This window comes from Cervus elaphus, chromosome 9 (genome assembly GCF_910594005.1).
Source record: "Cervus elaphus chromosome 9, mCerEla1.1, whole genome shotgun sequence".
Lineage (NCBI taxonomy): Eukaryota > Metazoa > Chordata > Mammalia > Artiodactyla > Cervidae > Cervus > Cervus elaphus.
In genome coordinates, this window is record NC_057823.1 from 47,388,040 (window position 1) to 47,454,165 (window position 66,126).

Consider the following 66,126-nt stretch of genomic DNA (forward strand, 5'->3'; position numbering starts at 1 on the left):
TACTGGAGCTTCAGCTTCAGCATCAGTCCTTAGAATGAATATTCAGGACTAATATCCTTTAGGATGGACTGTTTGGATCTCCTTGCTGTCCAAGGGACTCTCAAGAGTCTTCTCCAGCACCACAGTTAAAAAGCATCAATTCTTTGGCACTCAGCTTTCTTTATAGTCCAACTCTCACATCCATACATGACTAATGGAAAAACCACAGCTTTGACTAGATGGACCTTTGTTGGCAAAGTAATGTCTATGCTTTTTAATATGCTGCCTAGGTTGGTCATAGCTTTTCTTCCAAAGAGCAAGGGTCTTTTAGTTTCATGGCTGCAGTCACCATCTGCAGTGATTTTGGAGCCCAGGAAAATAAGTTTCTCACTGTTCCCATTGTTTCCCCATCTATCTGCCATGAAGTGATGGGACCGGATGTCATGATCTTAGTTTTTTGAATGTTGAGTTTTAAGTCAAATTTTCATTCTATCAAGAGGCTCTTTAGTTCTTCTTTGCTTTCTACCATTAGGGTGGTGTCATCTGCATATCTGACATTATTGATCTTTCTCCCAGCAACCTTGATTCCAGCTTGTGCTTTATCCAGCCCTGCATTTCTCATGATGTACTCTGCATATAAGTTAAATAAGCAGGGTGACAATATACAGCCTTGACGTACTCCTTTCCTGATTTAGAACTAGTGTGTTGTTCCATGTCCAATTCTAACTGTTGCTTCTTGACCTGCATACAGGTTTCTCTATGGAATTTCCCAGCCCATAAAAGCTAACTTCATCACATTTTTAGGCCATTCTCATCTTCTGAGATGACCCATGCTCTGTGGAGTGTTTCTCTGTATAAATCCACTTTTGATGTATCACTTTTTCACTGGATTCTTTCTGGCATGAGACATCAAGAACCTGAGCACCATTCAGTCCTGAAACTAGATGTGTGACCTTGGTTGTGGGTTTTGCCTGGGCTTGAGTCCCAGCACATGGGTTCAGCTTTCAATCCGAGGTGAATGGTTTCAAAACTAAAGAATGCACACTAAGACTGGATGAACCCTAATGTAAACTGTAAATTTCAGGAGATCATGTCAATGTAGGTTCATCAACTTTAACAAATTTACCACTCTGATAGAGGATGTTCACAGCAGGGGAGATTATGCATATGTGGGGGTAGAGGACATATGGGAAACCTCTGTCCCATCTCAATTTTGCTATGAACCTAAATTTTCTCTCAAAAAGAAAAAACAACAAAAAACTGGAGGATGGGATATCCCATTCCACGCATACATCTTTAAAATAAACCATAGGTTTTCCTTTTTGTCTTTAATATATTTGTCAATCTAAGTCCCCTTTGAAAGTTTCTTTATCCTCAGGAATTAACAAAGCTGTGGGGGCAGGTAGCAAAAGTTTAATTTTTCTTAATCAGACTCAATCCTCAGAATCTAACTCATGTAAATGTCCTTTAGACATACAGTGAAGTTATTACACAAGCTTCAGATGTGCAGTGACCAGGATACTTGACTTGCACCAACTCAAGAGGGCCAGTGTAAAAACACCCTCGACCACGCTTCCCAAAGGGCCTGCCGCATATGTGGCTTACCTGAAGCAGGATCAGGCACATACCTTCTCTAGAGCCAAAAGCTGTGTAGGCTCTTACCTAAAAGCCACTGAATACAAATCTCAGCAAAGGAAAGCGAACTCTAATGCCTTCTGAAAGTCAACGAATTGGGTAACACTGCCAAAACAGCTTCACCTTCCCATCCCTTTTAAACTGTTAAGACAACTCAATAAAATAATCCATGTAAAATGTTTGGCACATGGGAAATGCTCAGCGTTTGACATTATTCACTATTAGCTATTTCTGCCATTTCAAGTCCTGAAGGTCCAATGCCTAATGCTCTCCTGACCATTCTGAATTCAATTAACCCCTTCACAGTAATGGTCACTTCAGCACTCTCCCTTACTCATTCACAAATGATGACACCACCAGAACTAACCTGGTTTAGAACATCAGCAACTTTTAGGATTGCAATATCAAATTTATGTACTTCAGAAGCCACAAATCACTTCTTATACACTCTTCAAACATACTAATGATGTTAGGTATGAAACCACTCAGGATGAAAGCAGAAATGTCAATGTGCTTCTAAAAAGTGGCTTAAACAAATACCCTCACTGAAGTCATCTAGCAACCCTGGATTCTAATTTCTGGAGCTGGGTATTTTCCCTAGGATCTGAGGAAAAGCTGGAAAAACACTACAAATGGCCTACACTGCAATCATTAAGATCCTGCTTTGGGGACCTTCCTGACCCCCAGTAGTTAAGACTCCACACTTCCAATGCAAGGGGCATGGGTTTGATCCCTGGTTGGGAACTAAGATCCCACATGCCTGACAGCACAGTTAAAAAAAAAAAAAAAAAGCTTCTGCTTTAAGGAAATCCAACACTTAAAACTAATGCAATATTGTAAATCAACCATACTTGAATCTAAAGAAATAAAATTCAAAGCCAAGGACAAAATACGCTGCTGTGGTACCAAAGAGGTCATAACCAGATTTCCTATCACCTTGAGCTTTAGAGGCCATAAAAGCTATTCTACCACTATTAAAAATATCTTGATATATTTTTGATTGTTCTATCTCTCTAGACCTTTTCTGGACAATCGGCTCTGGTGTGGCTATGGGGAGTAGTGAGCTAGGGTTATTGTCTTCGTGGTCTACTTTCAGTCACAGATTAAAAGAATGAATATTAAAGAAGTAGTTTAAAAAAAAAAAAAAGTAGTTTTATTTGGACCAAGGAACCCTGAATATTCATTGGAAGGACTGATGCTGAAGCTCTAATACTTTGACCACATGATACAAAGAGCCAACTCATTGGAAAAGACCATGATGCTGGGAAAGATTGAGGGCAGGAGGAAAAGGGGGTAACAGACAAGATGGTTGGATGGCACCACCAACTCTGGGAGATAGTGAACAACAGGGAAGCCTGGCATGCCACAGTCCATGGGGTTGCAAAGTCAGGCACAACTTTGTTACTGAACAAGAGGTTATTTATTCTTTTCCATGTGATTACAGGAAACAAAGATTGCTCAAGCCAAATACACCATATAGCTTTCCCTCCCATTCCTCTTGTCTGCTTCCAATGCAGGGTGCATGGTTCCATGTCTGGTCTGGGAATTTAGATCTCACATGTGTGGTAGTGTGGTGTGGCCAAAAAAAAGTTCATGAAAGCTAGTAATACATCATGTGAGAAGAACATGTGAGAAGAGATTAAGGCTTTAATGAAAAAACGTTTTATCTCATGGGAACAGAATCTACCTCGTAACAAACAAGCCTATTACTCAATCTTTTTTTTTTCTTTCTATTACTCAATTTTAAGGTCCATTCCTAGTGACACATTACAGTTGAAAATGAAGGACTACTTATCACACAGGACAGGTTAAGTCACTACTGAAAGAATAGTTACATGGTATATTTTAATTATTTACTAAAATCCATGATCACCATCAATCACCACAAAATCCAGCATTCTTCAAATTGTAGTTGGAAAACTGAGCAGTGGCTCTTAAACCTAGATATAAAATCTCTGTGGGCATTGTATGTTAAGAACCGTAAGAAAAAACATCCTTCCCCTATTAAGCCACAGGAAGATCTTTCTGAAAAACTATCCAATACTGACACGCTACACCCTTCCATTCAAAACACACCTACTGAAATCAAGAAAAAGTCTTCTGTGTTTGCTTAGAATATTCAACCTAAGAAATGATTACATCATTTTATCAATTCATTTCACCCTTACAAAGTAAGTTCCAAAGTAAATATCTCCAAGTCTTCAGTCGAGAATACTCAAGACACTCAACTCACTTTTTTGAACAAGCAGCTTTGTAAAACTGAAAATCGTATTTTAATGTTACCAAGAAATCACCAACAGCAATTATATTTCTTTAAAGGAAATTTACTATACTTAACAATGCATTTTCTTTTTAAAAAACTTTTTCTTTTAAACTGAAGCATGATTGATTTACAACGTTTTAACAATACATTTTCTTTAGGTAGGGTTTTTTGGGCCACACAGAAAGGATGGCGGGATCTTAATTGCTCCAGCAGGGATCAATCCCCTAAATCCCTGCAGTGGAAGCTTGGGAGTCTTAATCACTTTACCTCCAGGAAGTCCCCACAAGCCCTTTTCTGTTAACTGCAAGGTTTAGAGAATTTGTACCTGGATGACAATAAAAACTCAATTACAAGATGTGAGTTCCTTTGGAGTAAATTTTAACCACAGGACTTGAAAAACCACTGCTTGTATCTAGATCACTTGGACATTGGATCATCAGTATTGCACATTAATAAACTATATGTCCAGTCAGAAATAAAAGGCATAAAATGATTTTTTAAAAAGAGAAAAGGATGTATTTCTTATGAAAGCATTTAAGAACAAAATGAAATGGAGACATGGAAAAATGAAGGTCTTTTGGACAATCAACTCCATGAGCTACCAAAAATAGTCAATTAGAACAGAAAAGAGTGGACCACTTAAAAATATATACTGTGTATGTGTGTATTTTCTTCAAGTATCTTAGAAAGAGAAATGCAAAATATTTCCTCATCAGTTTCAAATTCACCACAGTACAAAGGAAAACTTTTATTACCATACCCACACAATTAAGTGTCCTGAAGTTTATTTATCCTGGTAGCTTAAAACAATCAAGTATTAGTATCTGTTTCAACTTCCTAATACTATTAAAAGGATAAAAGACAGGCTGGGGGGGAATTCATGTGCTTATCACTGCCACTTCATTTCAAATGCCATTTTTATCCTTGGGTGAATATGCATAACACTAAACCATGATCCAGTAATAGTTTTTCATTTGGTTCAGTATCATATAAAGAACTTAAATTAATAGAGGAAAATATTTTAATAGCTATATCTTATCTGAGACAATTTAACTCTAAGGTCATATGACAAGCAATGTACAAGTATTTGTTAAAAACTTACCAATCTGTTAATCGTCAAAATGTCCATGTTACACAGCAATATTTATTACCAGAAACTGCAGTGACTGATATAAGTAGACACATTAGTTTGTTAAACTCTACCTGAAAACATGCTTTCAACAAAGTCTGAACATCTTGTCTCTTGATCCATATGGTTTTACAATCAGGTCTTACTGAAGGAGCACACAGATTTCACTTCCTTTCTTGCAGACATCATGCAGGAAGAAGAATCCACAAAGAGCATTCTGGCAATCTGACAAATTGTACTATCTGGACTATAAGTCCTGAAATTCATTTAAAGAATGTCAAGGAGTTACGAGAGAGATTATGTTGTGGCCTTGATTTTTATTTTTTCCTAGAATTCTACAATTCTAAAATTTATCAATTGATGTATCTTTTAAATAAACAGCACCAGTCTTGCCCATTGATACAATTAAAATTTGACTTTTTCAGCTCTTAGTTCACAAGTTTATTATGAAAAACACTGCAGTGCTCTTGTGCAGTAACATCATCTTACAGCAGGGAGAAAAAAAACAGTTCCATTCAAAACAACTCACCAGGTTCTGACAGTAACAAAGAACAACATGAGGCTGAGATTTGAGAAGGGAAAATAAAACTGAGTGCAGACAAATCATACAATTAAATTAAACGGTATCCCTGAAAATAAACAAAACGATTTTAAAACTCACAAGTAGAGGGGAGGCCTTGGTACTTATTTTTAAAAATGTTCATTAAGCTCCAATGATTGTTTGCTGCTATTCTTATCTACAGTCATGCTGAGTAAAGCTATAGCTAAATGGAAGTTAAATTGTATTCACGAGGTGTTAATGTTTACATCTTATTATTTGCAGTCTCTCAGAGAAAGCAAAGTAACTACAAATAGCGCTATGCCAGAAACTGGTTTCTTGACCAACAATGTCGCTTCAGCATGCAATGAACTGGTTCATTCTAAAGTGGTCACGGCTGTTGATGACAGGAGGCTTTGTATTTTTATATGGCACATCTTTTTGGTCCGTGTGAAAACAAGTTTTTTTGAATGTTAACTATTCTCTGACACTTGTGGAGTTACTGTTGCTCTTCCCATATCCATTAGGTCAATATATGGTTCATGGCAATACTGTACAAGTTTAAAATTTCATTACAGGAAGTAGTCTGGGGTACGACGAGTAACATGTGGCTCGCCTCTGCGAGGTGCTGGGTCAAACTGCAAGCTGAAAAACAAAGACATATTTGCTCTAAGACATCAATGTACTGATAATTAAAATCAATATTAGTCTCAGTTTTAGTTCCAGATGTACAACACAGTGGAGAAGGCAATGGCAACCCACTCCAGTACCCTTGCCTGAAAAATCCCAGGGACGGCGGAGCCTGGTGGGCTGCCGTCTATGGGGTCGCACAGAGTCGGACACGACTGAAGCGACTTAGCAGCAGCAGTATAACATATTGTTTTGAAATTTCTATACAGTAATTACAGCAAGTCACCTATGTAAGTCTAACTACCACCTGTCACCAAAGTTATTACTGTATTATTCGACTGTATTCCCCATGCTGCACATTTCATTCTTGTGCACATTTTTACACTTTTTTCCATCCAATGACTTACGTAATAGGACCCTAATTGTAGCCTTATCAGGCATTTTACATGCATTTTCTAGCTGTATGCCTCCTCAAAGAGCCAAGGCAATATCAGCCAGAGGATATGCTTCTATACATTGTGGTTCCTTCTGAGACCATTTGAAAAGATTCTACTAAATAAGTTTTAAAGAGTCTAAGGTACTGTATCCATAATCATTTCATCCTCAGGATTTATTTACTCTACAATAAAAGTATACGTTTAAAAGTTAAGATCCTAATAATTCACATTAAGGTCTAGGTTTCTGTTGATATATTTCAAAGAAAACCTTAAAATCTGTTTGGAATCTGGATTTAGCATAAATTCTTGAACTATTAAACCTCCCATTAAAACTAATATTCAAGTAACGGTAACCAACTACTCAGGTGTGAATACTTACAAAGAGTATTTTAGAGTATCATCAAGTTCCATGATTGCAGCTTGGTTACCACAACGATAACAATAGTTTGGAGCACTGAAAATCGTTACTACATTTCGGTCATGGCACCAGTTATATCCCTACAAGGAAAAGAACAGAAAAACAAAAACAACAACTGTATTTTACTCCTTTATTTACACAACTAAAGGTGACTCCCTTCAAGAAGGAAAATAGATCTGCCCTTTTCCCCAAAAGGTTTTTACAAAAGCACTGCTTTGTTTCTGGATGATCTAACAATTTCCTATACTCTGCACAATGACCCCTCCTCACCCTCTGGCCATGCTGCACAGCTTGTGGGATCTCAGGTCCCCAATCAGGTAATGAGCCCAGGCCACAGCAGCAAAAGCACTGAATCCTAACCACTAGACCACCAGGAACTCCCTACGCAGAACTCAAGAAAGGTCCTAAAAACAACAACAACTAAAAACAAAACCACCAATCTCAAAAGGATAAACTACTTCTCTCATTTCTTACTGCAACAGCCCTAAACACAATACAAGAATGAGTATATGGCCATTCCTTGTACAGGCGGATACACACTCCTGGAGACTAGAACCTCATTGATTCTGTCCTCAATACAGGCATTACCTGAACTGCCCAGACACGAAGGAGAGATGACTCTAGGAACTCCAACCTCAACCCTCCAAAGTTCACCTGAATGTATGAGTAACTTTTAAAGTACTGTTCACAAATTTCTTTCCCTATCTGAAGCAAAGTCAGACTTTATGGATAATCACAGAATTGTGTCAGCATTAATCTAAATTGAATCTTATAAGTATGCTTAATCAATATTTTATGCTATGAATTTAGCCCCTTTCCCTTTAGTTTCTTCTTTTAAATCACCTGTAATCCTACCATCCAAAGGATCACTTAAACATTTTCGGTGTATTTCTTCCCAAACTCTCCTCCATATATATGCATGTTAAATATATGTAATAAAACCGAGATTAAAAAATGTTATATTTCCATCTCCTCCATCTTACTTTCCCAGCCTTAAATCCCTAGCACTGCTCAGTCATTACGAATTATCTCAGAACATTTTAACACTTGGATCAAAAGCCTGAGATTTTACTTAGTTTTATTTTTTGACTATGGGGGTTCCTCGATGCTGCATGGGGGCCTTCCTAGTCGCAGCGGGCTGGGGCCTCTCTGCCGCGGTGTTCAGGCTTCTCGTGGCAGCGGCCTCCCTTGTCCTGGAGCACGGGCTCCAGGCACTCCGGCTTCAGCAGTTGCAGCTGCCATGCTCTGTTAGCTCTGCCACACGTGGGATCTTCCTGGTCCGGGATCCAATTGGTGTTCCTTGCACTGCAAAGCAGATTCTTAACCACTAGATCACCAGGGAAGCCCCAAAAGCTTGGGCTTTTAATTCTAGTGTGTATCCATCGAAAAGGTTCAGGCTATAATGGTACACTCATCAGAAAAATACATGCATATTCTCACTAATACCATATAATTTAAAATTCCCTAAGATCTTAAGTTTATTTAAAAAGCAAGTCAATGTCAAAGAACAAAACGTACCTCCATCACCAGCTGATGAGCTCTAGACACCAACGTGAGGCCATTGGCATGATTAAATGTCTCAGAAATATCCTGCCCAAAGGTGTAACCAGCTCCCCGAGGAGATATACCCCAACCTCCACGGTCATCTGGATCTGACCACAGCAAGTCACACATTGGACCCTAAAAAGCAAGTTAAGTTTTAGACTACCTCTTGGAAAACTGGTTAATATATGATCTCAGCAATTTAATCAGAAGCACCCTACTAAGTCACTTTTTGAATGGTGTTTGCCAAAACCGGTAAAAGGTTTTGCAGATACTCAAATATCTGTGTCAAATAAGTAAGAAACTATTTCCAGATGTCTTTAAGACACACGGCCTATACCAATGAGTTCTAACAGCATCAAGCCCTAACTAATTAATAGTATAGTTTAGTAATTAAAATAGATGCTCTGAAAATAGTCACCACCTCAGTCCTAAACCTAGTCCCAGAGCTGTCGTGATCTTGGCAGGTTTCTTAATGTTAGCTTCTGAAGAATAGGGTCAACGGGAGTGCTCACGCCACATGGGATGATTTTTGAGAATTAACAAGAAAATACATAAAATGAACTAAGTTACAATTAAGAACAGTTCCTCTTTCTAAAGTTTTCTGAAAAGAAAATAATTTATTATCAAAAAAAGAATAATACCTCATGGGGAACTTCTTGTAGGCGATCAAGTGCTCTGATGTGATCCAGTGTATCTATGGATGGTGAGAGGCCACCATGTAGACAGAAGATCTGAAAAGAATGGTTTCCAACATTACCTTCATTTAAAATAAACATTATAGACTAAGCTGCAAACAGTAGCCCACATCACTCAGCCCCCTTGGTTGTTTCTGTGTTCTGCCAGAACTGGGCTTGTTTCTGCAGGATCTTTCTTTCATCCCACTCTAAACTATGGAATATACTCTTTCTTCCTGATATACCATCCCTATTGCACCCAAATTCCAATCAGATCTTGACTTTACCCTCATCATAAACTATTATTTTCCTTCTCATAGAATTTTCTTGAAATTTCTCTGTGCACTTGTCTACTGGGACCAGAAAACAGTTGATTACATCTCCCCAACATGTCCAGAAACAGCCTAAGAGGATGGATGGGCTGTTATCTTCCACCCTACTCCATGGTTCAGTGCCCCTCACAAAATGAGGGCCCAGAAGGATGTGAGGATGTAAAATAAGTTACTGGCACCTAAATGTTAAAGCAAATGCCTGAAAATAATTAGAAACATAAGCTTTAAGAAGACTTACATACCTGCCCATCCACCAAGGCAGTGAGAGGAAGATAGTCAAAAAGGTCTGTAAAATACTTCCAAACATTTGCATTTCCATATTTCCTTAAACACTCATCGTAGAAACCATATACTTGTGTGATCTGTCTGCTCTCATGATTTCCTCGAAGAATGGTGATACGTTCACGGTAACGAACCTGAAACAAAAAAATGGAAAACATGAACAGCTGGCTCCTTCAAAAACCAAGTAACAACCCAGCAAACATTCTACAGGAAAATACAGAGTTCCAATTTTGTTGGAAAAAATATCTCACACTAAAAGTGAAATCACACCTACAGATATTTATCCCACGGGGTATCTGCCAACCCCATCTCACTACCACCAACTTTATGTCAAGCATAATCATTAGCTGCAAAACTCCATCCATGAGGTTTTTTTTTTTTTATTAGTTATACAACCATTACAATCCAGTTCTAGAACCTTTCCATTAACCCAAAGATCCCACATGCCTGTTTGTGATCACTTCTGACTCCCTCTTCTCAGCAATTATTAATACTCTCTTGAGATTTGCTTTCTCTAGAAATTTCATAGAAATGAAACCATGTAAAATGTAAGATTTTTTTAAACCACTTTAACTTAGCAGAGTATCTTTGAGACTCATCTGTATGTTAATTAGTGGTCTGTCTCTTACTGCTGCGCAGCATTCCACTATGACTACTGTTTTGGCTTTTTATTCATCAGCTGGCTGAACATTTGGCCTGTCTGCAGTTTAAGGCTATTATGAATAATGTTTCTATGATCCTACTGCCATATAAGAAATTTCTGTATGCATATACGCTTTCAATTCTCTTGGGTGGATTCCTATGGTTCTAATATTTTCAACAAATTAACACTTGGTATGACTAGCCTCACCCATGAAAACCACTCTACTGGGTCTGATTTATTTCTGGCTGTGCCACACACGGCCTGTGGGATCTTAGTTCCCCAATCAGGGATTGAACCTGCAACCTCTTTACTGGGAGCACAGAGTCTTACCCACTGGACCATCAGGTAAGTCCCTGGCCCCGATTTTGAATTTTAATTTGCATTTCCCTGATAACTAAGGTTTGAGCATCTTTTCATGTGCTTAACGACCATTCATACACCTTCATGGGTGAAACGTCTATTCAAATATTTTGTCCACTTAAAAATTACTTGTTCTCGTATTGAGTTAGTACAGGTTTTAAAAATATGTATGAATACAAATTTTTTTTTAGTGATATCTCTTGAAGAACAAAAAATCAATTTGATGGAAGTCCAATTTATCAGCATTTTAATGGATTGTGCTTTTGGTAGCATACCTAAATCATCTTTGTCAAACCCAAGGACACAAAAATAATTTTCTCCTATGTTTTATTTTAGAAGTTTCACAGCTTTAGTAATTCAGATTGAGATCTCCGATTAATTTTGACCTATCTGTAGAGTATGAGGTAGTTTAAGTTTGCTTTTTGCATAGGGATACACAACTGTTTGAGCATTATGTGCTGAAGTTTCCTTTCCCCTGTATTAAGTCTGCTAGGACTACCATACAGGATACCAGATATTAGAAAGCTTAAGCAACAGAAATTTATTTCCTCACAGTTCTAGAAGCTAGAAGTCCAAGATCAAGGTGTCAGCAGGGCTAGTTTCTTCTGAGGTCTCTCTTCCATGGCTAGAAAACGGCCATCTTCTCCACGTTTCTTATCATCATCGTCCCAGTTTTTGTGCTCTAATCTCCTCTTGTAAGGACACCAGTCATACTGGATTAGGGGTGACCCATATGATCTCATTTTGCCTTAATTACCTCTTCAAAGGCCCCATCTCCAATACAGCTACACTCTGGGTACTGGGAGTTAGGAAGCAGCATGAATTTGGGGAAGAGGTGGTAGTGACAAATTCAGTTCATAACACAAACACCATTAAAAAAAATTTATTTATTTATGGCTGCACTGGGTCTTTGTTGTTGCACACACAGGCTTTCTCCAGTTGCAGCGAGCAGCAACTACTCTCTAGGAGCATGGCCTTCTCATTACAGTAGTTTCTCTTGTTGTGGAGAATGGGCTCTAGGGTGCGCGCACTTTAGGAGTTGTGGTTCACAGGCTCTAGAGCACTGACTCAGTACTTGTGGCACACCAGGAAAGCTGTCCTGCAGCACATAGGATCTTCATGGACCTATGCACCACTGGCAAGCAGATTCTTTACCACTGAGCCACCAGGGAAGCCCCAAACGTGAATTCTTAAAAGTTAGTATATTTATTCTTCCTCTGAGCGTTGGGACTCATCCTGGGCTTTAAGTACAGGTTAGCTTGCAAGATTGCTTTCATAGCATCTACAGTCACTGCAGAAACTTTCCATCATTTAATTCCACTCCTTCAATTTACAGATGCAGAACATAATGACCTCTGAAAATGTTTTGCAGCACTTTACATGACTCAGACTAGTTGCTTCATCAACACTTACATTTCTGTCGATTGCTCAAAATTCAGTGTTTGCCAAAACCACATCTCAGTGCTTCTCCAATACTAGAAAATGCTGTCAGTCATCTTCCCATTTTTACGTATTCTTTAATAAAATTATCTACCCAAAAGAAAACTCTAATAATTTAAGCAAAAGGTTATCCTAAAATGTTTTCTACCATTTTGTGTTTCACCTTCAAACCTTTGTATATTTCCCAAAGCTACAACTGGTATAAAAACAGCTGGCTTTCTTTAATTATCATTTCTATTGTACTAGATTATCATGTCATGTCTAACGGCTGCAAACTATTCCACTGAGATAAGCCATAACTTAGATATTCACTTACTGTTATTTATATAAATTCCTTCTCTGAATTAAAGATAATGCTACAATTTACATTTTCATATACATAAAGCTTCTTTCCTCTTAAAACTTCTTCCTCAATACCATTTAGTTACAGGGTTGTTCTGTCAAAGGATATAAACATGCCAATATTGGAAATGTGCTGCTCCATTAGTGAATATGCTTCAAAAATACCTAGAAAGGTAATTATATTACCTGTTCTAACTCCAATTTATTAAATAAAACTTCTATTTAACCAGCCCTCTAGCATTTTTAAATCATCTGACTGAGGCATTCTTTTCCTTAGAAAATAACTTGTTTTTATATTCTGTACCATTCCCTCACACTCAGAATTAAGATAGACACAATTTATTAAGTCCCAAATCTGAATATCTAGATTCCGAAATGTGGAGATTTATTCTAAAATCTAACATGCAGATAGAGAAGACCACAAATCACTGGTGGGGGGGTGGGGAAGGACATTCAAGAGGGCTGTCATATCCAGTTCAAAATGCTCAAATATAAAATTGAAATTACCTTAAGAGCTACAAGCAGAGTAACTGTTTCCACTGAATAGTATCCTCTGTCAACATAATCGCCCATAAACAAGTAATTTGTATCTGGTGATTTGCCACCAATTCTAAACAGTTCCATGAGATCATGAAATTGCCCATGCACATCTCCACAGACAGTGACTGGACATCGAACTTCTTGCACATTGGATTCTTTTGTCAGGATTTCTTTAGCCTACAGATGGAGAAAAATAAACCAAGACACTTAGCATTAAACAACATAAACAAAGATATGTTTAGCTATACTTAAGATACAAGCTGCACTTAATACAGCTTTAAAGGGCAGACTCAGCATAAGATGAAAAAGCAGATAATTATGACCCCATTAAAATAAGAGGGCAAGACATGTCTAAAATCTATCCAACAGCTTATCTCATCCCTGATCCTAGGAAAAACATGTATCAAGGTGCACAGTCCCATTCTTCCCATCAGTACCACAAGTTTTAGGCCTATTAGTTGCCATCTAACTAAATGCTAAAGAGATCATTATTAGCAGTCATATGGAGCAAGACACTCAGGTACCTAGTTCCTCAGCTTTAGAGTTGTAACTACAATATACTCTAAGATTTCAGGCTATGTGGAGAGGTTTCTTAGCCCTGCTTTATTTAAAAAAAGATTCTGGGGACAATATTAAAACTTTGGATTTTGTTTTTGTTTTTACCCTCTTCATATTAAAGTACAAACTTACTGTTTTACAACTGTGACTATTCAATATACATGGTTTTTATGCTGCTTTTAGAAAACTAGCATCCTATGCATTTTCCCATGTAACCACAAATTCAAACATTACTTAAAAAAAAGATAGGAAACTCAATTTTTATTTCTTGCTGATTAATTATTATCTTTTTGGCTGTGCTGGGTCTTCCTTGCCGCGCATGGGCTTTCTCTTCATTCCAGTGTGACGGCTTCTCTTGTTGCGGAGCACAGGATTGGCAGTTGGGGCGTGAGGGACCCAGAATGTGTGGGCTCAGTAGTTGTGGCACAGGGGCTTAACTGCCCCTCAGCATGTAGGATCTTCCAGGACCAGGGTCAAACCCATGTCCCCTGCACAGGCAGCATTTTAACCACTGGACAACCAGGGAAGTTCTAAACATTAGTTTTAAGAGTAACATAATAGTTCACTCAATAGAAACTCTTATTCATTTCCAACACACATTTATTAATCACTTGTGTTAGTTTCTCAGTTATGGCCGACTCTTTACAACCCCATGGTCTGTCCATGGAATTTTCTAGACAAGAATACCGGAGTGGGTTGCCATTCCCTTCCTCAGGGGATCTTCCCACTACTGTATGCTAAAAACTGTTGAGTGACTGGGAGATAACCACTCATTTGCTCGACTATGAGTGGTACTTTGTGCCAGACCCCATGCTAGTCCCTGGAGGTACAGTCAGTAAGACCGATCATTCCCAAGCCAGGGTTGGTGAGGGGGATTTGGGGAATTATTACAATTAGCAGATGCAAAAAGAGATGTATTAAAGTCCAAGGAATTAACCAGGAAAGGTTAACATGGTTATAGCGCAGTATGGAGAAACAGAGACAAGGGCAGACTAAGGTGGGGTCAACAAACCATCCGATTTTAGCACTGGTAGTCCTGAGTCCTAGGAAACACCTCAGTTGCATCCAGGCAAACCACGATGACAGATGGTCATCCAGGTAGGAAATAAAGGGGGGGAACAGAGCATGGATATGGACTGAAAACAAGTCTAATTAAAGTAGTAGCAAAACAAAAAAAAAAAAAAAAAAAAAAAAATAAAGTAGTAGCAAAACAAAGATCCAACAGACAGAAGATCTGATGAGTGAATTTAGGATTTCAAAGGTAGTGTTATGACTGAGGATACCTGAGGTGGAGTAGAGCTTAAAGGTCACCCACCAGTACTCAGGGACCAAACGACCGACAAGTCTTGCCTGTCTCCTTCCAAAACATATCTCAATCCATATGCTTCTACATATTTTGTCAACATCCTGATCCAAATGACCATCACTTCACCTGGATTGCTGTTAGCCTTCACAACGATCTCCCTGTTTCTAGTCTTCCTCCTCCAATTTATTTTCCATGTAACAATCAAAGTGACAGCTTAAAAATTATCACCAGATTCACTTTATCCACCACTGTCTACACCAGGGGTCCCCCAACCTCTGGGATCTAACGCCTAATGATCTGAGGTGGAGCTGATGTAATGATAATAAAGATGAAGTGCACAATAAATGTAACGTGCTTGGATCATCCCAAAACTAGCCTCCTCTATGGAAAAATAGTCCTCCATGAAACCGGTCCCTGGTGTCAAAAGGTCTGGGACTGCTTGTCCACACAGCACCTCACTAGAACAACACCCCAGATGTAGAAGGCACTTCTTATTTTGAGGGAATCAAGAACTTAAACTGAGATACTGGATAGGTACTGGTGTCTTCAGGGAGAGCCCTGAACGTCTCCCAGGACAATGGCATAAGTACAGGCTTAGAAAATGGTACCCAAGTTGTCTGGATAATGAAGAAACAACAGGTAATAGCTGTAAAGAAAAAAGCCCAAGTATCTAGGTTGAGGACAGAAGCCTGACAAACACAGGGAATTTTATTCTCAAGTAGAAGAAGGCAGAACACATCCACCTGGGAGAGCTACTACAGAAGGTACAAGACTTTCTCAGGGAGAGAACTGTGGCTAACGAGTCACAGCTCACTACATTGTGAGCAGCAACCATGGATGTCAAGCACTGATTTACTTACTGCTGCACTGGGTTGCTGTGCATAGGCTTTCTCCAGTTGTGGTGAGTGGGGGCTGCTCTCCTGATGCAGTGTTGAGGGCATCTCATTGCAGCGGCTTCTCTTGTTGGGAGCATGGGCTTAGTTGCCCTGCAGCATGTACAACTTCCCCGGACCAAGGAACCCACATCCCCTGCAGTGGTAGGGGTATTTTTAACTGCTAGACCACCAGAGAAGTCCCCTACAGACTGGTTTTAAGGCAGTGGGATGCAACCTTAGCAGCACATTAAAAAATCACTTAGAACATCTTTAAAAATATTCAGATGCCCAACTACTACTTCTCCCAATTAAGTCAGAATCTTCGTGGGTGGGATCCAAGCATAAATAAGTCTTCCCTCCCTACTCTATGCTTTCTTGGGTGCAGTCAAGCTTAAGAAGAACTATTTTGAAGTCTCTGAACATTCTGGGGAGACTATTTCAGGACACTTATCAACCACTGACATAGAAATGTTAATTAGTTTGATCTAACATTTTTAAATTTAGAAAAAAATTCCATTTCAAAAAGAGGCCATTTCTTAAGAAATTCATTTACTCTATCTCTCTACAGTAATTCCAACTTCCCAATTCATTATTACTGAAAAGCAGAATATTCTGTTATTAAATACTCCATTACTATGTCTATTTGGAATACTGGGCCCAATGTTATCAGCACGTAGTACATACATGCGTTCCCAGCCGCCAAGGTGCCGCCAAGGTGCATCTGGCTCCTGGCAACCCCATGGTCTCAAGTCTGTCAGGCTCCTCTGCCTATAGGATTTTCGAGACAAGAATACTGGACTGGGGTGCCCTGCTCTCCTCCAGGGGATCTTTCCACCCAGGGACTGAACCTGGGTCTCCTGGATTGCAGGTGGATTCTTTACCACTGAGCCACCTGTGAAGTCCTCAGTACATACTATTAATGAAATGATAGGTTCTACTTAAACCCATGTAAATCTTGCCTTGATGTTACCACACTTATTTCCACCAGAAGTTAAAGTTGTCATTAATGACTGCCTTTTAAAAAATAGTATTTCCTGTGAGTTATTACTGTTTCTAAATTGGAGTATAATTGCCTTCCAATGTTGTGTAGTTTCTGCCGTAGAGCGAAGTGAATCAGCTCTGTGCTGTGCTTAGTCACTCAGTCACGTCGCACTCTCTGTGACCCCGTGGACTGTAGCCGCCAGGCTCCTCTGTCCATGGGGATTCTCCAGACAAGAATACTGGAGTGGGTTGCCATGCCCTTCCTCCAGGGGATCTTCCCAACCCAGGGATCAACCCAGGTCTCCAGCACTGCAGGCGGATTCTTTCCTCTCTGAGGCACCAGGGAATCAACTGTATATAGCATACATAAATCCCCTTCGTCTCACTCCACTCCCCATCCTACCTATCTAGCCATCAGACAGCATGGAGCTGAGCTTGTAGCTGCCTTAAATCCCTTATAATCTACTCAAAATTTCTATTCAAATCATAAAAGAAAAGCCTAAATGCTATTTGTTCCTTTCAGGGCTTTCAATTTAGACAAATCACAATGATAAACATTGTATCTACCTTCAATTTTATTTTTTAGTCTTTATTTAACTTGTTACAATATTGTTTCTATGTTTCAGTTTTTTGTGGTTTGTTTTTTTTTAATTACCTCTACGCATGTGGGAACCCAGCTTTCTGACTAGGATCCAACCCACACCCCCCTGCACTGGAAAGCAAAGTCTAACCACTGGACAGCTAGGGAATTCCCAACACTAATACATTCTTGTAAAAAAAACTTTAGCAGCAGATAAAACTAAATGTCCCTTCTGACCACTCTCCAGAATTCTACTTTTCTTGGGAAAAATAACCAACCACAGCATTCTGAGGTATATCCTTCTGAAGTCTTATATACAAAATTTTATATACATATTATATTCCCACAGAAACATAATAGCTTTCTTTTCATTTTTAAACTAGAAACAACATTAAGGGAAAAGCAGCCTCCTCAAAGTTCATAATGCATACACATAGAGACCAGGTCGATTTCTCACACTGGAAGTAAAATACTTCCTGAAGGATGAGGATACAAGGAGTGTGTACTGAAATGTATATTCCAGTACCTGCTCCCTTGTATCCGTATGCTGGCATGTTTCCTGAAAGATTTCATGAAGTGGACCTATGAGCATATGCAGCAGTTTGTACTATTTTATGTTGACACTACCAGACCGTCCTCTGAAAAGGAAAGGCCACTGTACAGATAAAGTGAACACTCTTACCCTGGGAAAATCAAAGCTTGCTCCTCCCTTCCCAGCAAATTTTAGACCAGAAAAATTACAATTAAATCCTGAAGAAGTCAGTAGTATATATCAGATGCAATCCAGCCAACTATTAAATATATTGTAATAAATATTCAAGCTTATAAAGGATCAGTTAAAACACACCTAAAAAAAAAATCTCAATTTACCAGCTCTCAGATGATCACTACACCAAAAGATGAAATTCCCAGAACACCATAACAAAAAAGACTGCAGACGTCTCGTTAAAGATTATTCTACAGTCAGGAAAACTAATCATAGAAATGTCTGAGAGAAGCTGTGCTATCACAAGGAGTCAGGCCTATAAATCTGAGAAGCACCTAACAGAAGCCCCCCTCTATGGGTCACCCAAAGAGACCTCTAATGAGTCACCATCTTTAGTGTCCAAGCCTTTACCAACCACCAGTTTCAAAGACAGCTGGCTATACAACTTCAACTCTCTGGTTTAATACTCAAAGTAAATGGCAGAAACAGACTTTCAAGGTAACTTAGTTAACATTAAACATTTAAAAAAATTTTAATAACTACCTTTTCACTCTGATGGTATTCTAACTCCCAAAACTTAAAGCCTCAGGTCATCTGAATTATTCACAGAAGCAAAAGCAACACACCTCCCAAACTTCTATTTCCCCTAAAACATTTCTCAAGGACTTCAAAGTCTCAGCTAATATAATAATTGAAAAAAGAATGAAAAGCAAGTTCTAAAAAATAGTGTAACTAGCACCATATTGATTTATTGGGCCCCTACTGAAATTCAGTCAAATGATACAGATTGATATGAATTAATTCAAGGGAAGTATCTTCCCAGAACAAAGTCAAAACTGAAACAAGTTATTCCATTTAATAAGAGCTTATCACAAGTAACTGTGGAAAGTTAAAATTTCTTACATGTCCTAAAATTGTAAAACTTAAAAGATTCACCCAAAGGACAGTCACCTTCAGGAACATTAACTCTCAGCATTCTGAGTTCGGATTCAGAAATCTCATTTTATTCTCAACCTACAAAAAACCATCAGGTAATAAGGTCAATGACCTATTATTGTTTTATATTCTTTTTTTTTAGACTTGTTTTATATTCTTAGATATGGACTATCCCTAACCACCATAACAATGTGAAATTGCAAACAAATCAGACTGAAAATAGATCAACAAAGCCAAGATTTTTCAAGGAAAGCAAATAAAAGAAGAAAACATGAACAACAGATTCACCAACCATTTATATATATTAATTTCCTTAAGGATATACAATAGTGATATAATTTCTATGTAATTTACACAGCAGAAAAGGCTATGCAACACATTTATGCATTTTTACATTTTAAATAAAAAACAGGCAATGTATTTATGCATTTTATTATTAAATCAAGAAAAACATTTAAAAATACAAAATAATTACAGTGTAAAAATTCTTTGTATAAAATGACTGGAAAACAATAAAATCTAAGAGATTGTTTTATTTCGGTGGTTAACCTGTAAGAATATGGCCTTCTCAATTTTACCATACCAACAAAAGCTATTTTCATTTCTTTGTATTCCCTTCCAGTTTACAAGTGGCCACCATCTCAATTTGTGTCCTAAAGTTCCAAATACTGATCCAGTTTCCTACAGCATGATACTGATCAATGTAAACTGTTGTATAATATGCTCCTGAACAGATCTATACATGTATTATTATTTGAATCATTTTCTTTCAGGAAATTTTCAATTGTGGCATTACAGTATTAACATTTTTTGTTTTCTATGTACTACTGGACCAACTACTGCCCAACGTACTATGCAGTAATAAATGGAAGACCGTACCCATTCTCAGCTATTTCAGATATGAAGTGTTATTTTCTAATTTAACTGACACTTTTCATTTAAGAGTTCACTTTTATTTCATGTTTATATAGCATCAGGTATTTCTTCTCCTACACAGTGTGTCCACACAAACTAGATCTTTCTATGAAAAATCTGGTAATTCTAGTGTTCATTAAAACTCTAGTTTAAGTAAATTTTACATTTCATATTTCAATCAGTTGAATACATCTACCAGTATAGCCATAAACACATGAGAAGCAAACAAAAAAGTAATTTTTGAATTTTACTTCTCAGTTTAAGAAAAAGACATCTGAAAACTTTTTTAAGACTCCATGCTTCTACTGCAGGGAAGATCTTACATACTGCTCAGCGTGACCAAAAAAATAAGAAGTAAAAATAAATAAAATGCCTCTAGGGTCAAACAACCATGTTAGGTATCCTGGTTAGGCATGGAAAGATATTTCAAAATATAAAATAAAAAGCACAATAAGTTTGCAACAATGAAGTTTTTCAATATCCTAAGAGAATTTCATTTTGCTTCATACTGCCTTTATGGTTTAATATAAAAGTTGTTTTTTTTTTTAAAGTTCGTAATAAATATGTGACCAGATTTTTATTTTGGTGTCATACATAAGGTAAGACATATTACTAAGCTCTAGAAGCAAATGAATCTTGAGTTAATTATCTCCAACTACCAAATCTTTCTTCATAAACTTAGTCTTTCATTAATTATACTGATCAGATGCCACTAATATTTTATGAAATATTTCAGTCGTTTTTGATTAAAATTCTGTATTTAAAAGTCCTCTGGAGAAGGGAAAGGCTACCCACTCCAGTATTCTGGCCTGGAGAATTCCGTGGACTGTACAGCCCATGGGGTCACAGAGATTTGGACATGACTGAGCAACTTTCACACTTTGCTTTTTGATTTAGGGTCTAATGGAAAGAAAAAGGTCAGGGATGAGGGGAATCCTAAAATTCTATCAAGAGAATATGTGATGTTTTCCCATCTGTTTCTGTCAAATAACTATCTTACTTCTGACCAAAATGAACATCAAAAAAAAATATTTTAAATTATTTGACTGCTCACGGGCTTTCTCTAGCTTCCCCAAGCAACTAGAGCAATAACTACTCTTTGTCGGTATGGGCAAGCTTCTAATCACAGTGGCTTCTCTTGTTGGGTAACACAGGCACTAGGGCGCCCAGACTTCAGTAGTTGTGGCATGCGGGCTCAGTAGTTGCCTCACGCATGTGGGATCTTCCCAGACCAGGGACTGAACCTGTGTCCCCTGCACTGGCAAACAGATTCCCAATCTCTGGACCACCAGGGAAGTCCTGACCTTTTCTTTAAAGCAGTATGTCTCACTTGCAACAGGATGGCCCCCATTTCTACCAACAAACATACACACGTGCATGAATTAAACAGTCCCAATCGTTCCTGCATAGGGAAAAAAAATGTTAATCTACTAAACTGAGAAATGTTGCTATATACACAGCTAAAATTTTCACAACAATCCATCTTGAATGAGATTCATCCTCACCGAGTCTGGTCTCTTCTCTCACCTGTGAGAGGTGACTTAGCCTTGAGGACCTTTAAAGTTCTTTTCATCACTAAAAAGGGATTCCCTCATAACTCAGTTGGTAAGAATCCACCTGCAATGCAGGAGACCCCTGTTCGATTCCTGGGTAGGGAAGATTCGCTGGAGAAGGGATAGGCTACCCACTCCAGTATTCTTGGGCTTCCCGTGTGGCTCAGCTGGTAAAGAATCTGCCTGCAATGCAGGAGATCTGGGTTCGGTCCCTAGGTTGGGAAGATCCCCTGAAGAAGTGAAAGGCTACCCATTCCAGTATTCTGGCCTGGAGAATTCCATGGACTGTACAGGCCATGGGATTGCAAAGAGTCAACACGACTGGAGTGACTTTCACTTTCATCACTAAAAAGCTTTTTTACTGGAAGTCAAAGCCCCCCAACAGATAGCAGGCAACATTGCCAGTTTACAGATGATGGGCAGCAGAGAAAGACAATTAACGTGATAGCCACTAGCACAAAAATTCTAAAATCTTCCCTATCTGGAGCTTACAAGTTCAACCTCCTGACTTATCCAAAACCCTGCTACAGAGCAATAACAAATCCCTACAACAACAACAACAACACTATTTAGACAAACTTATAGTGAAAATAGAACATATAAGGAGAGCATAAAAATTTTTGGTTGAATGTATTCCAAAAACAAATGTACACTGTCCCAGTTAGCAGTATCACTGACACTCCATAACTTGTGTGAACTACACTTTGCATGACTACGTTATCTAATGTTTATCTTTCAGGGGCACTCTAGAAAAAAGGTTCTCAATCTTCTTTCAGGCCTCTCAACAACAGAAAGGTAAAAATTCCCACTGGTGGTAGTAACTAAATGACTAAGGCAGAGGTGGGGACAGGGTGTGCCAGAGTGACTGGTCAGCTGGTCACGTATAGTTTAGAAAATACCCAGATGCAGATATATCTGTCGCTGCTTTGTTCATCCATTCCAAATCACAATACCAATCAATCAACAGGCAACAGTAACTTTGTACTGTGAAAAAATTAAGCAGTCAGTCCTAGAGTGCTCTTTACAGTCCTTTCAGACCTCACTCACCCCAGCCATTTACTGACCACCAGACCTCTCTCCACTTCAGTCTCTTCTACAACTCCTGCTCCAGAAGTTGAAATCCCCTCCATAGTTATACTCTATTTCAGATCTCACTTGTGCAGTGGAGTGCAAATTGAGGTTTTTTCATAAAAGGATGATAATGAGAAATGGGTAAGGAAAAAAAGTGCAAATAAGAGAAACAGCTCTTTAAAAAAAAAAGAGAGAAACAGCTCTAAATATAAAGAAAATAGTAAAAGGAGGGGAGTTGATTCTATGCCACACATAACTTTTCCTACTTCTTCTCAGCACCCTCAAGAGAGACTCCTCTCCACCATTACATTAATCCAAACCCAATGTCTCCTGGTTTTCCTTAAAGCTCATCTCCTCAAAACTAAATAAATAAACTCTACAGGTAACTGACAAACCTGACTTACAATGAAACCTGGAAGAAGAACACCAAACAAGAGTTATCTCAAATGCTCTTCCAGTGCCCATCATTCTCTTTATAGCATGAGTTTCACCTTAGTTCTACTGCCCATATTTGCAGACACAGAACTCTTGATTCTGACAGAGAAACAAAGGTAGAGTTGGGAGAGGGGGGAAATTTGTGTGTCCAAAAAGAACTGTTCACCTTTTTAGTGTTTCCTCATTAAGTCAACTCAAAGACAACTGCACTACTGATTCACGCCTGGAAGATCACAAAATACACCCAGGCAAACAGCCTTGATCAAGGTAGCTATGAGGATAAAAAGAAAGGCATTTTAACAAGCTGTAATGAACAATATAAATGTCGGCTACGCTTTATTAGAATATTTTAGAGCTCATTCTCTGGATCATGATTTACACTATCTTAGAATACACAGAAAATGAACTGGGGTTTTCACCTCACTAATCTTATTTGAGAGGCAAATGCAGCTAGCCACATCCAATATTGAAGAATAATTACTGTTTCCTCCTCCAGGACAGAGTGAGACAACAGTATGTGACATGAATAGGAAGCTTTTAAGCAATCAGAACAAAAATTATACTTTCTTTTACACAACTGAGGAGTCTGCAATTCAGTTTGGCCTCAATTCATCTGCAACCTTCATTATTAACACTACCTTAGAAGAGAGGGAGGCTGTGAATACTAGAACACTGGGCTTAAAGTCTATAAAACTAGGCAATCTCAATTTAGTTGCTGTAGCCAAGTCTCTTAACCTTTCTGAGGTGTGGTTTCTATCTATGAGGATAACTGTTTTATAAGTTTGTTAAGAGAATTGCGTATGTGATAGTATCATGAAAACAGTATTTGTATCATGCTGCCCCCACAACTGCTTGTTCTTGATATTCAAATTACCTTTATGGAAATGAGTCAAACAACCTTTTAAATTAAACACACACATACAGACTCACAAAAATATATTACCCATTTCATATAGAAATTTAACCTTGGTCAAGTATTTTGCAGGTCATCCAACCAGAAGGAAGACTCATACTGCATTTTATTTATAGTGCTTGCACAGCAATAGAAAATAGCATGCCTAGGTGAAGAACTCCTCTGGATACAAACAACATTCTCCACAAGTTTGGTAAGACATGAAAGCACAAAGCCAAAAATCATACCTAAATGAAACCACTGCTGAACAAAACAAGACTGTTTACTAGAGCTAGGCACACAACAACATCCTTGGCTTTGATATAGATCACATCCTGGGGGGAGAAAATCTTAACTAGTTAACATAAAAGTCATATTCACTCTTGCTTATAAAGACACACTTTTCTTCTTATAACCAAAGAAATTAAGTATTAGTTATCTCCACCAAGTATCTCTTCTTTAAAAACAAAAAGGGAAAAAAGAAAAAACTATACTACTAATCAAAGTTTTCCCCTCAAGGTTTTCAAAATTTGTAGCCTTCACTAGATGTACTACTGGTCATACAGATATTAATGGTGAAAAGAGAACTTTTTTTCTTTCACTAAAAAGAATTGTACAAAAGATCGCAAGTCATGTACTTTAACTTGTCTTGTGTATCTAAAAAGCTGCCTTCAAATTAATTTAGCTTGAAAGACTAATAGAGCTCTAAGACTTGGAATACTTAACAAGTTAAAAACATATTGAAAGCTGTGTGGTATCTCCCCAAAAGGATCCAAGACTTAGATATCTAGCTTCAAATATTTTTTCCTTTTTTTCGGCTCTGAGAATTAAAATCTTGATGCAGGAAAAAAAAAAATCTTGATGCAGTAAATGAGCAATGGAGAATTAAGCATAAATTGATTAATCTCACCACATCTAAATTTACAAAGAGGTGGGAAACAATGACCATTCACCAAATAGATCAAGCTTCAGCACCCCACTGTAACTCCAGTATTATCTTCTGTTGTCTCCAACAAGAACACTCTGCCTCTGTGGTCCATCTACAACTGATTTCCAACTAGATTCAGTCTCCTTGAGGATAAGCATTATTATTTTTCATTCTTCTCATAAAAGTAAGCAATCATGGGTATCTAGTAAGTTTTCAATATTTAAACACAGTACTAATTTAAAATAGAACTGTACTCTCTCAGATTAGAAAGAACCTTGGGACATCTGTTTTAATTCTAGCTTATAGACAGGAGGACCAAGTGACGTGGCTGCCTCAAGGTCAGAGACAATTACTTGGTGGCAGAAAGAGGACTAGTGTCCAGGTCTATCGCACAGTTCAGTGGGCTTCTAACTACATCATTGCTCTCTTGCAGTATTTTCTAAGCAAATGACTAGTCACCTAGCCAACTGCTGACTGAAAGTCAGTATACAGAGTAAGAATTCAACCCTAAAAGTCATTAAAATCATCACTTACAGTAGTACCTAAACACTAAGACCTAACATTATACATTAAGTGATCCTTAAAAGTCTATTTCTAAACCTTTAAAACAAATGTCATTCTCATGAATTAAGGATCAAGAAGCAACACAAGACTACACTGTTACTATTAAAATTCAGCTCAGTGAGATGATGCGCCACCTCATCAACTAACAGTTTCTGTCGAAGCTTGGGGATAAACAAATCTGAATTAGACTCACTTAAATTGCAATTACTCACAGAATAGTATCTGAAACAGCCTGTTTTAGGAGCATATACATCAAGCTCCCATTAAACCACAAGTCAGCATAATTGCTGTCTAATAATTACCTTCACTATTCCAGAAAGGCTGACATTCCACAATTCTGTGTAACTAAAATGAGATGCTGCAGGTAATTTTGAAAAGGTTAAGCTGAAGCATTCATGGTGGAGCTCATCATTTTCTCTACTTTAGAAAACTGAATTATAAGACTTAAATCCAACAGGCTACCTGTTTCCCCAACTCCGTGGGAAAAATAAATCGGAATTAGGTAACTTAAAATGCACTTGCTGAAACAGACTACAACATTCCAATTTCAACATCCGTGAGAGAAATTATTTCAACACTAAGCACAATGTCTGGAATACAGAAAAAGCTGAATCGACATATATTATTATTACTATCACTATTTAAAGTCACAAATACACAACATTTCCAGCAAGGAGCTAGGACACAATATTTGCTGCTCTTACAGTTCACGGTGCTCATTTAAAAAATAAATGGCCAAAAAAATGGCTTAGAGAAGGGTTTCACACTACCCAATTTGAGTCAGCATATAAATCATAAACTGACACTTGATTTCCAATCCAAAGTTCCTTATGGAGTATGACTCACCAAATTCTCCATTTCTTCCAACTATGAAAAAGAAGTTACACTCCTCCCTATAACTACCACCTCTAACATTCGTAGGTTAGAGATCCATCTTAAAATTCTTCAAAAACACACCTTAAGTCTCTAGAAGAGACTGCTCGGTGCGTTTAACACAAACCACCCAAAACAGTACTTAAAGCTGTGGGGCCTTTAGGTAGGACCTGGGATCTGGTCTACAAGCTTGCCTTTCGGGGAGCCTATGGACAGCTCTGGACCTGAAAATCAGGCCAGAGAACCAGTAAAAAGCCTCTTACTCACCTCAGAGAAGAGTTCTGGGCCCCATTCCCAAGCCACAGAACCCAAGTTCTCTTACCTAAACCTTCCCCAACTCCGACCCACAGGGTCTCACTCCCCCCAGTCATCTCGCCCCGCGCCAAAGCCGGGAAGCTCTAAAGCCCTGGAGTTGAGTGAACGGCGCCATTTTAGGCGGCCGTGGCAGCGACAACCAATCCCTGCGCGAGAGGCAGGGGGCGCCGGGTCGCCCGGGAGCCGCCTCCGGGCCGCGCCGGGCGCGGGTCCGGGAGGCTCGGGGGGCCGGGGCCTCCGCCATGTTGCACCCTCCCCACGGCGGCCTCCTTCTCAGGAGGGCTCTGCCCGCCGCGGCTCCCCCATCCGAGCTGTAGCTCACCTTCTCGCAGAGGCTCTTAACCTGGGACTCGGACAGCTGCTTGCACTCATTCAGCTGCTCGATCCACTGGTCCAGCTCCTTGGTGAACACCTTCTCGTCCATGATGCCACCCGCCCGAACCGGCTGCCGCTCCGCGCTCCTCCCGCGCCGCCGCCCGCACACGGGCCACACGCACACGCCGCCGCCGGTTCCCGGAGTATTTGTGCGGGTACTGGCGGTTGCTCGGCGCTAGCGCTGGCCCTGTGGCTCGCCCCTCTGTGCTCGGCCACCGGCCGCTGTCCTCCTTCACTCGCTCTAGCCCCGAAGCTCTGCTCTCTGTAATGGCGGCCGCCGGCGTGGTGACGTCACGCCCGGCGTCAGGAGGCGGCAGGGTGCGGAGGGGTAGAAGGGCCGGGACCGGAGCTGCGCAACTGCAGCGCCAGCCACGCTCCGCCACCAGACTCGCGAGGTAGGGCTCGACGCGCAGGCGCAAAGCAGCCTGCTGGTTACTGAGGCACCTTGGCCTTCAGGGCGTGGTCTTCTAGAAGGGAGGGGCCGAGGGAAGGGAAGACCTAGACCGAGCAGGGGCCCGGCTTCCTGCCGGGAAGTAGGCTAATCCCAGAGCACTGAGTCCTGTGCTGCGCGGGCGTGGGCGTGGCGCAGGCGCGGTCGGGGTGGGAGGATGGCTCCATGCACCTGGAGACTTTTTCCCTAAGGTGATACCCTTCGGCTTTTCACCTGGCGACTAAAGTCAAATTAAGGAAACTAGAAATGCGACCGCATGGCTCCTGCATGATACAACAGTACTGAAATTGCGTGGAATTCTTGCATCTTGGGAGCAAGAATGGGCGCCGAGTGGTAGCGTGGTTGGAGTAGCCACTTCCTCCTCCGGGCGCGGTCGGCACCTTGTAATTAGGTCACTCGTAGGCGGAGGAGGGTGTACCTGTCGGGGGAAGGCCGCGAGGCGCACCTGATTCCCCCGGCACACACCTGTCCCCAGGCCTAGACGTCTCTTCTGGCCCGATAGCTGGGGCCTCGTAGCGCTCCTGGCTCCTGCACGCGCCGCGAAGCCTCGCCCCTTGTAGCGTCTCTCCCCAGGTGTGCGTCTCTCTCCAACTCCAATTATTCCAGGGAAGGAGACACGCTCCCCCCCAAACTCTACCCCAGGGTGGGCAAACGCTCTGCTGTCTCTGGCCTTTATTCTAAAAGGGAAAGCCGGGAGGAGATGACGCACCCGTCCTGCCCGCGACCAGGTTAGAAGCAGCTAAGATCCGCGCTTTAAAGAAAGCTCAGATACCTTAGGATCGGACCTCTGTCTGGTTATGAATCTTTCTGAGATTTATTAAATGTTTTCACATTTCGTTGTCCCTGCATTCACAGAAATATTTGGCTCCGTAGAGTGCCAACTATGTGCTAGATCCATGCCTGGGAGACAGAAGGATCATTCAGACAAAGTATCTTACCCTGGTGGAACATGTATTCTCCCAACAGTATTTCATAGAATGGTCTGGGGACAGATAGGCAGAAGAGTGATTATGGTGTCCACAGCACCTGAGAGACAGCTTTCCAAAGGACATTAAACCTCAAAGGGCAAGGCAAGAGCTGAACCTAGTCCCTGTCTTCTAGACTCCTTATCCCCATAGCAGCTGACCCAAGCACTCAGCAAAGTGCTGGAGGAGAGCTCTCACTCAGCAGCCCTGAGGACATCAGGCCAACCTCCGATCGACAAGGCTGTAGAAGACCGTGGAGATCAGTTAATATGGGACTAAAAATTCTTCATCCAAAGACAACCTGCTTGGCAAGGCTGACTGACTTGGTCTACCCCAGGGCTGGAAATTGCAATTTCGCTTTCCCAATTTCTGACTATGTTTTGCAATTAACATCCTCAAACACAGAGGAGTAAGAGTTAAGACCATGTGGAATGAACGGAGGAAAAAAGGGCATCACTTGGTGTCCATAATTATAAAGCCATGCCCAGTGTGCTATCTTACTCACCACTGCCCTGTATTTGTGTGAAAAGTGGGCCTGTCTCATAGGGCAAGAAGCAGACTGGCACTCAGACTTGCCCAAGGTACTGCTCAGGATTTAAAACTTCATAGTTCCAAGTGCAAGGTGTCAGCCACACTCACACAACTGACCTCTAAAGACTGAAATATGGAGCAAGGTCAGTATAATTACCCTTTGCCTGAGTTTTCTTTCTAAAAAGGTGGAGGTGATGTTAGTTTGGCAGATTGAGTGCCCAATATGTGCTAAAATTATAGTGAGTGGGTTATTCCAAAATGCTGTGAGCTCCTTGTTGGTAGCATTAATGTAGGTATTATTTTCTCCTGATGCATATGACCTGGCTCACCACCACCACAAAAAGGGAAGATATAATTATATATACTTAAAACATCCTGCCAAATAATTAGATGCCATGACTTAACTTCTTAAGGAATGAATTCTAGGAAGCTCTTATTAGCATTCAAGCAGTGAAGTAAAGTATATATGATTATAAGCAGTACAGAACTAAATCAGAATATCATTTCCTTAGAAGAATTTTTTTTTTTTTTTGCTCTGTAGAATTGAAAATAGCCAGTGGATCTGAAAATTCAGCTTGATTTATGTGATCTTGGCTAATTAGACCTGACTGTCTGAATTCTAGAGCTGGGGAATACCTGAAACAAAAAATTAAAAGCAAGCTGAAAAGAACTGTCCTTTTTATTTCTTGGCAAAAACCAGAGGATGAATAAAGCAAATATGCTTTAAAAAAGAATCTTTGCTCAGATGGCAAATTCAGTATACAATGAGTCTGAGTGTTGCCTAAACATAGCTACAAATAAAAATCATCTGATGGTGGGGGCAGGGTATGAGGAAGATAACCTTGAGCAAATAGCTTTATTAAAGGTATAAAAATTGACATTAAACTTCCCTGGTGACTCAGATGGTAAGGAGTCCACCTGCAATTCGGGAGACCTGGGTTCGATCCCTGGATTGGGAAGATCCCCTGGAGGAGGAAATGGCAACCCACTACACTATTCTTGCCTGGAAAGTCCCATGAATGGAGGAGCCTGGCAGGCTACAGTCCATGGGGTTGCAAAGAGTCGGACATGACTGAGCAACTACATTTCTTTCTTTCTTTCTATGGAGAAGAAAGGAGAAGTATTTTATTTGTCGCTACTTCTCCTGGCCTTGGGTTGGGTTTATTTTGTTGTTTCTTCTAGTTCTCTGACTTCTGAATTTACTAAGACAGAAAGTTGGGCTGTAAAGGTAAGAAATAGCATCTGGAGTCAGATGGATCAACTTTGAATTCTGGTTCTGCAGCTGCCTAAATGTGTAAGATTAGGTAAGCTATCTAACTTTTCTGAATTTTCTAATCCATAAAGTGGGGATCATTTTAATAGCCAAATAAGAGGATTTTCCTGAGAATTAACTGAAATTATAAATGTAACACACCAAAAAGTACATAATAAATATCCAGTAAGTATTATTATTTCTAAGTGGTCTCTGATTCTAAATATCCTTTAGAGTCAGTTGGAGCCCTTCAGTGCCTGCCTTGAAACACATAGTGGAAACAAAACATAACTATCAAAAACACCATGTAGGGACTTCCCTGGTGGTCCAGTGGTTAGGATTCCACGCTTCCACTGCAGGGCCCCAGCTTCAATCCCTAGTTGGAAACTAAGATCCTGCAAGCTGCAAGTCTTATAGGTTTTTCCACACAATACCATTGTGGAAAATGAGGAAGTGGGAGGAAGTCCAAGCAAAGAGAGTAGAAATGGGACAAAAACAATATCCTCTCTCTTCCCCTGCCAGCAAGCAAATGATCAGCAAATTTGTTGTACAGAGAGTAAGTCACTTAGGAATAAATCCAAGAATTAATTCAGTTTGTCAGTCCTATGCTCCTCTCAGCTAGAAACATCTACCTGAAAAAGGTGCCATATCTGACAACACGCTCTTTGCAGCAAGGCCTTCTATGCCCCAGAAACCTCAAAACAGACCCGAGAAGTCATCATCTTAGTGGCTCTGCCTGTGAGAAGCCTGCCATGCTCTGAGCAACTGGGCCTGCCCAACTACCAGAAGATTTCTGCACTTAGGATGTGCAATGATGTCCTTCCTGGTTTCCCCCCAAAATTAAATTTATATTGCCTTTTCACCTGAAATTAGAATTTGATAGATGTGGCCAAAATTTTGTGATTAGGAACTTTGCCATAGAAATAAATCAGCCCTTTTCCTTAGCTACTGCAGTTTGGCTAAAGAAAAAAGAGAAATGACCATGTCCCACAGGAATGTCCATGACATCCAGATACATTCTCAGTTACAGAGAAAATATTTTTTTCTGTTAAAGGAAAAAAAAATCTGAAATGTAAAGCAAATGTCATCACTCTGAAAGGCTGGGTAAACCTGAAGAATACTGTCATCAACTTTGCAGTTATTAAAAATCTTATCATAGAATTATGTTTATTGACATAGAACATTATTTGCAAGATATTTTAAGTGAAAAAAGTGCCTTTATAAAATAGCATGTATGATATAGCCCTAATTTTATTAAATATATAAGTATCTGATTATAAGAGACTTTAGAAAGATAAACAGTGAAGTATTAATAACAGCAGTTGCTTCTAGTGAGTGGAATTGTTTTTTATTTATTTATTTTGGCCATGCCAGACAGCTCCAGGCCCCCTTGCAGTGGAGGCACAGAGTCCTAACCATTCAACCATGAGGGAGCTCCCTTTCAATTTTTTTTTTTTTTTTTTTTACTTGATTCTCCTGTAATGAAAACATCGCTTTTGTAATTGTGAAAAGAAAATCATATTATCTGAGTAAACATGTCAAAGCACCTTCTAGGGGAATCGCAAGCCCAGAGCACATGTAGCCAACATGTAGTTGTAGTAAATACTCCACTGTGCCCTGCAATATTACTCAAGGGCCCCCACTTTCTTGTGAAAAAAAGTCTTGTCTCTCCTGTGACCTTCTCAAAAGTTCTCACAAAGTATTTCAATATGGCCTTTTTCCTGCCTTCCCTCTCACTCAAAGCTCTTCTCAGCTCTGTGGACCCCTTCCTCCCCCAGACCAATGCTGTGCTCATCCATTCCATTCCTACTTTGACCTCTTTGTTCAGCCTGTCCCTGCTCTCCAGATAGCCCCTTGTAGCTCCACGAACCCTACTCAAGCCCCACGTCCTCTGAGGAGTCCTCTCTGATGACTCTGGATTTCTCTTGATCGGGAATGCCTAGCCCCAGAATCTAGAGGAACCTCAGAGAGACCTGGCGCCTGTCAGGGTAGAGATGTATGAACAGAGTGCTTATTGGTGAGCCCATGGGAGGTGTTCCCTAGAGACTCCCGGAAACACTGCCGAGGACGGAGGCCAGAGTAAAAAATCTGTTCAAATTTTGTTCTTTATTTTCCAGATTAACCAATTCATCAGGGCTTTAGTACACACTGGTCATTCTCCTATTCGTGGACCCAATTCCACTACCATACACCACAATGAGAACTTAAAAGAGGCGCACATAAGTATCTGGTAATCAAGGGGTCTCCTTACCTGGTGTTTAGAGCATAAACACTCTGTAAGGGGAAAGTTTGCTTCTTTCCATCAGACAGGAGAGCAGGATGGTCCTATTCTATTTTTGCAAATGAACTTCAAAGCCCTGTTTAGACGCTTCTATGCTTGCAAATCTACCTTCCTTAGGGAATCTGATTTCTAAATTTTGCCTAGCATGAAGCTAAAGCCATCTCCTCCTCCACTGTCTTCTCCTTGTACCATGCCCTTCTGCTCTGTTTCCTTCTTATGTAGCCTCTTGTTCTCTTTCTTTTTCTACTACTTCATTTCCAGCCTGTCAGGGATAACCAATAGGCACCGTCTGGCTACTCTTATGGCAGTCAGGGGCTTCCCTGGAGGCTCAGTATTAAAGAATCCACCTGCCAATGCAGGAGATGCGGGTTCGATCCCTGGGTCAGGAAGATCCCCTGAAGAAGGAAATGGCAACCCACTCCAGTATTCTTGCCTGGGAAATCCCATGGAAAAAGGAGCCTGGAGGGCTACCGTCTCTGGGGTCGCAAAGAGTCAGACGTGACTTAGTAACTCAACGATAACAACAAATAGCAATCAGAGTCAAATAGGCTGCTGGTCCCTGAGCTACACCTTTTCAAGCCCTCTTCTTTGGGAATAAAGCCTTTCCAGTCTTACGCTGAGCACAGGCAGCCTAAAAAGCAATGAGAAGAAAAAAAGACCAAATTATTCTGCAAACAAACTGCCCACCTCATTCCCCATGTCAGGGAGTATCAGTTGCCCTGATTGGTTTGTCCTGCCTTTAAGTCAAGTAAAAAACACAACGTGGACTGCACTGTCCTCCTCCCAGTAGCCAACTGAAGTGTAAGGAAAAGAAAGCTGGTCTCATCTCCACTTCTGCCATCAACAGCCTATATGACTTTGAGTACATCATTTCCTACTGGTTTCCCCATCCAACAATGTAGAGATAGACTATGCTGGCGAGTTCTCAAATTAGGATTTGTGGGTGAAGTCAGGGGGCCCCATCAATTCCTAAAGGATAATGTATAGGAATTTTTTTAATTAACACTTTTATTGATAATTTTAGATTCATATGCAGTTGTAAGAAATACTAGAGATCCCACTTTCCCAGTGGTAACGTCTTGTACTATAGTAGTACACAATGGGGATATTGATATTCATAAAATCTATCTTATTCAGATTTTCCCAGTTTTACATGCATTCATTTGTGTGGTTGTTGGTGAGTGTTTGTGTATTTACTGCTATACAATTGGGAATTTTCTTTTTCATGTGTTTTCCGGGGAAGGGCTCTCCAGTATCAGAGATGCAAAACGGGGATTGGTTCCCAGCTCTGGGAATTCTGGAAGACCACACCCCAAACCTCTATAGCTCTCTGTTCCAACAACAACACTTAATTAGGACTTACCACATGGCACGAATAGGAATGTATGTGGGGGAGAGTTGACAGAAAGAGGTGCAGCGAGAGCAGGAAAACCGAGAGGTGTATAATACAGTCCACTGAGCTATACTCCAGCAAGGGAAGACAGTCCGACAGGTAAACAAGTCATTCATTAGACATTTATAGAAGAGGGATGGCCTTGTTGCTTGGGGCAGCTTGGTAAGTATTTCCATGAAGCTGATGCTTGAGCTACATGTTAAAAAATAGTCCAGAATTCTTCAGCAGAGAACTGTTAAAATCCATTCTCTCTCTTTTTAAAAATTCATTCCTTCTTAAATCATATCTATTCCAGATATTTTGGAGAAAACATAAGAAAACATGCCTACATTTGTTTATTCTACAATATTAAGGTGTCAGATTCTTCAACTCCCATGTGTTGGTGTTGAAGCCAAGGGATTTTTTCCCCCTGAGCCTATTTTCCACTGTCTTGTCCAAATTGGATACCAGATCCTGCTGACTTAGTTTGAGAAAGGCATTTTATCTCTGACGCCACGATCACATCAGAGCTTATATTTAAAGCATGAGTGATGATAAGAGACCGCAACTAAGTCCCTGGCCCTGTCCCATGCCTAGAGCACCCTCTTCCTCTCTACCAAAGGCTCTGGATGCCAATCCTAGTGCAGATGCCAATCCTAGTGGCTGGTGGGAGTCAGAGCTGGCCAGAGCCATGAGCAAAACATCTCTGCTCTCCAACCATTTCTCCGATCAGTGGGATCTCCTTTTCCACAAGGGCTCATCAGAAATCCTCAGGGGTGGGTGCCCTGGCTCCCCCATGTCTGCCCTCCCCAGGTTGAACATTTGGCTCCCTTGCGTTGGCTCTGACTCAGGCACCCCTTGGGGTCTTTTCTCTATATGGATTTCAGGTCCACATCAGACTGTTTAGTTCCCAGTGCTATTCTCAGGAAGATCATTCTCTCTGGTGGAGCCATCCCTCTGCTAGGAAGATCATGAGCCTTCTGTCAAGCCCATTCTTTGAAGAGCCCCCTAGAAGCCTGATACAAGGCACTACTTCTTAGAACCTCTGTATCCTCAGCCAAGGTATTTAACCCCCTAAACGTCAGTATCTTCATCTGTAAAACAGGGATCATAATAGTGCCATTCTCAAAAAAAAAAAAAAAAATAGTGCTATTCTCACAGGGTTATTTTAAGCTTCAAATAAATTAACCTATGTAAAGCTCTTAGCACATGACAAATATTCCATCTACATTAGCTACTATTATTAAAATCCATTTTTATAGTAAAATTATTTACGATTGTAAAGGAATTAATGATCACTGTAGAAAATTTGTGAACTACTTAAGTGTTTAGGGAAAAAATAATTGTGACATCTAGGGAACAGTAAATCATTTTGATGTGTAATCTTCCCAGTTTTCTGTGTGTGTGTGTACATATATATACTAACAGGAAATTTTTTTTTCCTAATTTGATCTTATTTTTTTTCCATTTATTTTTATTAGTTGGAGGCTAATTACTTTACAGTATTGTAGTGGGTTTTGTCATACATTGACATGAATCAGCCATGGATTTACATGTATTCCCCATCCCGATCCCCCCTCCCACCTCCCTCTCCACCCGATCCCTCTGGGTCTTCCCAGTGCACCAGGCCTGAGCACTTGTCTCATGCATCCAGCCTGGGCTGGTGATCTGTTTCACCCCAGATAATATACATGTTTTGATGCTGTTCTCTCGAAACATCCCACCCTCGCCTTCTCCCACAGAGTCCAAAAGTCTGTTCTCTAGCAGGAAATTTTTTAAAAACTGGGTTCATATTGTGTGTCTGTTCTGTAACCTGTTTTATTCATCTGATACATAGTATTTTCTCACATATTTAAATACTCTTAGAATATTTTGAAAAGACTACCTTTTTTCAAGCATAGGGATGTAACCAAATTTATCCAACTAATCCCTTAGTTTGGTAGTTAGATTGTTTCCTATTTTATATTTATAAATACAATGATGAATGTTCTTGTTCATAAATTTTTATATGTGCGTCTCTGTCTACTCCTTAAGATAAATATTTAGAAACAGAATAACTGTACCAATTATTAATAACTCCAGTGACTTTCTGGAACTGTTTATGTTTTATGCTAATGTCAGGTACAAAGAATTGGATTAACCACAGCCCTTGGTTTGTGACATTATCATAATTGTTACTGGATGGCCTGATTTTGTTAATTTAGGTGGTGAATTCACCTAATAATGTAATCGGTACCTATCAATCGACAACCCAGAACAAAAACTAGGACTTCAACAATAACCAATATTTAACTCATAAGGCATTCCCCCACATTTCCCTGTGCTCCCCAACCAAGAGGACCATCCTGCTTCAGATGTTCATGTTACCTGGGTTTACTGTATCTTGTGTTATTCTTACAAAGAAATTTTAAAAAACTGTTCTTAGCTTTATTTTTTTTTTAAATTTTTATTTATTTACTTTTGGCTATGCTAGGTCTTGGGTGCCGCGCATGGGCTTTCTCTAGTTGAAGCTAGCAGGGGCTACCCTCTAATTGTGGTGTGTGGGCTTCTCTGATTGCGGAGCACAAGCTCTAGAGCGCAAGCAGGCTTCGGTAGTTGTGGCACATGGGCTTAGTTGCCTGTGACATATAGAATCTTCCTGCACCAGGGATTGAACCCGTGTCTCCTGCACTAGCAGGCAGACTTTTAACCACTGGGGAAGTCCTGTTCCTAGCTTTATAAAAAGGATATCATGTTGTATGTAATCTTTCAGGACTTTATTTTTCCACTTAATATTACTTTGCTAAAAATTTCATCCGTATCATTACATTCCACTGTAGTTCATTTTGACTGGTGTAAAATACCCCAGTGCATAAATACACCACAGTTCACCACTCACTCTCCTACTCATGGGCAAGTGCATTGTTTCTAAGGTTTAGCTCTTGTTCACATTGCTGCTGGGAACATAACGGTAAATGTCCCCTGCTGTACTTGTTTAAGAGTTTGTCTATGGAACCAGTTTATACTTCCTCCAGCTGTAGATGAGAGAGCCTCTCGATCTACATCCTTTGCTATATCATGGATCCGTCTGTCAGGTTGCTTTCCAGATGGCTGGGTCAATCTACCTCCTTCTAGTAATATATAAGAATGCCATTTCCCCAAACTCTTTCTGACCCTAGAGATCAAGTTTTTGACCATTTGACAGGGAAGAAAAAAAAAAAAAATCTCCCTATTGTTTAACTCTGTGGCAAGGTACTGATTCCACTAAAAGCTGAGAGAGAAGGGGTTTGGCTCAGAGAACTGTTTCCAGTCTGATAACTTCAGTGACATTTCTGGGACCGAATCCCCAGTGGCTCAGCTGCTTTCCCATGTCCTAAAAGAGGTGACACAGTTGCACAGAGGGGGTGAGGGGGGCCAGGATGGGAAACGAGCCCAGTTTACCACAGTGTGTGTCTGTCTCTTGGTCCCAGCCTCTGCCAGTGTCACGTGACTCCTCCTTGATGAAGCAGGCAGTATCTCTCCCCACCCCCTCCCAAGAAATGCCAGGATAGTGCTATCCTTTGTTATTTGAATTGAGAAATTTAAACCTCTTTCCTTGCTCTGCAGTAAAAAGAACTTTCTATTTTGGGCTTAGTGACATAGCCAAAACCAAGCAGAGAGCAGCAGGCTGCAGCATGAGTTAATAGTCTTCCTTCAAGGAGAGAACTCACATGCAAACAGAAGGACCTTCCAAAAAAATGTCACCTGCATAGCAACATGTAGCCGTGTTTTCTGCTGACAGATATATTTCAAGGTTTGAAATCAAACATTATCTAACCTTCAGAGCAAGGTGATGAATGAATCCTGAACAATCAGGTTTCCTAATTCACATCAATTTGCCAGGATCCCCTCTGTGTACCTAATGCTGCACTGGGTATTATCAGGGAGGAGAATTTTGTCTTTAAGGGGAATTCTAGCCACCAAAAATTATACTAATTTGAGTATAAACATTTACCTAAAAATATGCTTTCCTCTGCTAGTCCACTTCTCTGCCTGAGATCTCCACATGAGTGTAGGGTCCTGGGTCTCCAGAAGTACACAGAGATCATGTTTGGAAGAGAAGCAATCTATTTAAACCATTGGCATCTGTTAGCACAAAACCACAACCTGGAAGACGAGGACAGAGGACCTAACATCCTCTCTTTTGTCGAACTGTTTCTTATGGGAATTTTCAAATATGTACTAAAGTAGAAATAATAATATAATAAATCCTCATGTACCTATCACCTGGGGCTTCCCAGGTGGCACGAGTGGTGAAGAACCTGCCTGTCAATGCAGGAGACATAAGAGACACAGTTTCAATCCCTGGGTCAGAAAGCTACCCTGGAGAAGGGCATGGCAGCCCACTCTAGTATTCTTGCCTGGAGAACCCCCGGGACAGTCCAGGGGGACTACAGTCCATAGGGTCACACAGAGTCAGACACAACTGAAGCAACTTAGCCTGCATGCACACACCTATCACTTGGCTTCAATGATTATCAACATATGGCACTCTTGTTTCACCAATACCACCCGAACCTCTATTTTAAAATCAATGTAAAGCAAATCAGAGATACTTTCATAGTTAAATACTTCTGTATTTATCTGTGAGAAATAAGACTTTTTCCAATAACTACTGTATCACATTTTTTATCAATTCTTCCCCCCTTTTTTAAAATCAGTCATTCCTTACTATTATCTGGTATCCAGTCAAAAGTCAAATTGCCCTGATTTTCCTGGACTCTTTCTGTAATGCTTTATTCTAGTCAGGAACCAAACCATGTCATTTGTGTTTGTTGATACGTCACTTCTGTCTCTTTCAGTTGGTACTTCTAAAAAATTTAATTTATAATTTTTAATTTCCCTTTCTTATTGCTCTACTTTTGGGGATTGTTGAAGATAATGGGTCTTTTAGTTACTACTGCTGTGTAACAACTCACCCCAAACTTAGTGGCATCAAACCACCGCCAATTTGTTTGTGTTCATGGATTCTATGTGTCAGGAATTCATAAAGGGGACCATCATTGTGGCTTCTCTTTGCTTTTAGCTGTCTGAGCCTCAGCTGGGGAGATTCGAAGCCTGGTGATGACTTCACAAGTGGGAGCTAGAAGCATCAAAGGCTTGTTCTTTCACATGTCTGATGTCAGAGCCTGGAGCACTCAAAAACTAGGACCGCTGGCCAGAGCACCCACACTCAGCCTCTCCACATGGCATGGCTTCCCTCAGCCTGTCTTTCCTCAGCACTGTCAGACTTCTTACACAGCAGTTGAAGGCTCTGAGTGCAAGGAAGTGTTCCGGCCAGCAGGGTGGATGCTGTATAACTTTTTATGACCTAAACCCCAGAAATCAGTGTCACTTTTGCTGTGTCCTGTTGGTTTCTGGAGTGAGTCAGTAGCTCACCCAGACTTGAGGAGAGTGAAATCAGTCTCCATCTTTAGAGAGGCAGGGGCAAAGTTCCAGAAGAGCATGTGGGATGGGAGATATGCTGCTCTACTTGGTAATTAGGATGGTCAGTCCAGCCTTCCTTTCCTAGACCAACCAGCAAACAGTGGAGAAGCCCAGCAGAGAGAGGCAGAGAGAAGTCTGTTCACAGGGCTACGTCCTACACTTGTGCGGATTGTGCCCGGAACAACAGAGGGGGCCAGTGGGACTGTAACCCAGCTCCACTTGCCACACCTGTGCGTGACTGTGGGGTTGTACCTTCAGGAAGAGGCACATTTCTAATACACATAAGACATCATATGGGGAAGAGGTGTCTTTGAATGGATAGTAAAAGATCACTCAACCTGGGAATTCCCTGGCAGTTCAGTGGTTAGAACTCTGCACTTTCACTGCAGAGGGCACTGGATTGATCCTTGGTCAAGGAACTAAGATCCCACAAGCCTTGAGGCTTGGCCCCACCCCTCCCCACCCCCCAAAAAAAGATCAGTTTAACTTAAGCTTGAAAAAAAAGTGAATGTGTTAGTCACTTAGTCATGTTTGACTCTTTGCAACCTGCTAGATTCCTCTGTCTGTGGGATTCTCCAGGCAAGAATACTGGAGTGGGTAGCCATTCCCTTCTCCAGGGGATCTTTCTGACCCAAGGATCAAATCCCAGTCTCCTGTACTGCAGGCAGATTCTTTACCTTCTAAGCCACCAGGGTACTATTGAACACATGCTAATTTGGAAAATGTTAGGTTTGGGGTTTTTTTGGTTTAAGTTGTACATACAGTTGACCGAGAAATATCTCAAAAATAAAAATTATATATTATTTATTTATATGTTGGCTGTGCTGGGTCTTCATTGCCATGCACAGGCTTCTCATTGAGGTGGTTCCTCTAGTTGCCAAGCTGGGCTCTAGGGCCAGTGGGCTCAGTAGTTGTGGCACACATACTTAATTGCTCCTCGGCATATGGGATCTTCTTGGAATCAGGGATTGAACCTGTGTCCCCTGCATTGGCAGGCAGATTTCTTATCCACTGTACCACCAGGGAAGTCCCCAAGTTATTTTTTTTTAATGGTGAAAGTTTTTAGCGCGTGGTACTTTATGACTGCATTGGTCTAGGATGATCTAGACCTATATCTGAAGAAATCAAGACACTGTATTCCAATGACTGAGGGCCTAGTCTGACCCATCCACTGCCACCCTTGGCTGGATGCAAAAAGTGGATGCAGGATTTATGAGAAACCAGACAAACAGAACTGAGGATTTGGCAATGCTCAGGGCACTTAATTTCATATATTTTTTAACGTATTAGGTCTTTGGTGCTGAGTGTTAATCACACTTTTCAGTTCACAGGACATTATACTCTAACTGGTCCATACAAGGCTGCACTTTTAAGTATACACACATTTATTTCCTCTTATGCCCATTTCTCACTCCTGTTCTTCTTCCCACAAGCAACTGCTATATTTATTTATTGACCCTGCTGTGTGGCATGCAGGATTCCGACCAAGGATCAAACCATGCCTCCTGCAGTGGAAGCACAGAGTCTTAACCACTGGACCCCCAGGAAAGTCCCATGCAACCATTTTAATATCTTTAATTCTATTTTTTAGCTTGTATGTGTTCAAGGGAGTGCGTGTTATCTGGTTTGCATGCATTTTAATTCACATCAATAACTTTGTGATAGCAATCTCACTGTATCTTACTTTTTCCACTTTGCACTTCATTTTTAGGACCTATCCACACGACCATGTCACTCCAGTCCACCATTCCTGATTGCTGCGGATACTCTATCATGTGCACGCACCGCATGTGGCCTCTCTGCTCTCCCCATTAATGGGCACTTCCAGTGCTTCCAACTTCCCACCACCCAAAACAAAAATGCAATGGGACTTCCCTGGCTTTCCAGGAGACTCTATGTTTCCAATGCAGGGGTGCGGGTTCCATCTCTGGTTGGGGAACTAAGATTCCCACACACTGCATTATTTGCCTAAATAAATAAATCAGCTATACTTCAATAAAATACATTAAAAACAAGAAATTATTATGTCATCTGTGATGACTAATCAAGAGGAAATGTACCCAAATTAAGGCAAGGGAGATTTAATTTGGGTCCTGATGAAGTATTTTACAAAAGAGGAAACAGACTGGACTAGCCATGGGCAGGAGAATGGGGACGTCAACTCATTCCAGAGCCCTTCAAGCAACAAACAGAGCAGGAGACCTTGCATAGTCTAGACTGGAGGCATGCTGTCTGCAAACAGGGGAAGGCCAAGGTGCCTTTCAGATCAGGTACCACTCTTGCAGAGTGGCTAGATGCTCTAGCGAGCAGGATTTTTCATTTTTAACAACTGAACAAGAACCTCTTCCTAGAGGAAAAAGGAGGGCTGAGAGCCTGGCTAGGATTCCAGGAGCTCAGACTACCTGTTCTGTCTGCTGTCTGGAACCCCTGGAGCGTGGGCCTGTTCAGTACTCACTTTCTTAACCACTCACAGGGGCCAAGGGAAGGGGAATCTTAAAATATTAATGTCCATTTAGCAGAAGAAACTTTTGAATCATTCAATCTTACCTGTTGTATCACAACCATACTTGCTAATTATCCATGCAGAACTACTATGAAAGGTTTCTTCTAAAGAAAACTTCCTGGAGATATTGAACAATGTTGGACACAGAAGAAAGGAGATCACAGTTGTTCCCAGTGAGCTTCTAGGAGAACATAGATGAGCAGGTCCAGCCTAATAACCAGCAGCTCCGCAGTTCTTCTCAGCAGGGGCCCAGCACACACGAGAAAGTTTCCCCCTGTTGCCTCAGCCAACAGCTAGGAAATCCTAGCTCTGCATACCAAGCTCCCTAAGCAATGATGAATCTGCTTCACTTCCTCCTTTATTTTCTAACCAAGAGTTGCAGTTTCTGTGTGGAGGCCAGAAAAGACTGACGACGTCATGACTTTCTCACAGCAGTTTGCTCTGTCATCTTAGCAGTTGCTTAAGAGGTAAGTCACTTTCTTTGAACTTCCTTTTGAAAGCCAAAACTAGAGATTATAGTTCTCAAACGGGGTACTCAATCTATCCCTTGATTCCTATCAGACTAAAACTTTCAAAACAAACCTCCAAGGTACATCTCTAGGACCTGGGTGGAGGTGGGGAGCTGGCCGGTGGAGCTGAGACCTGGCATCTGGTGTGAGCCTTGCACGTTCAGGGCCTTTTGATAACCTTTACAATGATGCTCGGACCGTTTTCAGCAATAACATTTTCTAAAACTCTATGCTAAAAGAGGAAAAGGGGCTACAGTGGCTATAGAAGACTTCTGGAAGCAACTTCACCTACTCAGAAGAGTCAGAACCGTGTTGTAGCTGCACAAATAAGAAACAAGACTCAGGGCTGTGGGCACACAACTCAGGAATGAATTTCGGGACAACCATTGGTTAACAGAACATTGCTGCCATTCCCACCCCTGTGTCCCTCCTTTCCTGCCTCCTCTCTCTTCTCAGAATCACTCTGAGACTAGATTTATTTCTGTTTCCTGTGTGTGTGTGCTTAGTCACTCAGTCATGTCTGACTCTTGGCAACCTCATGGACTGTAGCCCACCAGGCTCCTCTGTTCATGGGATTCTCCAGGCAGGAATACTGGAGTGGGTTGCCATTCTCTTCTCCAGAGGATCTTCTTGACCCAGGAATCAAACCCACGTCTCCTGCATTGCAGGCAGAGTCTTTACTGTCTGAGCCACCAGGAAAGCCCTATTTCTGTTTTAGGGGAAGAAAAAGTTATGTTTTCCCCTTAACTTCAGAATCAGTGTTGGTGACTGAAGCAAACTCAGCAGTTTCTGATGCATAAACCAACATTTAGATAATTACCATCCCGTTGCAGATCTTTTGAAAAATATTGGCTTACACTCTGATCTCCTATCTTTTTAAAATTTTATCATTCTTGGAAAATCATAGTACTCAGGGCTACGGAGTAAGGGGCTGGTTACATGGATTGTCCTGCCATGATGAGATTACTAATCTAATGAAAGAGACAAGCCAGAGGTGAAAAACTCTAGAAATAAAGACAAAAGACTCAGGTAAATGCATGGGAAACTAGGCCCAGCTCTATAGAGTTAATGCAGCCTCAGAGGCAGGTGGTGGACAGAATAGTGTGTGATGCACAACAAGGAGAAATTACTGGATGTGCACATTTTTCTAGAAACAATTCATCACCATTTCTCCTTTTTCACTACAATGCTCAACCCCAAATCTAAACATTGCTAATTCTGCCCTCTACATAAAGAGTGCTCATTTTAAAATTTTGTATAATTTAAAATACATAAATAGTAGACTTTTTATAAAGATAGTAATTATTCACTAACTTATATAGTGAATAATATAATGATTCCCCATGCACCCATTCTCCAGCATCAACAATCATCAACGCCTGGCCATTATTATTTTGTCTGCACACCCCCTCACACTGATTCCCCTCCATCCTGTGCCATTTAAAAGTTTTTTTTGTTTTACTTTTGGCTGTGCTGGGTCTTCATTACCGCGCAAGCTTTTTGTCTAGTTGTGGTGAGTGGGGGTTCCCCTCTAGTTTCGGTGTGCGGCTTCTCCCTGCGGTGGCTTCTCTTGCTGAGGAGCACAGACTCTAGGGCACTTGGGTTTCGATAGTTGTGGTTCCTGGGCTGTAGAGCACAGGCTCAGTAGTTGGAGCATGAGGACTTAGGTGTTCCGTGGCAGGTGAGATCTCGGATCAGGGATCAAACCCATGTCTCCTGCATTGGCAGGCAGATTCATTCCTACCAAGCCATAAGGGAAGCCCTCCTATGCCATTCTGGAGCAAATTCTAGGCACTGGAGAACTTTAAACAATTTTTTTTATTATAAAATATTTATTTATTTGCCAGCACTGGATCTTAGTTGCAGCATTCAGGATCCTTAGTTGTGCATGACAAGTCTTAGTTGCAGTAAGTGGGATCTAGTTCCCTGACCAAAGATCAAACCCGGGCCCCCTGCACTGGGAGCATGGAGTCTTAGCCTTTGAGCCACCTGGGAAGTCCCAGCATCATATAATTTCATCTATACATATTCATTATGTATCTCTAAAAGACAAAAACTCATTTTAACATAATCATTTCCACATTTGAAATTAATAATTCATAGCATCCATGTGATCGCGTTTTAGGGAACAAATGAAAAATGCTGACCTGTGGAGACAGGCAAAATATCGCCATGGCCATAGAGATGTGAAACTGTCATTCCCACACTGTGGTTCAATAGGACATGCTTCTAGGTTGGCTGTTAAGACCTCAGAAAGTGGGTGATGAGATCTCACAGTCAACCTAATTGTTGTTATTTGTTTATTCTGCACTTCTGGGTGGGGAATCACGGGATGAAAAATCCCTCTGAAAGGAAGATGAGAGAGCCTGCCTTCCCATGAGTGATTCCCTTTGGACAAGGGGAGAGTCTGTGTAATCAGTCCATGTCATGGTGTCACACTTGCCTCAGTACTACACACACAGCTCAGGAATACGAGTGAGCATTGTAAGCCAGGGAATTACTTGTAGATCCAGAGCAAAGTCCAGAAGCAATTGTCTGACAGTTTTCCAATGCTTAATTCTACTGATTTCTATTTCTTTGGAAATATTTCAGGAATTTATCAGAGATTTAATGACATTTAGTGGCATTCATAAGGGTTAGAAGAGAAAGTAGAGTCATGTAAAAATGGGGGTTTTGTTTTAAGAGATTTATACATATTCCCTATATTCCTTTGTGATGATTGATCAACAAATGTTCCTTTAGAAATGTTACACAAGGGCTTCCCTGGTGGCTCAGTGGTAAACAATCCACTGCCAATGCAGGGGACACAGGTTCAATCCTTGGTCTGGAAAGATCCCACATGCCACAGTACAACTAAGCCCATGTGCCACAACTGCTGAGCCTGTGCTAGAACCCGGGGACCGCAACTACTGAGTCCATGTGCCATAACTACTGAAGCCCCTGTGCCCTGGAGCCTGTGCTCTAAACAAGAGAAGCCATCACCAGGAGAAGCCTGTGCACCACAACTAGAGAGTAGCCCCTGCTCTCCACAACTGCAGAAAAGCCTGAGAAGCAATGAAGAACCAGTAAACCAAAAATAAATAAAGAAAAAATATATATATACACACAGAATGTTACATAAATACAGGTTGGTTTACATAGTTCCCAAAGATGTGCAAAAATTCCCAACATTCTGTTTTGTTGTTGTTCAGTCACTAGGTCATGCCAGACTCTTTGTGAACCCATGGACTGCAGAACCCCAAGCTTCCCTGTCCTTCACCATCTCCCAGAGTTTGTTCAAACTCGTGTCCATTGAGTCAGTGATGCCATCCAACCATCTCATCCTCTGTCATCGCCTTCTCCTCCTGCCCTCAGGCTTTCCCAGCATCAGGGTCTTTTCCAATGAGTCAGCCCTTTGCATCAGGAGGCCAAAGTACTGGAGCTTCAGCTTCATAATCAATCAGTCCTTCCAATGAATATTCAGGGTTGATTTCCTTTAGGATTGACTGGTTTGATCTCCTCGCAGTCCAGGGGACTCTCAAGGGCCTTCTCAACACCACAGTTTGAAGGCATCAGTTCTTAAATCCTATTTGAAAGCTCTCAAGTGGAACAAGTTTTATAAAGCTAATAATTATTTTATCAATTATGTTACTTTTGAGTCTAGATTTTTAAACACATTTTTGTTTTTCTTAAAATGAAACAATCTGGAGAAGGAAATGGCAACCCACTTGGAGAAGGAAATGGCAACCCACTCCAGTATTCTTGCCTGGAAAAGTCCATGGACAGAGGAGCCTGGCGGGCTGCAGTCCATGGGGTCACATGACTGAGCATGTGTGCACGAGGGTGGAGGGAGATGGGTTGGTAGCAATAAAGTGGTAGAACTGAAAAAAAAAAAAAGAAAGAAACAATCCCAGTTAGACTTGCAGGAGGAAATCACATATTCTTGGTGTTCAGCATGCCTTGCCACTCCTGTGCCACTACTGCCATAGCCACCTTACTGGTTTTTCTGCTTCTCATTCTGCCCCTTCACACTGAGTTGTCTTCCTGAAGCACATATCTAATCCTGCCATTTCAATAATAGGCATTGAATGTTTCCATCACCTTCCAAAAAACCCCAATTCCTTAGGATAGCATCATTTCAAGTTCTCTGAGATGTGCCCTGACTTATTGGAACAACCTTATTTCCCACTGTTCTCCAATCCACATGTTCTACTCTCCAGTCACATCAACTAATAAATGCTTTTAGAATGTGGTCCATGTTTTTCCAAACACTAAACCACTGTCTCACTTCCTGAAATAGAGAACAATATAGCCCAGTGTTAAAGAGCATACCCTTCATGTCAGACTAGATTCAGTTCTGACTCTGTCACCTTCCAGCTTTGTGACTTTGGTAAAATGACTTAATCTGCCTGAGCCACAAGTCTCTTCAGCACTAAATTGGGGATATTGATTGTGCTTTTTTCACAGGGCTGCTTGGAGGATTCTGTTGGATTATGCATGCAAAATGCTTAGCACAGTGACTGGCACACATTAAACACCCAATATATGATAGCCCTTATCTCAATCTATTAAGGTCCATCTGTCCGTCAAAAAACACTACCCCTTGAAGCATTTTTAGTTCCCCCAGTCTCATCTCTCCCTCTAGGATCCCACAGATCATTAATAATCTCATTCTCAACACTAACTACAGGGTTGGCCAAGATGTACTTTCGGGTTTTTCTGTATGATGTTATGGAAAAACCTGAAGGAACATTTTGGTCAACTCAGTATTATTATTATTTAGATACATAGGTACTCTGCTCTACTTTACTGAATTTCTGCCATGTACTAACTGCCATAGCGAATAAAAGATGAAGAAAACTTGGTTCTTTGCCATACAAGTATTCACAATCTAGTTACCAAACATTGATAACTCAATACAATTCACTCAAATACAATGTTTGTTGAATAAAGCTGTGGCTCATTATCATTATGAAACTCTGTTTTTCCCGAGGTTCTCTTCTATGGAATAATCTCAAAGTATGACCTAGATTTTAACCCAAGGATCATGACCATTTCGCCTACTACTAAACAGAATTTACCTCTTAAGAACACATATAGTGAACATAGCTGAGTTTAGGAAACTATCAAAGGAAAAGTTGTACCAGTGATGTTGTCAAATTCAAACAATGCCATCAAACTATGACTTCCTCCTTTCCCAAAGCTTTTTCCAAGATAAGTACACAAAGTGTTGGATCTAAAATATGGCACAGGGCTAGAAGCACTTCTACCCTTCTTTTCCTGATGATGCAGTTATGATGTGTATTCTTGGTGTATCTGTAATTCGAGGGCAGAGCAGATGGTGAAGGCTGCATGTCCATGCTGCATCCTCTAACCCTCTCTATAGACTGTCAAGACCATAAGGTCAGTGACTACCACTGAGTTTTGACTGTGGAACGTTGGCAGTCCTAACTGCTGAAAGAGTCCTCTACCTTGTACTAAGTGATGCTCTAAATCAGTGCCAGGTTCTCAGGGTCAACAAGACTTCAAGTGAGACCTGCTTAGGTTCCTGCTTCACCCAGATACCAGGAGATGACTCATACAATGCTTCCACAACAGGAAACAATGCAGCTGGACCGCATATTTGGGGCATGTGAACTGGGCCCATGTCATCAAGATGGTTCTCATGAAATAATTGCTCTGGGCTGCCAAAGAAAGAGGAGTGGCTTCTCGTCCTGAGTGGAGCTTACCACCCCTTTCTCCTACTGTCCTCCCCTCCAGGCTGCCTGAGCACTGTGACCAGGAGCAGAGCTAAGCTGGTTCCTTCCCTCAATCTCCTGAGTTCTAGCTCTGTGGGTAACTGTGGGAAAGGAAGCCTTATTCAACTATAGGCAGTTTTGTGTTTTTTGAAAACATCTTCAAAAGTCAAGTGTGTCAGGAAGCATTTAACAGGAGGCTTTCTGTGTGCTGTTTTGCATCTGTCATGAATCCTCTGTTCCTTATTAATTCCTAAATATTCAGGAATTTAGAGGAGTGGCAGGCTACTCCAGGGGCTGAGGAATGCATGCATTTCCTTCGTTAGTTTCTCCAAACGGTGATAAGTAACTATTTACGACCCTCTTGCTTTTTATGACCCATACGGTAAAAGTGATTATTTACAACTCTCTCTCTTTGATATGGATTGCCTTATGTTTCCTTGATAATTTGTAAGTCTGAACTTTTGATCGTTTGCTGACAAAAGCTACCTTGTAAGACAGTATTTATTCCCATTCTCTCTCGCGCGCGCTCTCTCTCTCGCTCTCTCTCTCTCTCGCTCTCTCTCTCGCTCGCTCTCTCTCGTTCTCTCTCTCTCTCTCTCTCTCTCTCTCTCTCGCTAATTCTTTGGAGCTCAGAAGCCTGCTGAGCTCAATTTCTTGCCCAGGCTTGCAAGACCCTCATGATAGGGCGCCCTGTGCCTACGTGAAGCAGTGCAAGCCCCGTGTGAAGGGCTTTATTGGTTTTCTGTGTAAACCAAGGAATATCAGCCTCTTTCTCTCTCTTTTACTTTCTTATCGTTGACTCCAGCCCACCAGGTTCCAGTCCATTAAAGGACCTCAACACAAGTGTATTTCATATATGCATCTTGTTTAAATGTTTTTAAGGACAGTTCATTCCAAAATAGTTAAAAACATGTCTCACAGTTTAATCAGTGTCAAACAACATATTTCCAGCACACACATATACATATATATATATATATTTTTTTTTCTTTCCTTCACAGCTGAGTATGTCATCTGTCATGTGACATCTGGCGTATAAGAGTTCAGCTGAAGCTTAAGATTCGTTAGCACCCTCTTAGCACCCCTAAGGAGCTCATCTCTGTCTTAATGCAATCACATTCAAGAAAGTGGGGCTTCTTTTGTGTTTGTGTGTGTGCATGTGCACATGTGTGTGCAGAGTGAGGCTTCTAATCACTAGCATCAGCAATCTCATTTTTCCACTGCAAATAATTTTTATTTTTACCCCAGAAAGAGTAAAATATTTAAATTCTTCCATAAGCACCATTACGCTAACAACGAGAGCAACACTTTCAAGACTGCACCATGGACCTGGCGGGGCATATTAGACTTCAGCCAAATGATGGCTGAGAGCCTGAAAGTAAGACAGGTCAACTAAGGAGAAACTGGAATTATAGTGAATACAAATGTAAAATGTCTGAGAGAGGAGGCTGCTTGTTCTATTAAAGCAACCTGTGTATGGACAGCACGTGATGGGTTTCAATCTGTTAACACCAATACTTTCACGGGGCTGTCACCTCACTCTTTGATCTCATCCCACACCCTTCTTCAGTTTCAAGGAAGAACAAGGATAATAGGATGATGGAAATAAGTATTTGTTTAGCATGGATTATTAGTAAACAGAAAAGTATTATTTATGTCTTTACTTGACATGGTAAATATTGAGTAATAGCATAACCATCTAATGGGGTGTTAAGAAAAAAGATAAAGTTACAGGAACTTTTTACATAGTCTGTAAGAACAACAAAAAACAACATTATCACAGAGTTATATGATTATCAGTGATGAACAAACCAGGCTTCTCTGGAAATGGCTGATGGTTTCCACAAGCCACCTGAAGAAGTCTAGATTCTGAGCCCAGCGATGGAGGGAGTGAGCTGCTCTTCACTCAGACTGAGATCTTCAGCCCCACATATTTTCAGTAGAACTTTATACTTAATGCCTTACACAGGGTAGTCCACCAGCAGTTTAAAAAAAAGTAAAAGAGAGACTTGATTCAAACAAAATGTAAAAACAGGAGAAATATGGAATTTGAACACTGATTGGGTATTGATAATATTAAACTTCAAAACTGTTGTAAAGACCTAATTATGTCTTTATAAAAAGAGGACTTAGCTTTCAGATATACACATTGAAGTATTTAGGGAAGAATTATACTGATGTCAGTATTTGCTTCAAAATAATACAAAAGGGGAGGAAATAAGTAGGGGAATGAATGAAATATAATTGACCACATGTCGATAATTGTTAAATCTGGGTGATGAGTACATAGGGGTTCATTATGCACGTATCAAAATGATACTCCATCTACTCTTGTAGATGGATATATACTCTTGTATATATTTGAAACTTCCCATAATAAATTTTTTTTTTAAATTTTGGAGCATTGGAAACATAAATTAAAACTAGATGCAAAGAATCCTGCCATGGACAAAGTTGTTTTTTTTAACTGCGGAAAAATAAGTTGCAGGAGGATATGTACAGGGTGATACCATTTATATAAAATGTCAAACATGCCAAACAGTACAATACAGATTTTAAGGGTACCTGCATAAAGTCAGGAAGATAAGAATGGTAATTCCAGATACAAATTTCAGAACTGTAGTCACTGGAATGCAGGAAAGTTAATGTAATTGATGGTTACATAAGGGGCTTCAACTATTTTTGTTAAGTTTTACATGTGGTCATGGACACATACATGATTATTGTATTATTCTCTAAGCATCTTTATATTTCTAAAATGTTTCACAATAAAAATATATAAATTAAAAATAAAAAATGAAATAGAAAGTGGATAATCATCTGTAGGGATGTCTGGAAGAGTCCTGCACTTCCTGTACTAACTTTCAAGAATAATATCCATTTCTATCTGTTTATAAGAATTGGGTTGTTTTCTTTGGTTAAAATATTTTTATTATAAAAATACAAAAATTTAACTAGCATATTTAAAAAATAGTAATAAAACAGACACTGTTGAAGTACAGTAACTCAAGAAGCTCAACATTGCTAGTCCCATAGAAGTTCAGGTACACTCTCTGATCACATTCCAAGCAGAGTTGCTATCCTGAATTTTGTGTTTGTTAGTACCACCTTTTAAAATAATCTAATGATATACTGTATATTTTAAGATACAGTTTTGCATGTTTTTAACTTAGACATGGAATCATACTGTGACTTGCTTTTTTGATGAAAGATATTGGTGAGATTTATTGATGCTGAATGTACTGGAGTTATAGTTCATTCACTTAAAGACTCTGTGTGTGTGTGTGTGTGTGTGTATGTATTAAATATATCATTGTTTATCTAGTCTATTGTTGAAGGACTTCTGGTTTGTTTCCAACTTTTGCTACAACAAACCACACTGCTAGAAACATCCTTATACTACTTAACTCCTGAAGTCCATGTGCAAGACTTTCTCTAGGGTAAACACCAAGGAGAGGAACAGTTGAGTTAGTGCATGCTCATCTACAACTTTAGTAGATAATGCCAGATTTTCCAAAGTGATTGCGCCAATGTACATTCCCACCAGCATTGTATAATACACCCTCCTGCTCCACATCCTCACCAACACTTGGAATTGACAATTTTTGCCATTTTCTTACTCAACCTCAATACAATAATCAAAAGTAGGAAATTAACATTAATATAATAGTACAATGTTAATCCAGAGTCCTCATTCAAGTTTTTCCAGTATGTTTTTAATAGCAAAACATGCTAGTCCAGGATCACATGTTTTATTTAGCTTTCATCTCTCTTCTTCTCTCTCAGTATGGAAAAGTTCTTCCGTCTCTCCTTGACTTCCATGGCCTTGATCCTTTTGAGTACTGCAGGCCAGTTGTTTTTCTACAGGGCTTCAGATTTTGTTTTCCTGATATTTCCTCATGTTTAGATTCAGGTCATGCATTTTTGGCAGGACTATCAGAGAAATAATGTTGTTCTTCTCATTGCATCCTGTCAAGTGGTAAATTATATCAATTTGTGCCATTACTGAAAATGTTCACTTTAACCAATTTACTAAGATTACTCCTCTGTAAAATTACTTTCTCCTTTGTAATAAATAATTTATCTATGGGGAGACATTATGCAATATCCTGTTTAGTTTTAGCACCCTTTAGTGATTTTTGCCAGCATCAATTATTAGTGTGATGGTAAATGATGATTTTCTTTTTCCATCATTCCTTCTACATTTATTAAATGCAGCTCTATTGCAAGAAAGAGCTGTGTCTTCTCCCCCATTTACTTATTTTTCGAATTATTCATTTATGTTCATAGAGTCATACTCATTTTTATTTATACATCCATTGTTATTGTTCAGTCCCTAAGTCGTGTCCTATTCTTTGCGACCCCATGGACTGCAGCAGGTCAGGCTTCTCTGTCCACTATCTCCCAGAGTTTGCTCAAATTCACATCCATTGAGTTTGTGATGCCATCCAACCATCTCATCCTCTGTTGCCCCCTTCTCCTCTTCTCTCAATCTTTGCTAGCATCAGGGGCTTTTCTAATGAGTCAGCTCTTCACATCAGGTGGTCAGAGTATTGGAGGTCAAGCATCAATCCTTCCAATGAATATTCAAGGTTGACTTCCTTTAGGATTGACTGGTTTGATCTCCCTGCTGTCCAAGGGACTCTTAAGAGTCTTCTCTAGCACCACAGTTCAAAAGCATCAATTCTTCAGTGCTTAGCCTTCTATATGGTCCAGCTCTCACATTCATACATGACTACTAGAAAAACCATAGCTTTGACTATACAGACCTTTGTCGGCAAAGTGATATCTCTGCTTTTTAATACACTGTCTAGATTTGTCATAGCTTTTCTTCCAAGGAGCAAGCGTCTTTTAATTTCATGGCTGCAGTCACTATCTGCAGTGATTTTGGAGCTCAAGAAGATAAAATCTGCCACTGTTCTTACCTTTTCCCATTCTATTTGCCACAAGTGATGGGATGCCATGATCTTAGCGTTTTTTGAATGTTGAGTTTTAAGCTAGCTTTTTCGCTCTCCTCTTTCACCCTCATCAGGAGGGTATTTAGTTCCTCCTCACTTTCTGCCATTAGAGTGGTATCATCTGCATATATGAGGTTGTTGATATTTCTCCCAGCAATCTTTATTCCAGATTGTGATTCATCCAGCCTGGTATTTTGCATGATGTACTCTGCGTATAAGTTAAATAAGCAGGGTGACAATATACAGCCTTGATGTACTCCTTTCCCAATTTTGAACCAGTCTGTTGTTCCATTCCCGGTTCAAACTGTTGCTTCTTGACCTGCATACAGGTTTCTGAGGAGGCAAGTAAGGAGATCTGGTATTCCCATCTCTTGAAGAATTTTCCAGTTTGTTGTGATTCACACAGTCAAAGTCTTTAGCATAGTCAATGAAGCAGAAATAGATGTATTTTTGGAATTCCTTTGCTTTTTCTATGATCCAACATATGTTGGCAATTTGATCTCTGGTTCCTCTGCTTTTTCTAAATCCAGACTGAACATCTGGAAGTTCTCGGTTCATGTACTGTTGAAGCCTATAGCTTGAAGGATTTTGAGGATTACCTTGCTAGTGTGTGAGATGAGTGCAGTTGTCAGTAGTTTAACATTCTTTGGCATTGCCTTTCTTTGGGATTGGAATGAAAATTGATTTTTTCCAGTCCTGTGGCCATTGCTTAATTTTCCAAATTTGCTGGTATACTGAGTGAAGCATTTAAATAGCATCATCTTTTAGGATTTGAAATAGCTCAGCTGGAATTCCATCACCTCCACTAGCTTTGTTTGTAGTGATGCTTCCTAAGGCCCACTTGACTTCATACTCCAGGATGTCTGGCCTAGGTAAGTGACCACATCATCATGGTTATCAGGGTCAGTGAGACCTTTTTGGTATAGTTCTGTGTATTCTTGCCACCGCTTCTTTTTTTTTTTTTAAATTGGGCTCTAGGGGATGGGATGGGGAATACCTATGTAAGTTATGCCCCACTAGGAAGATGTCCATTCTAATTTTCCTGGGCTAGCTTTCGGAGCTTTTTCTTTTTCTTGGAGCTGCTGCTCTTACTGGCAGCAGCCTCTTCAGATCCACTGCTGAGTTGCCACCTCTTCTTAATCTCTTCTGTTTCTGTTAGGTCCTTGTTGTTTCTGTCCTTTACTGTGCCAATCTTTGCATGAAATGTTCCCTTGGTATCTCCAATTTTCTTGGAGAGATCTCTAGTCTTCCCAATTCCATTGTTTTCCTCTATTTCTTTGCATTGTTCATTTAAGAAGGCTTTCTCTGGAACTCTGCATTCAGCTGTTTTGTTGTTCCTATTGTCTCAGATTTGACCGTTAGGAGCTCCTTCTAGTTGGTGTCTGTGTCCTTTCAGCATCTCTTTTAAAGGAACTTACTGTTACAATAATATGTCTCAGGTTCATCATCTACTCCCCCATTACCCCCTGCACTTGGCTGTCAGAAACTTGAGTCTCTCCTAACTCTGTGTGATCTCTAAGAAGTATTCAGCTTATAGCTCCCTGGCAGATGCTCTTTGGCTGGCTTTGTAAATTTCCTCTATGTCAGTCTGGTTACAGTCTATTTCCTCTTGTCAGTCTGGTTACTCCAAGAAGCAGATGCCAAGAAGAGGATGTGACATGAAAGAGATTTATGGAAGTAAATACCCATAAGGAAAAAATGGGAAGACAGCCAGGGGAGCTAAGGGAGTCATAAGACTGCAAGGCAGTGCTGACACTTATGAAGGAGAGAGGGATGCAAGTAAGATTGAGTGGAAAACATTTACACTGAACTGTATCTCTAAGCAAGTTTGGGAAGGATGAAAGAGCCTGATATATTTGACTTGCCACCAATTAGCCAGTTAGTCTCTCATCATCCTCAAGGAATGATGCCATATCAGGGGCTCAGCATCAGTCTCTTCAGTGTAGTTTTCAGTATATAAGACTTGCACTTCTTTCACCAGGGTATTCCTAATGAACTTGTGTCCCTTGGGCCCTCCCATGGAACATTATTCTCTGGTTGTCTCCTGGTCTTATATAATACATTTATTCTATTCTCTATCTATTTCTCTCTTCCTTTCTCACTGTAAGGGCAATTCAGGCACTTCTACTTCCCTGGGTGTTGGCCATAGTTATTCCCAGACTTTTAAGAGCAAACACAGCAGTGTGCTTCCTACATCCCTTAAGGTCCTTGCTAGAGTGTTAAATCTCATGTCCTGAAGGTTTCCCCCAAGTCAGTGAACTCCTGCTTATCTAGGGATATATTCCAATCCCCTTGATCAAATACCCCAAATCTAACACCAGGGATATTTCCCTGAATCTTCCCAGTAAGCTAGCTAATTCTTGTAATTCTTTTGGTGTAAGTTAATTTACACTCCTTGCAGTTGGCGCTCTAGGAGGTGCATTTTCATGGTTGCCACACATTCTCTGATTACTGCTCAGCCAGATATTGGAGAGGAATCCATGCGGATTTCTAAGTTTCTTCTCTACATAGTTTTCCCTTCTCTAGTATTCTGCCTTACCAACTCTAGCCATCTTGACCTCCCTAAGGTTATATCCCCACCTCATAAACTCACCAAATGTGCCAGTCTCGCTGAATCACCACCTCCCTGTTCAGTGATCCAGAAATTGTAGAAAGCCTGTGTGATCACAGTGATTGTTTCAATAATTTTTCTTCTCTCAGAGATCAGAGTCCTGGGCTGCCTGTTGCCCAGAGCCCAAGACAGCTGCTTCATGTTTTCTTCTATTATCTTAGAAATTGACAGCAATAAAACAAAATCTTTGACTTGTCGGAGTTTAATACAAATTGCTACTATCACTATTTCTCTGATAGTACTAACTGTAAGGAAAGCTGGAAAAACTAGTTTTTATTTCAGGCATTCATGTGCTCAAACTGAAACCTGAGAAAAACTTCAACTAAGCACTCCTAAAAGCACATGGAACTGTGAGTGTTCTGAAATTTTAAGGAAGAACTGCAACATGACATCATTAACTACCATCCCAAAATTCTTCTGACAAGCTTGGTCTGTGACATCCACGTCTCATATTCTTACTGATCAGTTTTGACATCATCCATTGATTGTTCAGCAAGTCTCCAAACTACCAAGGTCATTTTTAATTTAAATCATTTGTTCCAGACCTATCAAGGTACATAATTATATGAAGGCACTGGGGGTAGGGTGTTCAGGTGCAAAGATATAAATCAAGAGGTAACTAGCATTATAAAGCAGGATGTGAAACATATAAATTTGTTTACATATATGGTATAAGCAATAAAAATGGAAGTCTATCCTTCAAGGTGTTAAATATATCAAGGTGCTTCCTATCATTGGAATGGTATCCTGTGTTCCTTCTTCCAAATGAAAGGAGATGGGTGCCACACAGCAGCAACCTGCTGAGCTACCAGTTGTAAACCCTTCCATTTATAACAACTCCACTTGGCCAAAAGACTGGAACCGGGATTCCTAATCATCACATGAGTATCTGCTCAACAGATTTCAAAACCTGACCTGGTTGACTGCCAATTCAGCTACCACTGCCTCTGCCTTTCCCACTTCACACTGACTTTTGGTGGCCACAGAACCAAGTAATGGCAACCCTATCAGCAGAGGCATATATGCCAAGAAGTCAATAAAGTCCTCTCCCTTGTATAGGTGCCTTCCAAGGCCATGAGAACAGCCCTAACAATTTCATAATTGCAAATTTGTATCGTTCTTTTCCCCAGAAGGGCCTCCAAATCTAAAAACTTCAGGCTTCATAAAACCTTCATCTCTTTATATTAACCCGTAACTCATCTACTCAGCACCCTACCACAGCCACAATTGTAACATCAACTTACCTACCCCCATAATGCACAAAGACTCTGAGAAAATCCAATGTAGGCTCAAAGGAGAAACACTAGAAACTGCAGGTCTTGACTTGGTTTTCCCAGGATAGAACAGAACTGCAATACCCCAGGTGGCTCAGTGGTAAAGAATCTGCCTGCCAATGCAGATTCCTGGGTCAGGAAGATCCCCTGGAGAAGGAAATAACAATTCATTCCAGTATTCTTGCCTGGGAAATCCCATGGACAGAGGAGCCTGGCAGGCACCAGTCCATTGGGTCTCACAAGAGTCAGACACAACTTAGAGACTAAACAATGATGCTAGTATCTCCCCTGACATGGCACAACTCTGAACAGTGCTACTGAGTCAGCAGAGACTGACTTTCTTCCTACCTTCAAAAGGTTACACAATTCTCTTTTAAAACTTGAAATGCCATGTTTATTCTTGTATTTAATGTAACATTTTATATATGAAAAGCACAGATGTATTTGTCATCTATGCCAATTTCATATCTAAACAAATGGAGAGCAAGGTACAGATCCCCCCATAAATCTCACAGATGGGACACAATAAGAGTAAGGGGCACTTATAGACCAATTTATTACCAAAGTAAATGAAGTCACGATAAACTCAGACAACTTGCTCAAAAGAACTACGATTAAAGACCATCATTCTAGGAAATTCCCTGGCAGTCTAGTGGTTAGGACTTGGTACTCTCACTGCTGTGTGTATGTGCTCAGTCACTAAGCTGTGTCTGCCTCTCTGTGACCCCACTGACTGTAGCCTGCCTGGGTTCAATCCCTGGTTGGGGAACTGAGATCCACCCAACCGAGGGTACAGCCAACAAACAAAACCATAATTCTGCATCTTTGAAGAAGACAACTAAATTTCATCAGTATAGTATAAACTCAATATGCCCTGTGTGTATTAAACCTTATCTTAGTAAGTCCTCACAATATCTCTATGATTTAAGCTTTTCTTGTCTCCATTTTCCAACTGAGGAAAACTGAGGCAACAAAATACCACACACACACTCTGCAGTAAAGAAGTGTGTAAAAGTCCTGATTCTGTTTTGGGCAATCGGATGATAATCTGGACTCTACTATACTATATGGCTCTTAATAAAAATTGAATATTCATTCAACAAATATGTTTTTAAATGTTTAATTGGAGGGTAATGGCTTTACAGTGTTGTGCTGGTTTCTGCTGTATCACAACGTGAATCAGCTACAAACATACACATATCCCCTTCTCTCTTGAGATTTCCTCCCACCTGCCGCCTCTCCCCTCTCCCGGTCTCACCCCTCCAGGTCCTCACAGAGCACCAGCTTGAGCTTCCTGTGTTAGACAGCAGCCTCCCACTAGCTCTCTGTTTTACACATGGTAATGTATACATTTCAGTGCCACTCTCTCAATTCATCCCACCCTCTCATTCCCCTGCTGTGTCCACCAGTCCATTCTCTACGTCTGTGTCTCTATTCTGGCCCTGCAAATAGGTTTACTAGTACCATTTTCCTAGATTTCACATATATGCATTAACATACAATCTTTGTTTTTCTCTTTCTGACTTACTCCACTCTATATAGGCTCGAGGTTCATCCACCTCACTACAACTGACTAAAAATTCATTTCTTTTTATGGCTGAGTAATATTCCATTTGTATATGTACCACAACTTCTTTATCCACTTAACTGTCAATGGACATCTAGGTTGCTTTCATATCCTGGCTTTCGTAAATATTGCTGCAATGAACACTGGGTACATGTGTCTTTTGAATTATGGTTTTCTCAGGTATATGCCAAATAATGAGATTTCTGGGTCACATGGTAGTTTTATTCCTAGGTTTTTAAGTAATCTCCATACTGTTCTCCACAGTGACTGTATCAACTTACATTCCTAGCAACAGTGCAGGAGGATTCCCTTTTCTCCACATCCTCTCCAGCATTTATTGTTTGTAGGTTTTTTGATAATGGCGATTCTGACCACGGTGAGGTGATAACTCATTGTAGTTTCAATTTGATTATTTTTCTAACAATGAGCGATGTTGGGCCTCTTTTCATGTGTTTTTTGGCCATTTGTATTTCTTCTTTGGAGAAATGTCTGTTTAGGTCTTCTGTCCATTTTTTGATTGGGTTGTTTGTTTTTCTGATATTGAGGTGCATGAGCAGATTGTATATTTCGGAGATTAATCTTTTCAATATTTTTAAAAAGAGAAAAGCCCCAGGAGTTCATAGATATAGTTTCAGTAAATATTCTGATACCACTAGATATTGTTTGAAGGACAGTAATTAAAGGAACCCATTTTCCAACTTCAAATCTATCGAACAACAAATCAAGGGAGACTACTGGTGGCAGAATTTTTTTAAGGTTGATGCTGGGAAAGATTGAGGGCAGGAGGAGACAGGAACAACAGAGGATGAGATGGTTGGATGGCATCACCGACTCAATGGACATGAGTTTGAGTAAGCTCCAGGAGATGGTGAAGGACAGGGAAGTCTGGTGTGCTACAGTCCATGGGGTTGAAAAGAGTCGGGTATGACTTAGTGACTGAACAACAACAAAGGTTTTTCATGAGGCATCAGATGCTTTAAACAGTTTAATAATACTGATAAATGTACTATTAGTGACTACAAAAAAATTACTCAGAGACATCCAAGAGAAGCTGCCTAAAATGTATATAAATAATCAGGCTTGATCTGAAAGGTCTTAAGACTTTGGAGTCATTCATCTGAGAAAACTCAAATCCTAGCATGCATTGTTTCTTGCATATCTCATCCTAGGGAGCAAAAACCACTGATTTAAGAGCAAAAAGCACTGCCTCTTTAGGACCCCATCTTCATACACTAGGTTCAGTCCAACACGGAGCTGAATGACTTGTCCTGTTAGACCAGGGTAGACAAGAGCTCCTGGTCCTGAAAATGATGGCTATTGAGCTCCCTCTGGAGGAGGTTAGGACTAACTGACTTGAAAGAGAACTTTGGAATCATCTTTATTCTTTGGCAAACCAGGCAAAAGACTACGTAATAGCCACTGGATGCCTGTAGTCTCTATACTGCTATCCATTAAATAAAACATCAGTTTAAAGAGCAAGAATCTTAACCCAAAGTTAGTCTGAAAATCAATCTGAGGGACTTCCCTGGTGGATGGGAATCCACTCTCCAATGCAGGGGACACAGGTTTGATCCCTGGTTGAGGAACTAAGGTCCCATATGCTGTAGGGCAACTAAACCTGCATGCCACAACTAGAGAGCCTGTGGGCTCCAAAGAAGAGCTGATACAGCCAAATAAATAAATAAATATTTAAAAATAAAAGAAAGTAAATCTGAAGCAAAATTTTTTTTACTTATCTCTTTACGTTATACATTTTGTTTATACTTTCAATACCATCCAATTAAGCAAATAAATCACTTTGCTTGTTCTAAGCCAAGAATTACTTGAGAGACCTGCATAACACTGAGACAGTACTCACACAATTTCTCACTCTATGGCAAGCACTAAGTATATTAATTTAGGTCTCCTGATACATAGTTACTAAAGAAACAAAAATGTGGTCACTTTAGGTGGAAAATCTAAAATTCTGACCCATATACTGTAACTCATATGCATAATTCTGAACCATATACTGTAGAGCATTATTTCTTTTTACCCTTTCACCTGTCTTATCTGAATTTCCTTGTCTCTAAATTTCGAGAAACAATTTTTCTTACTTATCTGAGATTCCTCTGAATTCTGTTCCTAAAAAGCATCCTTCAAGTTTTATCTCTAAAAGTACCTAAGTTTCAATTCCTCCATTAAAATGCTAACAAGCTGGAAGTTTACCTCATCTCCTTCACCTTTAACCTCCATGCTGAATGACTGCTACTCATTCAGCTACTTGACAACGAATAATAACATGATATAGAGAGCCATTCTACCACATCAATAAAATTATCTCATAGTTTATTCTTTGGTTTTTTCAAGTGATTACTATGTAGGTGTTTAATAAATTCATTAATTCATTAATTCACAAGAAAACGTTATTGAGTGTCAATATATGCTAGGCACTATTCTATGCTGGGGAATATAGCAACAAACAAAACATTAATTTCCCTGTTCTCATGTAGTTCATAGTTTATTGGAGGGAGACCATTAATAAATAAAGTTTGTCAGATAGGGAATGATATATAAAGAAGTCAAGCAGGAAATGGGAATGAGAATGGGGAAAGTTGTCATCGTAAGTAACCTGATAGAGAAAGCATCATATATGAGTAAAAGCCAGTAAGGAGGTTGTTCTGAACAACAGGAAGGAGTTAAAGGACGGACTCTTGCAGTTACCTGAGGAAAGATATTTCTCATCAGAGGAAACAGCAAGAACAAAGGTTCTGAGGCAGAAGCACAGCCAGGAACAGCAAGGAAGCCAGTGGGCCTGGAACAGAATGAGTAATAGGAAGAGGAATAGCATCAAAGAGAAGGTAGAGGCAGGCTGTGTAGGGTCCTGGAGGTTGTTGTAATGTCTGCAGCTTTTACTCTGAGTTGATAAGAAACTGAAGGTGGAACAGTGTTAAAGCGGGAAGATCAGGTACCAGAAGACTAGTACAAAATCCAGGCAAGAAATGTTGTAAGTAACAGCAGAGGGAGGAGAGCAGTCACTTCTTAGAAATACTTTAAAGGTAGAGCTGAAAGCATAGGTTACAGATATAGAGATGAAGAGAGAAGTCAAGGATTACTCCAAGATTTTTCTCCTGAGCAACTGGAAGAAACAGAGTTGCCCTTAACCAAAATGAAGAAACATGGAGGAGCAGGTAAGAGGAACACAAGAGTGGGGAAGAGATCAGGACCTTAATTTGGGCCATAAGATATCTATTATATGCTTTAGTAGAACTACTGAATGGACAATTGGAAATCTGAATCTGGAGTTAAGAAGTCCAGTCCAGTCTAGAAAGAGAGAATTAAGAGTCATCAATATTTAAGTGATATTTAAGGCCATGCACCTAGATAAGCTCACCTAGGGAGTGTAGAGAGAAGAGAGATCTAAGAACAGAGACCAAATGCTTGTTGATTACTTGAACTACATAACTATTATATCTCTTGCTTTCCCTTTGCTTACAGGACTCATTAAGTTATTAATAGAAACCAATGAGATTCAAATAAGTTCATAGTGATTATCTATTGTCCAACTCCTTGGGCAGAGTTGATGCAGAGGGATGCAGGCATGGAATAGAAATAAATTAAACACAGAAATCAATACTGTATCTTCTCTGAGCTCCATCTAATGTCATCATTTTCTAGCCACCATGAGACATTTTCAGTTTTTTTTTTTTTTTCAGTTTTGATGGAAGCAACCCATTACCTCAACCAATTGTTTTTTAACAAATATTTACAAGTTAGATTCATACATGGAAAATGAAAATAGGCCAGAAATACAACTCAAACACACTTGTCTGACTAACATCTTTTGACAAGTATTATCAATCAATAGACTATCCATCCTACCTAACTATATCCACTGCTGAAGTTCCATTGGCAAACCTCATACTTCAAACTTCCATATTATTGACAAAGAAATCACAGAATAAATGAGGGTTTCAATAACTGAATAAGAACAACAAAAAGAACAGGCAAGCTGTTACAAATTCCTATCCACATATCCACATCCTTAGGGATAGTCTTAAACTAAAAGAGCACACAATCAATCAGGGACATTTTATATAAGACAGAGCTAGAAATTTTGGTAATGACTCTAAAGGTTATTCCTTATTCACAACTTTGACTAGATCTTCACTGTCAGAATTTAAATTTCTAGTTCCAGGCATCATTGACTAATAGGTATTGGCATTACCTTAAACAATGATAAAACTGGAAAAAATAAATAAAACAACTGTTTTCACACAATGGACAGCAGAATAAGGTCAATTTCATCAGAAATATAATAGCCCTAAATACACATGCATCTAGTAACAAAGCTTAACATGCAGAAGCCAACCACAACTAGAACTGAAAGGAGAAACAGACAAATCTATCATTACAGTTGAAGATTTTAATAAGCCTCCCTTAGCAATTAATAAACTAGCAGACTGAAGATTAGTAAAGATACCTAAATACCTTATTAGCATAAACTCAGGTATGGGTGAAAGGGGTTTATTATGAATAACAAAAGATGCTCCTCTCCTCCTCAGTCAGGAAATTATAAATGTTTTGGGAGCTCTGTGTCAGGAAAAGGAGACAAAGACCTAAAATTTGTATTTTTTACTATATCACAATATCACAAAGAGCAAATTAAGCCCAAAAGAAGAGCATAAATCAATAAAATAAGAAACAAACAATAGAAATAAAACCAAAAGTTGGTTCTTCAAAAAAAAATTAGGAAAGTTGATAAACCTCTAGGTAGACTTACTGAAAAAATCCCCCACGAATTACCAATACAAGAAATGATAAGTGGGATATCATTTCTTAAATGATAACAAGGGAAAATGGTAAGCAATGTTATGCCAATAAAAATCAACAAATTTCATGGAATAGATAAATTCCTTGAAAGAGGCAAATTACCAAAACTGACACAGGAGAAATAGCAAATCTAGATAGCTCCATATGTATTAAATAAATTTAAGGAAATTGAATTTGCATCTTAAAATCTTTCCACAAAGGAAACTTTAGGCCTTGCTGGCCTCACTGGTGATTTCTAACAAATATTTAAGGAGAAAGTAAAATAGATCTTGCACAGATTCTTTCAGGAAAGAGGAGGGAAAACTTTCCAACTCATTTATGAAGCACTGTAACACTGATATCAAAGGCAGGCAAAGATAACACAAGAAAAAGAAATGGACTGGGGCGGGGGGCAAAAAAGAAAAAAGAAAAAAAAAAAGAAATGGACTAAAATCCTTCATTAATGTAGATGCCAATATCTTAATAAAATATCAACAAATTGAATTCAATACAATACATAAAAAGGATCAAGTGGATTTTAACCATAGGAATGTGGGTTGATTTAGCATTAAAACATCAATTAATATAATTCATACTAACAGAAATAAGGAGGAAAAATCATAAATCATCTCAGAAGATACAAGAAAAGCATTTAACAAAATTTAATACCTGCTCATGGTAAGGACACTCAACAAACAGAAACAGAAGGAACCTTCTTCAATCTAATAAAAGTTATCTACATAAAACTTAAAATTAACATCATACTTAATGGGAAAGGCTGAATGTTTTCTCTCTGGTATAGGAAAAAAGGCAAGAATGTCCACTCTCACCACTTCTGTGCAGCACTGTCACACATCATAGAAACACTGGAAAGGAAGAAGTAAAACTATCTTTATCTACAGATGTTATAATTGCTTATATAGGAAATCCTAAGGAATAGACAAAAAAAAAAAGAGAAGAAGAAGGAAGGAAGGAATGAAGAAAACCTATTAGAATAAGTTGAATTTAATTTAGCAAGGTCTCAAAACACAAGATCAATATAGAAAGACAAATTGTACCTCTGTACTACTAGTAACAACCAACTAAAAGATATTTTTTAAAATACCATTTATAATTGCATCAAACCCCAAAACACAATGGAGTAAATTTTAATGAATGATGTATAAGACTGCTACAAAATACTACAGAAAAAGTTTAAAGAGCTAAATAAATGTAGTGCTTATAGCATGCTTATGGATTGGAAGATTCAGTGTTTCTAAAATATCTATTCTCCTCAAATTGATGTATAGATTTTAACACTGCTGCTGCTGCTGCTACTAACTTTAATACAATCCCAGTCAAAATCCCAGCAGGCATTTTTGTAGAAATTGAAGAAAAAAAAAAGACAGTCCTTTAAGGATCAAACATCTACTTCTGCTTCACTGACTATGCTAAAGCCTTTGTTTAGATCACAATAAATTATGGGTAATTCTTAAAAGAGATGAAAGTACCAGACCATCTTACCTGTCTCCTGAGAAACTTGTATGTGGGACAAGAAGCAATAGTCTGACACGGAACAACTGACTGGTTCAAAATTGGGAAAGGAGTACGACAGGCTGTATATTGTCACCCTGTTTATTTAATTCATATGCAGAGTACATCATGCGAAATGCTGGGTTGGATGAATCACAAGCTGGAGTCAGGATTGCCAGGAGAAATATCAACAATCTCAGACATGAAAATGATATCACTCTTAATGGCAGAAAGTGAAGAGGAACTAAAGAGCCTCTGATGAAGGTGAAAGGGGAGAGTGAAAAATCTGGCTTGAAACTCAACATTCAAAAAACTAAGATCATGGTATCTGGTCCCACTTCATGGCAGATAGATGGGAAAAATGGAAGCAGTGACAGATTTTATTTTGGATTGGAAGATTTTATTTATTTGGATTTTGGACTGGACTCCAAAATCACTGTGGATGGTGACTACAGCCAGGGAATTAAAAGATGCTTTCTCCTTGGAAGGAAACCTATGACAACCCTAGATAGTGTATTAAAAAACAGAGACATCACTTTGCTGACAAAAGTCTGTATAGTCAAAGCTATGGTTTTTCCAGTAGTCCTGCACAGATGTTAAAGTTGGATCATAAAGAAGGCTGAGTGCCAAAGAATTGATGCTTTTGAATTGCGGTGCTGGAGAAGACTCTTGAAAGAACTCTGGACTGCAAAGAGATCAAACCAGTTAATCGTAATGGAATCAACCCTGAATATTCACTGGAAGGTCTGTTGCTGAAGCTGAAGTTCCAACATTTGGCCACCTGATGCACAGAGCCAACTCATTGGAAAAGACCCTGATGCTGGGAAAGACTGAAGGCAAAAGAAGAAAGGGGCAGCAGAGGATGGGACAATGACTCAATGGACATGAATCTGAGCAAACTCCAGGAGATAGTGGAGGACAGAGGAGCCTGGCATGCTACTGTCCATGAGGTTGCAAAGAGTTGGCCATGACTTAGCGACTGAACAACAAATAGGCAATGGGCAGACTTATATTTATTGAATCTACCACAGGAATAATTCTTAATTTCCCTGGAGGAGATTAGTTACTAAAGTTAATAGGGAGTCTGTTAGAAAGATACACACACACACACACACACATTAATCTCAGCTGTTAATTTTTTTAATCATTTAAAAAAGATATTTATTTATTTGGTTGTGCCAGGTCTTAGTTGTGGCACATGGGATCATTAATTGCACATGTAGAATTTTTAGTTGCCAACATGTGGGATCTAGACAGAATGATCTCTGTTTGTTTCCAAGGCAAACCATTCAATATCACAGTAATCCAAGTCTATGTCCCAACCTGTAATGCTGAAG

General features: G+C 40.0%; 1 protein-coding gene across 1 annotated transcript; it reads right to left on the minus strand.

Annotated features, from left to right (window-relative positions):
- Positions 1–5,303: 5,303 nt before the first annotated feature.
- PPP2CA (protein phosphatase 2 catalytic subunit alpha) lies at positions 5,304–27,426 on the minus strand. The gene is made up of 7 exons (XM_043912787.1): positions 26,998–27,426; positions 13,155–13,364; positions 9,823–9,996; positions 9,216–9,305; positions 8,548–8,709; positions 6,991–7,109; positions 5,304–6,189 (listed from the first exon to the last, which is right to left on the minus strand). Exons 1-7 carry the CDS (start codon positions 27,097–27,099, stop codon positions 6,117–6,119), a joined length of 930 nt encoding a protein of 309 aa, XP_043768722.1. The 5' UTR covers positions 27,100–27,426; the 3' UTR covers positions 5,304–6,116.
- Between the last annotated feature and the right edge of the window lie 38,700 nt (positions 27,427–66,126).

Coding starts and splice junctions, on each gene's coding strand:
- PPP2CA (XM_043912787.1), bottom strand. CDS start 27,099: ATGGACGAGAAGGTGTTCACCAAGGAGCTGGACCAGTGGATCGAGCAG. Junction 9,306..9,822: donor CTGCCTTGGTGGATGGGCAG/GTATGTAAGTCT, acceptor CATTCTTTTCAG/ATCTTCTGTCTACATGGTGG. Junction 7,110..8,547: donor CTCATCAGCTGGTGATGGAG/GTACGTTTTGTT, acceptor TTTTCCTTGTAG/GGATATAACTGGTGCCATGA.